The 72,089-nt window shown below is 36.9% G+C and overlaps 3 protein-coding genes, 5 long non-coding RNA genes and 2 pseudogenes across 8 annotated transcripts; 5 read left to right on the plus strand and 5 right to left on the minus strand.

The window, feature by feature from the left end:
- The first annotated feature begins 5,085 nt into the window (after positions 1-5,085).
- Positions 5,086-8,147, plus strand: LOC125200797 (uncharacterized). The gene is made up of 3 exons (XR_007172781.2): positions 5,086-5,925; positions 7,251-7,314; positions 7,911-8,147. It is a non-coding gene; the product is annotated as an uncharacterized LOC125200797 (long non-coding RNA).
- A 2,037-nt stretch (positions 8,148-10,184) lies between these two features.
- LOC125200795 (pentatricopeptide repeat-containing protein At2g15690, mitochondrial) lies at positions 10,185-11,399 on the minus strand. Its single transcript, XM_048098566.2, has one exon. It carries the CDS (start codon positions 11,311-11,313, stop codon positions 10,252-10,254), a length of 1,062 nt encoding a protein of 353 aa, XP_047954523.1. The 5' UTR covers positions 11,314-11,399; the 3' UTR covers positions 10,185-10,251.
- A 513-nt stretch (positions 11,400-11,912) lies between these two features.
- On the minus strand, positions 11,913-14,596 carry LOC125207957 (chaperone protein dnaJ C76, chloroplastic-like). Its single transcript, XM_048107484.2, has 4 exons — positions 14,079-14,596; positions 13,304-13,560; positions 12,872-13,046; positions 11,913-12,621 (listed from the first exon to the last, which is right to left on the minus strand). Exons 1-4 carry the CDS (start codon positions 14,466-14,468, stop codon positions 12,052-12,054), a joined length of 1,392 nt encoding a protein of 463 aa, XP_047963441.1. The 5' UTR covers positions 14,469-14,596; the 3' UTR covers positions 11,913-12,051.
- Positions 14,597-23,590: 8,994 nt separating this feature from the next.
- LOC125214785 (cocosin 1-like) lies at positions 23,591-27,708 on the plus strand. The gene is made up of 3 exons (XM_048115944.2): positions 23,591-23,879; positions 25,820-26,495; positions 27,390-27,708. Exons 1-3 carry the CDS (start codon positions 23,681-23,683, stop codon positions 27,502-27,504), a joined length of 990 nt encoding a protein of 329 aa, XP_047971901.1. The 5' UTR covers positions 23,591-23,680; the 3' UTR covers positions 27,505-27,708.
- A 2,517-nt stretch (positions 27,709-30,225) lies between these two features.
- Positions 30,226-32,328, minus strand: LOC125202482 (uncharacterized). Its single transcript, XR_007173107.2, has 3 exons — positions 32,239-32,328; positions 30,935-30,995; positions 30,226-30,416 (listed from the first exon to the last, which is right to left on the minus strand). It is a non-coding gene; the product is annotated as an uncharacterized LOC125202482 (long non-coding RNA).
- Positions 32,254-32,845, plus strand: LOC125202481 (uncharacterized). Its single transcript, XR_007173106.1, has 2 exons — positions 32,254-32,382; positions 32,488-32,845. It is a non-coding gene; the product is annotated as an uncharacterized LOC125202481 (long non-coding RNA).
- A 4,288-nt stretch (positions 32,846-37,133) lies between these two features.
- LOC125202483 (uncharacterized) lies at positions 37,134-40,023 on the minus strand. The gene is made up of 5 exons (XR_016135364.1): positions 39,941-40,023; positions 38,607-38,667; positions 38,297-38,357; positions 37,626-37,778; positions 37,134-37,401 (listed from the first exon to the last, which is right to left on the minus strand). It is a non-coding gene; the product is annotated as an uncharacterized LOC125202483 (long non-coding RNA).
- Positions 39,957-40,596, plus strand: LOC125202480 (uncharacterized). Its single transcript, XR_007173105.2, has 2 exons — positions 39,957-40,084; positions 40,188-40,596. It is a non-coding gene; the product is annotated as an uncharacterized LOC125202480 (long non-coding RNA).
- A 4,991-nt stretch (positions 40,597-45,587) lies between these two features.
- LOC125212548 (putative galacturonosyltransferase-like 1 pseudogene) lies at positions 45,588-46,958 on the minus strand (annotated as a pseudogene).
- A 23,815-nt stretch (positions 46,959-70,773) lies between these two features.
- LOC148932608 (fatty acid elongase 3-like pseudogene) overlaps positions 70,774-72,089 on the plus strand; it is a 1,422-nt pseudogene continuing 106 nt past the window's right edge.

The following is a 72,089-nucleotide window of genomic DNA, read 5'->3' on the forward strand; positions in this document are numbered from 1 at the left end:
TAAAATAAAGTGAACTATAATTGTTCTTGGATTTTAATATTTGTACGTTCACAGTCTCTACACTTAAAGATATTATCAAAATTCTCAGAACTTTGAATATATTTCAAGTTTTTAAGAATTTTTTGCACATTTTAAAAAAATAAATCGGACTGTAAAATATCCCCAAATTATTGTTAAGATTTTTTTGAACTTTTGTAATTTGTTTTTCTCTCTCTCCTCCTATAGTCCTGTCATTATTATAATAAAACTAATTCCAATAGTAGTTGCTTGGTAAGGGCTTAATACGTGCTTTTCTAAAATTTTTAAAAATTTAGAAATAGAAATAAAAAAGAACTTTTAGAAATAGAAAAAAAAAGGAACTTGGGTAAGAGCTCAAGACCTACCAAAGTCGCCCTTGGTCTCATCTTTGTCCCAACAAGTGATTATTTAGCAAAAATAACATTTTACATAATCGGATCTCACGTATGGAAGCCAATACAACCATATCAAGCAGCGAGATCAAAGACAAAGAGGCCGAGACGTCCAAAGATAAGACCATGAAGAACAAGCTGTGCAAAAAGAAGGCAACGAGACCCACACGATATAACGATTTTTGCTCTCGTTAGACAACATCTTTTATTAGTCCCTCCGTCCCCAGAGAATATGCACTTTGAATTCGGCATAGATAATATAAAATTGGTAACGTAACAGAGATATAGAGAGAAAAAGTAATTAAAGTATTGTTAGTGGAAAATGAGTCTCACCTTATTAAAGAGAAAAGACTTCCCAAAATTAGATAGTGCATATTCTTGTGAGACGAACTAAAAAGAAAAGATGCATATTCTTGTCGGACGGGGGGAGTATTTTTTAATTTATTTAACGCATTATTGTCGCATTGTTTAAATGTAGATTACATTTGAGTCAATCTTCTTATTTATTTTTTTATGGATAAATGAATTTAAATTAGAGGGCTCGAACCAGTGGAATCAAGTAGGGCCGAGATTCTCTAAATTATAGAATCTATTACAAGTTGAGTCATTGAGAAATAAAGATTATGTTTTTTCTCGTTTACGTTCTTCCCATTACGAGACAAGTCATTGAGAAATAAAGATTACTATGTTTTTCTCGTTTACGTTCTTCTTCTTGCACCTCAACTAGGGTTTACTTTCATCTCTCTCTTTCTCTATATTTTCGAATTGTTGAATCAGAGTAAAAGATGGTTTGAGTACAAATACGATATGGGGAGAAGATGCAAGTCATGCTATACCAATTTTTTAGAGAATCAATAGGTAAATTGTGCTTGCAGGGACAACGTAGTTGATGATAGAGGAGCAGATCTTGGTGCAATGAGCTTGGGTTTAAATCCACTGTTGTCGTGTAGTTGCTTCCATTTCTCAGGCACAAGAAGTGTGAGGCTGTAACACCCCGAGTTTTCGTGCTCTAGTTTTGGAGTATAAAAAAAAAATTTAGACGAAAGTACGATTGGAATTAAAATGCAAGGAATTTAAGTTTGTAAACTATAATTATTGGAAGAAGGAAAAGAGAAATAAATTAGTACAAAGTACAACACATGCTATACAAATTGGATACATGGAGCTACAAGTAAGATTCCTTTCAAAGCTACATTTCTATAGTACAAGAATTTGAAGCTACAACTTACTACTCTAAAGATTTCAAGCTCCAAGACTTGATTAATAGCTAGAAATAGTAGTAAGATATATCATCCCTCCTCTCTTCTCTTTCTTCTCGATTTTAAACCCCTCAAGACTCCAAATGACAGCCATGTACCTGCAAGAAAGGTCCAAGACAAGAAAAGGGGTATTAAAAGTAAGCTACACAAAATTCAAAGATTGGGAATTCGTCAAAAATGGAAGATGCCAAGCTGTGATAGAATGTTCACTACATCACCATCCTGCCATGGTCTAAGTTTAGACAAGGAGTAGGATACTCCCCAATTCCCCAAGTAAGGAAAGAGACAAGAATGAGCAAGAAGTGAGCTCATCCCCTAAGGCCTTTTAGAGGTAACATAAGATCCCCTTTTCCCATAATCCAGGGCTGGAAGGCAGCCCTAGGCAATCCCAACTTACACCAAAATGGCATACAAAGCATAAACATCAAGCTTGAAAGGGAGCCAACTGGCAGCCGAAAATAGGAGGCTTTGCCCCCAAGTTTCCAACACAAGAGGCCTATATAAACTGCCTCCCCACCCCTTTTTCCTCCAACACTTTGACACCCCAAAGTTTCACCAACTTAAGAATTTCAGCGAGGAGTAGAGAGGAGGGCGAGGAGAGGCAGCGGCAACACGGAGAGGCAGCCGTAACACGGAGAACCTAGTCTGTAGTCGAACTTTTAGCTCACAAAAGAACTTAGTAAGCTCGGGCCTTTTAAGAAAACCCCCGTGTGTTACTGTGATGGCTTGACAACTATATAATGTATGTTTTATTTTCGGCACGTGTCCACTGAGTACACCAAGTACTCAGCCCTGCATGTATTTATAAATGTGCAGGTTGAACGTCAAGAGGATGGAGTGATGATCGGAGTCGATGTTATCATGTTGATCTCCCAACGATTCGTGTCTTCATACACGAAGTCGTTTAGTAAGGACTTATTCCGCTGCTCTTTTGGTGAAGTGAGAATTGTAGAACCTCACCATCAACTCTAATTTATTTGAGGAGATGTTTATTCTGTTTTCAAGACCATGTAATGAAATACTTGGCTTCTTTGATATAAATTGACTTGACATTTGTGCAAATTCTCAAGTTCTAGTCCTTTTTCTTTCCCCGCTTCTTTAATCCCTCTTATTAGTCGCCGTTTACTCGCTTTCGCTATCCTTAGCAAAATGCGGTCGTGACAGAGTGGTATCAGAGCCACTGTTTCTTTCCTGCTCTGAGATCCAAGTTTTCTTCAGTCAAGATCTAGACTTGTTCACTAGATCCTTCCAAGTAATCGACTCGATCAACACTCCAAGACGTTCAACCAACCAAGATGAAAGTTGAAGAAATAGAATTATGAGATAGCTGAGACAAAGTGTGACAAGCATTTTAGTAAAGGAAACGAAAGAATCTAGAGGAAATAGGAACTTCCCTAAAGAAGGTAGTTTAAGATGGGACTACGAAGGATGAACCATAAATCCTGTAATTGCTTTCCTGAGCAACAAATTTTGAGACGATGATAGACAAGGTTAAGCACGAAAGCGTGATCCGCAGCGATAAGACTTTGCGCACAAGAAGAGCTGACGCCTAGTGCATGAGGCACAAGAGGGGCAAATGTTGAAAAGGAAGACGAGGATCGATGCTATAAGAGAAAAATACGAGATAGATCTTCATTGTGGCTAAGCCACTCGAATAAATCCAAACGAGACTGTTGATCCCATCAAGTTTCGCGAGACCCCATGGAAACGTTAGAAGTAAGATACGAACTTAGCATGATGGCGTTAGATCACGCAGTGCAGTGGCTATAGTTGATGACTTCCCTAACATGGATTTTCTTACGACGATTCGTTTCCTTTCGAGTACCTTCGACGAACTCTAGATGTTCCCACCACATGAATGAAATAAATGATTTTAATCAGTAGTACTTACTTGGATTACCAGAAAATCTCTTCCTTTGAACGTCATTAACAGAAGCGTCTTCTTGTCTGTTTAACACTCTTGATCGACCTGCGTTTTTTTTAAAAGCAGTGTGCCAAAACTTCTCTCTTTCTATGAAAATTGTGACTCATTTTTAGTTCAAAGATCATGGTTAGAAATTTTCTTTCAGATATCCTGAGCTACTTGTATCGCAAATCAATGTGTCACTTCTTATCTTGGGTACATCAGATCGCTATTCTTTTTCAGTCTTCACGAGCACGAGCGTTGCTCTTATATTTTTCAGTCATGCCGATTGGCGACAACTTTTGTTACTCATCATTAGTATGAGCGATATTTTGACTTCGCAAGCCCAATCGCATTGTTATTCTAAAGTTGTTTGTCTTCAGAACCTTCAGAACCTTAACGAGTGACGCATTCTTCTTGGAACTTCCGTCAACTCTGGTTGTTTTGCAAACACGTGTGCGGCAAGTTCTTTCTTGCAAGAATGAAATTTTTTCATATTCAATTCCACTATATGATTGTTCCGTCTGGGAAATTTCTTTTGGAAAACTTGAGAATTCTCCAATATGATTCCATTTTCACTAGCTTTGGCTTTTTTTGGAGAAAGGTCAGCACGATTTCATGGCAGTTGCCTACATTTCTATGCCTGATTCTTCTAGACCTTAACGTGGCTGAGCCATAATTCATTGTTATCAAGATCTTTTCGAATCAGAACGGTCGAATTGACCATTTCATTTGAGACCTATTATGAGTATTTAAAGTTAAATCCGTTCCAAGACATGTTCGATTCTATCAAGGAATTTTCAAGCTCTATGGTTTAGCTGAAACCTCTTAACCCACGTAAAAAGTTCAATTGAACTTAGTCCCAGTTTCCTTGTAAACCAATCATTGCGAGTTGGCAATTTTAATTCACGGAGTCACACCAAAGATGTTATTCTTGCCACCCTGAGTAATTTGAGTACTCTCCCAAGACAGTGATTTCCTTTCAGTATTTCATCGATCTAAAATCAGTATCATCCAAGTTAAGACTGTTTGACTAAATTCCTAATGCGAAACTCTCAACGAAGGCCAAGCCTTGATCCTTTTCACATATCTATGAGAAGTAAGTTCGGATGGACAGACATGAGTAAAGATGATCCACCCAGCGACCCCGTCATGCCGCACGAATTAGATAAGAATAGTTGATCGATGGATGCGCGTATAACGAGTAGAAATAAGTGAGCCACGAGGAAAGGCCAAAGACAATCTTGGACAGAAAAGTGCAACAGTTAAGGAATAAGCCTATCACTTCGGTGAAAGTACTGTGGAAGCACCACGAGCAAGAGGAAGCCACGTAGGAGTTGGAAGATAAAATGAAGGAGCGCTAAACAGAATTGTATGAGTAGAGCTGCGCAAATTTCGGGACGAAATTTTTATTAAGGTGGGTAGAATGTAACACCCCGAGTTTTCGTGCTCTAGTTTTGGAGTATAAAAAAAAAATTTGGACGAAAGCATGATTGGAATTAAAATGCAAGGAAATTTAAGTTTGTAAACTACAATTATTAGAAGAAGGAAAAGAGAAATAAATTAGTACAAAGTACAACACATGCTATACAAATTGGATACATGGAGCTACAAGTAAGATTCCTTTCAAAGCTACATTTCTATAGTACAAGAATTTGAAGCTACAACTTACTACTCTAAAGATTTCAAGCTCCAAGACTTGACTAATAGCTAGAAATAGTAGTAAGATATATCATCCCTCCTCTCTTCTCTTTCTTCTCGATTTTAAACCCCTCAAGACTCCAAATGACAGCCATGTACCTGCAAGAAAGGTCCAAGACAAGAAAAGGGGTATTAAAAGTAAGCTACACAAAATTCAAAGATTGGGAATTCGTCAAAAATGGAAGATGCCAAGCTGTGATAGAATGTTCACTACATCACCATCCTGCCATGATCTAAGTTTAGACAAGGAGTAGGATACTCCCCAATTCCCCAAGTAAGGAAAGAGACAAGAATGAGCAAGAAGTGAGCTCATCCCCTAAGGCCTTTTAGAGGTAACATAAGATCCCCTTTTCCCATAATCCAGGGCTGGAAGGCAGCCCTAGGCAATCCCAACTTACACCAAAATGGCATACAAAGCATAAACATCAAGCTCGAAAGGGAGCCAGCTGGCAGCCGAAAATAGGAGGCTTTGCCCCCAAGTTTCCAACACAAGAGGCCTATATAAACTGCCTCCCCACCCCTTTTTCCTCCAACACTTTGACACCCCAAAGTTTCACCAACTTAAGAATTTCAGCGAGGAGTAGAGAGGAGGGCGAGGAGAGGCAGCGGCAACACGGAGAGGCAGCCGTAAGCCGAGAATCGCCAAGGAGAGGTATTTCATAGCACACATCTCTTGCATCACGTTAGAACAATAGATAGCCAAACATAGAAGCTCATAGGATCTCCACAACAATACGAGCAAGTATAACAAGGGCATAGTCTCAACAATCATTCTGCCAAGAACAACAATTTTGAGTTTCTGCCAAAACCCCATAAATAGGCATAGTAATCAAATCCTCACAAGATCAAAGCTTAAACAACATCAATAGTCAAGAAGAATCTTCTCATAGCTACTTCTCAAAGAATTTAAATACTTAGCAGAACAAGAAAAGGGGAAGGGGGAGAGGGGACTTAGCTTTATCGAGAGGAGGCGGCGACGCCGTTGGAGCAATAGCACGAACGACGGTGACACGCCTTGAGTCTCGCCCGAACAGCAGCAACAGCAGGAGCCTTGCGGAGCGGCGACGGCCTCCGCCGGACTCCGGCTGCGGTGCTGCGAGCACCGGGGAGCCGAGCGACCAGGGGGCGAACGCGGGCGGCAGAACCGAGACGGCTGCTCACGGAGGAGCGACGCGGGGAGAAGGCGACGCCTTCTCTGTCGGCGACTTCGTCGAGCGAGAGGACTCAACGGAAAGAGAGAGAGAGAGGTAGGCGAAGACGGAGGAAGACGATCCAGCCGTGAGCTCACCGGAAAAAGGCGAAGAGTGTGAGAGAGAGACGGCGATTCGCCGGAGACGCCGAGGGATTTGGGCGGAGGAGAAGAGGCGCTGCTGTGTTGTCTCCAATTTGGGAATTTTATTTTGGTTGGATTAAAAAGAAAAAGAGGAGTCCGATAGAGGATGAAGGGATTGGGCTTGTTCCATTTAATTAAGGAATTGGATTTAAGGATTGGGCCAGGGGCTGCACATAATTTATTTTGGTGACTACTGAATTATTCTAGTTGGACCAATTAATTTACTTTGGGCTAGAATTAATTATGAAAGTGAGCTTCGAGCTCGAAAGTTAATGGATTAATTCTCGTATAAATTACTAAGTTCCAAAGATGGGAAAAGATGTAGTTGGGGACGTGAAAGCCGACCGATGTCGCCCCGCGACGCCATGGGCGGCCTTAAGAAAATTCAAAGAAAAGATTTAAGAAAGGATTTTCCAAGAATCCATATTAAATGCTCAAGTAATTATTTTAAAGATAATGGTACTTCTCCGAATTTAGTTTAAGTGGACAAATAAATCCTACAACTTAATGAAGCCCGAGAAAGGACTAGAGATTCTATGAGACAAGACTAAGGATATAGGTGCTATGCCATAGGGTACATGCATTCTTTCTAAGGAGAAATAGTTCGAGTACTAATTAGCGCGTCGCGCTATTTATTTTCAAAGGATAAATTGCTCGAGGGCAAGTGAGGTCAAAGCGAATAATCGAATTGAAGAATAAGCATACCAGGTGGGCTTTCTTTATCCAGCACATTAGTGTGGATATAAATCAAATACTTGCGAAATTATGAAAAATCATCTCAAAATGGAGCTATGTTTCTTTTCAAAATTATTGTCATGCCATAAATGTTTTTTTTGATAAATGAGATTGAATGTCATGGAATGGAATGGATTTATGAACGGAATGGATTCACGAATGGAATGGATTTATAGATGAAATGGATTCACGAACGGAAATGGATTTACGAATAGAATGGATTCACGAATGGAATGGATTTATAGATGGAATGGATTCACGAACGGAAATGGATTCACGAATAGAATGGATTCACGAATGGGATGGATTTATAGATGGAATGGATTCACGAATGGAATGGATTTATGAATGAATGGAATGGATTTATGAATGAATGATGAATGATGAAAGAACCTAGTCTGTAGTCGAACTTTTAGCTCACAAAAGAACTTAGTAAGCTCGGGCCTTTTAAGAAAACCCCCGTGTGTTACTGTGATGGCTTGACAACTATATAATGTATGTTTTGTTTTCGGCACGTGTCCACTGAGTACACCAAGTACTCAGCCCTGCATGTATTTATAAATGTGCAGGTTGAACGTCAAGAGGATGGAGTGATGATCGGAGTCGATGTTATCAAGTTGATCTCCCGACGATTCGTGTCTTCATACACGAAGTCGTTTAGTAAGGACTTATTCCGCTGCTCTTTTGGTGGAGTGAGAATTGTAGAACCTCACCATCAACTCTAATTTATTTGAGGAGATGTTTATTTTGTTTTCAAGACCATATAATGAAATACTTGCTTCTTTGATATAAATTGACTTGGCATTTGTGCAAATTTTCAAGTTCTAGCCCTTTTTCTTTCCCCGCTTCTTTAATCCCTCTTATTAGTCGCCGTTTACCCGCTTTCGCTATCCTTAGCAAAATGCGGTCGTGACAGAGGCCTTGGGAGATGAGCTTCTAGCTATCAGTAGATTAAGGCCTCCTCCTTAACGGGTTAATGTATACCATGATTTATTAGTCGCCGTTTACCCGCTTTCGCTATTCTTAGCAAAATGCGGTTGTGACAGAGGCCTTGGGAGATGAGCTAGAGTGGATTAAGGCCTCCTCCTTAACGGGCTAATGTATACCATGATTAAACCCCCTCACATGATGTCGGGTCAGAATGCGGGGACCGTCAAGGCGACGGAATCGCCTTTTTTTTCATGCCATAGATAAATTGAATTCTCATATATTTCATTTAATTTTTGTTTATGTGAATTAAATGAGTTTTTCACCCTATCAGTGAATAAACACAAAAACGGTCAATCCACATAATTACCTCAATAGATTCTATTTTTGTTGTGCAAACCAACATAGCCATCTCCGGCTTGGCCCTCACTCGAATCGTCACAATTTCTGTATGCACTCAACTCAGTCTGCATTTGTTTTCTTTCAAAGCTGTCCTCCGTCAATTCAAGTTTAACCCCCCAATTGCAAGCCGTAAGTGTTCTATCTTCAATTCATTTACGTTAATATTCATATATTAAGAAATCTATCAAGCATCACAGAAACAAAACAGGCTTGATAACTCTGAGTCCCCATTTTATTGGTGCCTCTTTTTTCCTGGCATCTTGAAGAAGTGAGGTTTCCGTATGCGCTGCTAATTTAATTTAATTGTGTTTGGATTTGCTTATCTCGCATGTTGACTGACGAACTAATGTATATCTGATAGCGTCGCTGTAATACTTGCTATAAGCTTGACTCTCGAATAACAAAGGAATGCTCATATTTCCTTTTTCGTACGTATCATATAAATAATTCATATCCATTTGTAGCAACTTTTTTCTCCTTTCTCTTTTTCTTTATCATTTATGGGTCCCACTATCCGCAACACAATTTCAACTACTTTTTCTCCTTCTCTACTACTTTACCAATTTACACGTTAAAACTCGTGTTTATGGAACGGAGGGGGTATCTGTTATATCCATTTCTTTTGCCTTGCTGGAAATGGTAGTTGGTTATCCTGTAGTATAGCAGCTTAAGTGCAACTCAGTTTGGATAAGTTCTCAGGAGTCAAACTTTCGTAAACTTCAGTTAGCCATGTTTGTGGTTCTCTATTTTGTTTGTCTTTTTTCATGTAATTAACTTGACATCAATGACATGGTTAGGGGGTTTATTAGCTCAACTTTCTTTTCATTTGTCATATAATTGCACATGAGTTTTAGAGAAGGAGGAATGTAACTCAAAGAAGCTACTGAGCAGATTTAGCTAACACTGAAGGGCTTCAAAATACCTGTTTTTGTGTTGATGGAAAGTGATCTTATTCTGTTTACAAAATGAACTTGAGCAATTGATTGTTCAAATGCTAAAGGATAGGATTGGTTATTTGGATACAAAATAGTAATACTCTGCATTGGTCATAGTTGCTCCTTTATTAGCAGGCTATTTGGCTCAATATGTTTTTGACAAAAGTCTCGAGAGGAATGGCTCGTCTTGTTGCCCTCTTATACCGACTATCTTTAAGTTACGAAACACTCAGAACTGATTTTTCGTTTATCTATATTCAAACGAGCGTACCTGGTTATAATGTTTGCATTGTCCTCAGGTCTATAGGATATAGTATCAGTTAACGAGGGCAACAAGTTTCATCGAGAGGTTAGTATATGTGATATGGGAGGCAAATGCAACCCCTGCAGTCTGCAGTCATGGAAAGAACTGGGGCATTGATTTCGATGATAGTCACTTTCCGAGTTCTTGGGGCTGTTCGTCTCTAGTCATTCCCAACATTTTGATGATCTATTTTGCATTCCCTTTATATCGGTACGCCCTTTCTGTTTTTCCTTGCTTAAGAGAAGGTAGTGTTCTTATGGGATTGAGATTGCGAATTGCATCAAAATACAAATTAGCTAATAAATTGATAAGTATTTGCTATTGCTAAATGGTGTAATTTCTCTACCAGAAGTCTCTACAGGAGCATTCTCCATCCTTGAAATGATGAAACCTCTTATTATCTCTTACAATAAATTCTCTCTTCTCAAAGGTGGACACAATCTTGATGAAATTGTGGCAGTCCCCACAAATTCTGAGGTTCTTAATCACTCTCAGTGTAGTCCCTGGCGGCGTGCTAATAAGCCCATACGCGATAGCTAATCTTTCACTGTGATAAAGGAGAGCTCTCTCTTTAGCTTCATGGTCGAGGTCATGAAGCACAAACCTGGTATCAGGCACGTAACCGGCTTCCTTCACCTTCTTGCTCAACGACACGAGCTTGTCATAAGCCATGCTTCTGTCTAGGCGTGCTTGATTTTGCTTAGGTGTGCTAGAGAGCATCTCTCTGGCATTGTCTCGTGCTGCTTTCGCGTGAGAATTCCTTATAAGATTAGCGTAGATCACTCTGTGATCGGAGGAGGGAGTGATGCCATAATCTCTGCTCATTGATGCAAAATATGCTCTTCCTCTCTCCACGTCTCGTAAGCACTCGCATGCTTTTAGGATGCTGGTAAATGTGGTCTCGTCTGGCCTGAGCTCACCGTCTTCGTTCTGTAATCTGGTGAAAACTTGAATGGCCGCTTCTGCTTCTCCGTGTTCGACCAATGCTGCTATCATCATGTTCCAGGAATCAATGTTCCTGCAGTTCATTTGCTCAAAGATACGGCCGCCTCTTCTGTAATCTCCCAGCTTGAGATACATGTCGATCAAACGGTTGAAGATGGTAACATTGTAGCCGAAAGAGAATCTCATGACGTATTCATAAATACGGTCTCCACCCTCCATGGATTCCGTGTCGACAGCTAACTGCATTAGTTCCAACACATGGTTTGAATCCGCAAGTATCTGATTTTTCGCAGTCTCTTCCAGTGCTTCGATAGCTACGTGAACGTTTCTCTGACTCGTGATCGAATTCAAGGCTGTGAATCTCAACGGCCGGGTTTTCTTGTGTGAAGGAAGACCGGTGAAGCCTTTGAGCATCGGCTGTATGCAGTAGAAACTAATGGAAGCTATGGCTTGTGCCATTTCAACTTAAATGGCCTTCTTTCACCAGAAGAATATCAGATAGATATGGTCCCAAGGAAGAAGAAAATTACAAAGAAAAACCTTATCTACACTGGTTGGAGTTCTAAAAACCAAAACCTCTAAAATATCTTCAGCTTATTTGAGATGTCTTCAATTAAAATAAAATGCAAATTAAATAGACAAATTAATGAAATCTTGTGTATATATTGATAATTTGAAATGGAACAAAAAATGACAAATAATATACTAAGAAAGTTGAGTGCTATCAAACATCTTAAAACAATTTACTACTCCCTATGTCGCATAAAAATATGTGCATTTGAAATAGAGTGAGAATTAATGCACAATTGATAAAGTAAGAGATAAAGTTAAATGGTGGTTAAAGTAGTGTTAGTGGATAATGAAACCCACATTATTAGTAATGTTTAATGAGTTGTAATGGTAGACCATATTGATATAAGTTATAAATAAATTGATCATTATACAGAATGAGTTAGAAGACAATTTTTCAATATATAGAAGTGCCCATATTTTTATGTGACGGGCGGAAATACAAATTGGATATATTTTTATTGGACGAATGAAATATTTCAACTAGATTAGGGAGCCACTGACATTTTCCAAGTATAATTGCCAAAAGCAAAACTATTGCGTATACAGAGAGAAGTGACTACAAGTAGAGAATTAGAGTAATGTGATCCAGTTGTATTTTAGATAAATGTGATATACTAGTAATGTTTATTTAGGGCGAAGGGCTACCAGTATTTCTATAATGTACACACCAATAAGGTACCATGTAACAGCCGCTAAGCCAACTTGCATCCACGGACTATTAACGATTGCCAGCGCCACCGAACCGGCGATGTGATCTTGCAGACCGGTCTCCGGTCCTCCAAGGCTCAACCGGTCCGCCACAACTGCAGCAGCTGCAGCCGATGCTCCCACGGGCAAAACCCAACCGAAAGGGATGCTCGAATCCCTCTTCGGTTTAAAGGGTTGACCATCACTTGGCCGCTTCTTCTTCCGAGTCGGACCAGGATTGGACGAGCCGGGAGTGGGCAGCGGGAGGGTCCCGGGAACCCAGTAATCGGCATCGTTGGGTGATGGTCCCGTTTCTTTCTTGTTCTGAGTTGTTGCTCTGACTCGCGCAGCAGCTTTGAGCTTCTCCAGAGTGGGAGACGTGCTGAGTTTCGGGTTTTGGATGACGACTAGAGGGGCCGCATCGGCTGTCGGGGGTTGCCAGTAGAGCCAGTTGGATATCATTTGAATGGCTGAGGTCCTCCTTGAGTAACTTTCAGACTCAGAGTCCTTCAATAGAGAATGGTGTCAATTTAGGTGGCGTTTGTTTCGTTAGAAAAGATAATAGTGAGAAATTATCAGATAAGCCACAATAGGATCTCTGTCCATGATTAAGTTAGTTTTAGGGGTGTAGGTGAGATGATTAATCATGATATACAACCGAACGAGAAATAAGATTAGTCATGTCAGTGAATCATAATTAATTATGACAACCAAACGATACTATAGTTGAAACAAGAGAGAGAGAGAGAGAGTAGACCTTGGAATTGTAGTGGCGTTTGGAAGCTTTATACCTAGCTTGGAATTTCTCAACCTCGTCGAAAACATCTGCTGTCCGTACACCACCGGTGTTGCTTGCGCCGATTCTAACATTGCCACGGGGCTGCTTAGACATTACGAATTCAAGGGCAGCCAACTCGGATCTCTCCACATATCTACAATTCAAATACCAAAGAAACAGAGATGATAATTGCACAAACAAGCGCGTGTGTGTCTATCGTTAAAAGTATAGAGGTGTGATATATGCAAAATTCAGTGTGATTGTAAAACTGCAGAACTGAACACAAATGTCATTTTAAAATTATTATTGGTTCGTTTCAGAAATTTTGGACACGGAGATTACCTAAAACTATCAAACAATGACCGAAGTGTTTTTCAAATCCGAATTTCTTAAAATGAATTAAATGCTTACGAAATGCAATCGACCGGGCAAGCAGCAATAGCCTGGTTGATTTTGTGTTGAGGATCAGCCCATTGAGCCACCACTCTAGCTCTTCCGTAAACGGATTCAACAGCAAATGTTTTTCCAGCAAATAAAGCACATTTCAAGCACCCAACGCACTTCACTTCATCAACAAAAATCGCCCTTTCCTCACTTTCCGAACCACACCATTTCGAATATATAGGCCTCCCTGTGTATCCTAGTAGATCTCCCACTTTTGCAAGCTCCTACCTCATTCATTCCATAATATTGATCAATTACAAAAATCACTAAGCTTTAAATTAGTTTAATAAAACTATAGATTTGCCTATATATCTATCAATGCAAATGCATAAATATGTAATATGAACTCTAAATGAGAATTTTGAGAACTGGATATTATACTTCCCCCGTCCCATAGAAATAGACACTATTTGTATTTTATCCATCCCATAAAAATAGCCTATGTCCATTTAATGAGGCGAGCTAATTCTTAACTAACAATAGTTCAATCAATTTTTTTGCTATATCTCCCGTACTTTCCAAATCATACATTAAAACAAGTGTCGTCTCCAAAGTGACTATTTTTATCAGTTCTCGGGTTGCTAATACAGTAATAACAAATGGCATCTGAAAATATATTAGTTATTGATATTGAGTCAGGAAACTGATATTCATGAATCAATAACTAAAATAGAATGAGGAACTGATATTAATGTATTTGTAAACTGATAGACGAACTTATATTATACGTTGAGAGGCAGACCCTGTCGTAAGCCATGCGGGCGTTGGGGTCGGAGAGAAGGGCATAGGCCTCATTAAGCACGATGGCCATGTCGTGCCCGGGCGGGCCGGCTATATCCGGATGGCAGCGCTTTTGCAGCGCTCTGTAGGCCTCCTTTATCTGCCTTGTGTCGGAACATGAGTCGATGCCGAGAAGTTCGTACAGATTGAATTCCGTCGCGGAAAACTCGTCGTGTTTCGAAGCTCTACATGCCAGCAGTACCTTATTGTTACCTTTTGAATCGATCCTCTGTTGTCGAAAGAATGAATCTCCGATTTTGGTGATGCCTAATGACACCGGTTTCGGATCGGTGCTCAGGGTCAATGAAGAAGGAAGGCTGTGAAGAGGAAGAAGAGTTGCAGAAGCGTTCATCTTTCTATTTTTTTTAATTGTTGGAAGATTGTAGTGGAGAAGAAGATGAGGATGGAATTAATTAGAAAGTTGAGTCTTGGGCTGGAGATATTTTGCACTTTTCTCTTTTTTTTCTCTGCTTCGGGAGATATTATGATGGACATGTAGAGATATTTTTCTTTACCTACGTTTGTTTTGTTCATGTGTCATCCTCTAATGTAGCACACATCAATATAAAATGTTGTATATATAATTCCAATAGATTGAATATACAAGTTGTACAACAAATATGTACTCCCTCTCTTCTAACAAATTGAACGGTACGAGATTTTATACAACTTTATTTTATATATTTATTGAAGAGAATAAAGTAAGAGAAATTGAATAAAACAGAAAGAAAAGTATTTCCATTCACAGTGATGTGTCATTTCAATTGGGACAAACCAAAACAAAAAAGAAATTGAATCATCTTCAATAAGACGAGGAGAGTATTGCATAAAACGATATAATCAAATATTAACAAATGCAAGATTTTTTTTAAAATTTAAGGTATAAGTTGAACTACAAATAATACATAAAAAGTCAATATAATTGAAAAAATAAGAAAATAATAGAGCATAATATGAATAATTAAAATAATCTAATGGATTCCTCAGTGGAAACGGAAATAGGAGTTTAAATAATTACATGAACTAAAAAGAAAAAGTGAGCGCAACTAGATAACTAATGTAAGAACCACATAAAATGTGTGTGACTCGCCAGAAGTCAAACATAGCTAACTACTTCCTTCATCGACCATTTAAAATTTCAATTTATAATTTTATTTTGATTTAGCGTGAATTTTAAAAATTATTTAAGAAATATAAAAATTTGAGTTAGGAAAACATAAACTCTATTATTATATATTAATTTTATAATAAAATAGAAAGATAATAAATAGTTGAATAATAAGGTTCATTCACCTAAAATGAAAAAAAGTTACAGCATAACGTTAAACTATGGGCATCTCAAAACAACAAGATAAATTGTAACTATAAATTGTGAGCATCTTAAAATAGCAAGAAGAAATATTTTTTCATGGACGGAACACGAAGGATATAAAAACATTGACTACAACTAAATTTTAATGATGCGCTAACTGAGGATGAAACACAAAACATCAGTATGAATATTTGGCGTGTTACCGCTAGACGACCGATGTAGTATGTTAAAATCTCTGATCATAGTCTTTCCTCCAGCCTACCATAAGGGATTAATTTTCTTTTTTTTATTATCTGATTTTCATGTATATAAGTTATTAAAACTTATAAGCTATTTAAAATAACGTTAGTCATGAAACCGAAAAAAAAAAGCTTTAGTCAAACACGTTAATGAAGTAACGTGCATAACTTTCTACCATAAGATATTTCAGGGAGCCCAAATAAGAACAAATTTAATAACAAAATGTCTAATTAATTACTATAAGAAAGATCATCTCATTTTTGATAGATATTGTTGGGTGGAATTTTTAACACGTGGAGTAGCCAAGTACACAAATTATGTATTGGCGTTCAAATTAATGAGCTCAATATTGACGCTTTTTAGAGTATTACTAATAAAATATAAAATCTTGATATATAAAGGCACTCGCAATAGCGCCGATCAATCCATCTTAAACGATTGACGAGTTTATTGGAGCTATTGCACCGACTTGGATGATAAAACCTCCGAGCCACCCGTCATTGGGATATAGTGTTAGAAATATTGGAATAAAATTCCCAAGCCGTGTACAGGCGGTACTCTAATTATTACAATTGAAGGAAGATAACAATAATAAAAGTGGAATGAAAATTACAACGGAATTAATAAAACAAACCGAGCTATAAGTCGAGTCGAGGGAAACCCTCTTTCCGCAAGACAAATTACGCCCCGGCTAGTACTCACGGAATGACGTATTGCCCCCAAAGATAAAACGACTTCCTCCTAGCGTGTAGAAGCACCTCAAACCCGCTAGGCACCGGCGAATTTGACGGAGTTCCGAGAATCGAGCTATGCAATGCTCCTAAGATGCACACTATGATGTAGAGCTTGAGAGAAGATGTAATGCTTTTGTTGGTGTATCTTCCCTCTTCCAAACTCCACCTATTTATAGGATAAGGGAGGCCACCTCAAAGGTCTTAGCATTAAGGGACATCATAAACCAAATGGAGGTTACAAGAACATGAAAGGCCAAAGGACTTAGCCACATGAAAGGCCAAAAGCCTCTTATTTATCACACGTTTTCAACAATCTCCCACATTGGTTAGAGCACTGCAAGCTCAAACCAACACAAGACGTGTTTGCATGCATGCAGACTCTTCGCTCAATCCTCGAGAAACAATATTGCATTTGGAATAGTAGCTTGGGGCTTTGAACATTCCATAGTCAAAACTATCGGGCATACCGGCGGCCTGGTGGACGTGATGCCTTGAACCATTCCTCCTTGGTGTATACCGAGACAATAATATTGACACAATACTATTTACAAACTCATCAGTTCTCACGTTTGTGTCCTTTACTGGCCATGGAACACCACTTTGGATTCATAAGTGATTCACATGTTGAAGCGGCCCACACTTCTTCACTTACATAGGTGATTCTTTTCCGGGTATCCTGCAATACCCACCTCCTCGACGCTTCTAAGAATCATTAAAAGTCAAAACTTAGCCTCTTACGACATGCAAGTTACAACACTCAATGTTTTCTAAAGAATGGGCGAAGATAAAATATTTTCCGAGTGTTACAACTAGAGGCTTTTGGCCTTTCATGTGGCTAAGTCCTTTGGCCTTTCATGTTCTTGTAACCTCCATTTGGTTTATGATGTCCCTTAATGCTAAGACCTTTGAGGTGACCTCCCCTATCCTATAAATAGGTGGAGTTTGGAAGAGGGAAGATACACCAACAAAAGCATTACATCTTCTCTCAAGCTCTACATCATAGTGTGCATCTTAGGAGCATTGCATAGCTCGATTCTCGGAACTCCATCAAGTTCGCCGGTGCCTAGCGGGTTTGAGGTGCTTCTACACGCTAAGAGGAAGTCGTTTTATCTTTAGGGGCAATACGCCATTCCGTGAGCATTAGCCGGGGCATAATTTGTCTTGCGGAAAGAGGGCTTCCCTCGACTCGACTTATAGTTCGGTTTGTTTTATTAATTCCGTTGTAATTTTCATTCCACTTTTATTATTGTTATCTTCCTTCGATCGTAATAATTAGAGTACCGCTTGTACACGGCTTGAGAATTTTATCCCAATATTTCTAACAATCGCAAGACAAATTATTCTACTCTTCTAAGACAGGATTATACCAATCGAAGTTGGAGGAAACATGAGCTCCAAAGCTGGAATGAAGAAACGAACAGTCGCAATGTCGATGTGCAATGAAGTGGCTAATTCCTTGAGAGCTATTCTCTTGAGAATTGTGTTTATCGTTTGTCATTTGACAAGCAAGACCAATTTTGACTTGGTAGTAATAATTGGGATGCATATGGTGTTGAATATACCAATGCACATATGGTTCAATATAATTGTGTACTTATTGGTGGAGACAATATTGTGCAAATTATTTGAACGTGTTGTTATAAACAACAAAGATCACAAGGTGGTCGCAATGGTCTCCGACGTGGACCATGGTAATAATCCAAATGAATGGTTTATTGATACGGGTGCCACATGTCATGTGTGATCCAAGAGAAGCATTTTTTCTACTTACAGATCTGTTGGAGGTAGAAAAGTACGCATGGGAAACCAAGCCTCTTCTGAGGTAGTTGGTGTGGGTAATGTGTTCCTAAAACTAAGATCTGGAAAGGTTCTTACCCTTAAGGATGTGCTGCATGTCCCAGACATCCGAAATAATTTGGTGTCAGGCTCAGTTCTAGTAAATCATGGATTTTCACTAGAATTTTAGTGTGAAAAGGTTATATTGACCAAGAATGGAAAATTCATAAGCAGTCATTCACCGTGGAAAAGGAAAATGGAATAAGGAAGATGACACATCCTCTTATTTGCTTGAGAGCTCTGATTTATGGCATAATAGATTGGGACATGTAAATCTAAATGCTATAAAAAGATTAGTAAATCTTAATTTACTAAAAGTTGATAAGTTTAATTCATAAGAAAGATGTGAAGTGTGTGTTGAAGCCAAAATGGCTAAGCTGCCGTTCCATTCGGTAGAGCGGAGCACAAAACCTCTTGAGTTGATCCATACAGACGTATGTGATTTGAAATTTGTGCAAACAAGAGGTGGTAAAAAGTATTTCATCACATTTATAGATGATTGCACAAGGTATTGTTACCTTTACTTATTAAGAAGTAAAGATGAGACAATTGAAGCGTTTATGATGTCCCTTAATGCTAAGACCTTTGAGTTGGCCTCCCCTATCCTATAAATAGGTGGAGTTTGGAAGAGGGAAGATACACCAACAAAAGCATTACATCTTCTCTCAAGCTCTACATCATAGTGTGCATCTTAGGAGCATTGCATAGCTCGATTCTCGGAACTCCATCAAGTTCGCCGGTGCCTAGCGGGTTTGAGGTGCTTCTACACGCTAGGAGGAAGTCGTTTTATCTTTGGGGGCAATACGCCATTCCGTGAGCACTAGCCGAGGCGTAATTTGTCTTGCGGAAAGAGGGCTTCCCTCGACTCGACTTATAGTTCGGTTTGTTTTATTAATTCCGTTGTAATTTTCATTCCACTTTTATTATTGTTATCTTCCTTCGATTGTAATAATTAGAGTACCGCCTGCACACGGCTTGAGAATTTTATCCCAATATTTCTAACATATAGCACTGATTGGCTAGTTCGTGTCGACGACACTATTGTCGGGCGTTCCGCCTAAAATTCACTGATAGCATATTTTATTTCATTATTCCACAATTTTCACTCTATATGTACCATCTTTTTCACCCCATTTCACCATCCTTCTCTCCAATCTCTTCTCATCCCATTTATCTTTCTCTAGAAAGCAAAAAATGAATCCCGGTAATTTTCCAAACACAACATATCTCGACGAACTCCGATTTTCCCCAGCGCCCTCCTAGTGGTCCCTACTCCGGTGGTCCCCCAGTGTTCCCCGGTAGCAGACCCATGACTTCGGCTCTCCAAGCCACCTTCTACCAATTTTGTCAAAGCCAGGGTATTGACCCCTACTATGGCAACGAAGTGTATCGGCCAAACATGGATATCCAAGATCTGGGGAACGCAAGGCTCCACCTTTGACTCAAACTTCAACACCGACGAGTACGACCTCTCGGACATGGAGCCGTCACCGCCAAACTCCCCTTCGGAGCAAGCTCTCCATGCGCGCACAAATGGGAAGATGAAGGGCAAAGCGCCAGAGATGTCTCAACTCTCCACTCGTAAGAAGTACACTCCCGAGAAGTTGATGCTTCTGGGCTAGGCGCTGGGTCGACATCTTCGAGGACCTGATCTACGGGAACAACCAGAGGGTGAACAAATTTTGGTCGCAGATCGCGGAGAAGTAAAAGGCATTGTAGCCGGGGTGGGCAGAGGAGCGCACGGAAGACCATCACGGCAAGCGGTGGGACCATGTCAAAGTGGATATTACCAATTTTTCACTGTTTACAACACCACCCAAAGGATATGGGGCAACGGTAAGAGTTTGGAAGTAGGGGTGGCAAATCGTGCGTGTTGTGTCGTTATCGTGTCGACACGATAACGACACGACATGATAACAACAAACACGAACACGACCCGTTAAGAAAACTCCAAACACGAACACGAACACGCCTGCTACCCTCAGACACGAACACAACACGAACCCATTAACGACACGAACCACTTCGGGTCAACACGACACGATAACAACACATATATGACACGACACTATAATAATAATATTATAATATATGAATATTTTATCTAATATTAAATTTTAAATTTTAATTTTAAAATTTTAAAATAAATAAAATAATAATATATTAAACTTATTTCTTAACGTGTAACACGAACATGACACGACACGACACGAACACGACACGAAGTTTTCGTGTCCTTATCGTGTCGACACGATAAGGACACGAACCTAGTAAACTTTGACACATACCCATTAATTCCGTGCGGGTTCGTGTCGTGTTATCGTGTCGTGCCAAAAATTGCCAGCCCTATTTGGAAGACATCTGTGACAAGGCTATGTTGACGTACTCTAGCAACAATATTTTTCCCGAGTTCAAGTAATACGATATTTGGCTCGTGTTCAAGGATTTATTGAAATTCCAAGCTGGGTAAGCGCCTAGCGGCACGAAAAGGATGAAGGTCAGCTTCGGCGATAGCTACACCAAATGCGGTGGGGGCGATGCGGCGGGACTTGAACTCTCCTATGGATGACAGTTTTGGCACACAAATCGTCCCATTGGCGTTATAGCGGCCAAGAGGAAGGGGAAGACAAATGCGACCGAGGCACAGGCCCGCACCGTATGCAAGAGATTTCCTAACTTTCTGTGTAGAACGATTGTACCAAGGAATAGTTCTTGCATCGGATTAGAATACATGTGGACCTCAATATTGGTGAATTCAACTTGCAGGATGTGATAAATGCGGGAATCAAACAACAAGTAAGGTTTCTTTTTGTTGCGTTTTATTGCTCAACAACATGTACTCCCTCCGTCCCGGCTAAGATGACACATTGCTTAGCCGGCACGGGGTTTTAGGAGTTATTAGTTAAAGTGTTTAATTGAAGAGAGAGAAGGTGGGTGTAAGTATTAAAGTAGAGAGATAAAGAAAGATGGATATTTTAACATGAGTGTGAAAAAGTGGTTGAGTGTATTAATTGGAGAGAGAAAGTTACCAAAAAAAGAAATGTGTCATCTTAGTTGGGACAAACTAAAAAGGAAAACGTGTCATCTTAAGCGGGACCGAGGGAGTATATGCTTATGAATCATGGTCTATATTCATGTATGTTTTTTCGCTGCGTTCATTCCAAAATACATGAATTTCTAGTAACTACAACTTGATTTACATTAAGAAGCACCTCGATTACACAAATTTTACCATCAATTTCCCGAACTATTGATAAAAATGTCATCTTCGACCCGTGTTGTTTAATTAAGAACTCCAATTGCTAAGCAAATTACTGCAAATCTCCGTGATTATGGGTACATTTGAAAGTTTAATGACTATCATTCGTGTTGAGTAAATGGCGCTATGTCAGAATATGCATTCTTGAAATTGAGCCCACTTTAGCGCAGGAATTGGAGCAAATCTAATTTGAATGGGAGGCTAATATAGTTGGATAGACAACTAATTCATTGATTTTATTGGCTAGTAGTTCTGTTTATGCTTAAATTAATATTTTTGTTCTTCTTTGGAATTTGTGTCACATGTTTTGATGCATTTGAAGAATGATGTTCATATGAATTTATGTTTGCTATTGTAATTGATAATCATCTTGCTATTTTGTATTGTATAGGATACACGAGATGTAGGAGGGAATGGAAAATGTAGGAAGCGAAGGAACTCATTCCTAAAATAAAATATCTTTATCTCTGCTTTATGTTTCTCTTATTTTATTTTTTTCACTTAACACGCCAAATAAAGTTGCATAACATCCCGTGTCGCCCAAGGAATGGCCATCTTCCTTAAGAAGAAAAAAGTAAAAATTTGACAAAAACAACTTTTAAGGGCTAATGATCATTTTGAACAACGACATTAACGTTCTGAGACGTATGACAATATTTTTAACGACTACAAAAGATATTATAGCAAAATGTATGGACTAAAATGTAGTTTTTTTAAAAAAAATACTCTCTCCGTCCCATACAAATAGTCACATATCTCTTTATGGCAACTTTTTTTCTCTTTTTTTACTTTTTCATTGATGGGCTCACCATCCACTACACAATTTCAACTACTTTTTCTCCTTCTCTCTTACTTTACCAATTACACATTAAAACCCGTGTCAACCCCAAATGACCTATTTCTATAAGACGGAGGGAGGGAGTACATATTAATATACAATATTAGGACCTATTTCTATAGGACGGAGGGAGGGAGTACATATTAATATATAATATTAGGACATAATTTGAATTATGATCAAATTATAGAATGAAAAATTAAGATATAGAATTAGTAGTTGTGGACTTTATTTGAACCGATCCTGAACTTGAGCTAGGTTGAGCTTAGGCAAAGCTGAGTTTCAGATGACCAGAGTCTGAATTTGAAAAATGACCTCATTGATACCCGCTTCAAAATAAGCTCAGCCTAAACCTGGTTTGTTTCACTAAAGTGTAGGATTTGGGCCGGCCCATAACGAGCCTAGGACAGGTTGGATCGACCTAACCCAATTGACAAATCTAAGTATGGGAGTGTGTTTTACTTTTGTTAACTTTAAGATTTTTTTATGTCTGTTTTGGTATGCAATAAAATAATCCAATGTTGGTGGCATGTTGTAATCGAAAATTATCATGACAAGGACACTAACCATGAAATATTGGCCTAACAGTTATGAAAGTGTCAATGAGATTAGTGGAAGTTCTGTGCAAACGGCGAAATTTTTATGTCGTTATGTGTAATCCAGTATTATATTATAAGTATCCCTACCAATTGATTTATAGCTTGCGTAGCAATGATCTTCCAAAATATTTTCCGTGATTTAATCAATTGTTAAATAATAAATATATATTATTATAATAGCAAATTTAATTTGTCTTTCTTATCTAATATGGGTATTTTTAATTTTCTCTTCATTTCTAACGCCAGCTATCAATATTCAGACGCACTATTACATGTTAGTTGGCATATTCTGAAAATATATAAACTTATCTTTATTAAAATGTCTACTATATGAACTTAAAAAAAATAATCAATCTTCAACGCTAAACCCTAAACGCTAAGCATGGAGGATGAGTTTGTTGTTTATGTTATCTGTTAAATTTATTGTCATCGAGTTCATGTCCTGCAAAAATTAAATATTAATTAATGAGATCAGGCAGAGTGGAAATTTGGTCACAATTATTCAATTTGCGTGATCATGTCAATGTTTGATTGTTGCGTAACATTATTTTTCATTAGAGATAAAATAATCTATGGACACATGGAGCAGCTGGAATTTATATATATTTTAAAACATAGGCTACTATTTATGGTAAAATAGCTATATTTCAACATTGCCATCTAATAATATTTTGCATATAATAAATACTCTTATTTTCTATATTTCCATCTTCCAATCCTCAAGATTTCCATTTGTAGTGAAGTAGATGGAGATGAATTTGAAACCCCAAAAGGCTGACACCACCATATTTGAAGGAGAAGGTGGCGGTTACTACGCTTGGACAGCAGCCAACACTCCGGTGGTTGTGGAGGCGGCGATCGGCGCCGGTAGACTTGTTTTGCAGCCACAAGGCTTCGCTTTGCCTCACTATGCCGACGCTAACAAGATCGGTTATGTCATCCAAGGTATATTTAATTATGGTTTACATATATTGTATTTGGACGTGATTATCAAATTTAAACGAAGAATATCGTTGATATACCACCGAAAATTGTACAAAATACAAATATTTTATCAAATAATGTGTATTTACTACATTTTACATTTATGCTTTGTGTGCGCATGTTTGCACTTATTTTGAACTCGGATTTGAGTATTTGGATCTACTGCTCTCTGCTCACAATTTTCGATAAGATGCATATACTACCTCCGTCCCCCAAAATTTGCTACACTTTGACCCGACACGGGTTTTAAGAAATGTAATGGAAAGTGAGTTGAAAAAGTTGGTGGGATGTGGGTCCTACTTTTAAAGTATTAGTTTTATAATAAAATGTGAGTACGAATGAGTTAGTGGAATATGAGGTCCACTACCAAAAATGGTAAAAGTGAAGTGTATCAAATTTTTAGGGACGAACCAAAATAGTAAACTGTATCAAATTTTCAGGGACGGAGGTAGTATAAAATTAATGAGCTTGGGTCAAGCTTTATTTATTTCGTGCTTTTATCGGGTTAACCTATTAAGAATTCGATAATTTTGATTTGAGGTTAGGTAACTTGCTAAAACAATATTATTCACTATTTATTATTTCAAAAATTTATATACTTTTATTGTATTCTGTATGTTCGTGTAAATCATATTTAAATAATATAAATCAAGTTTTTATCATTTAGTAATTACTAAAATACCAGTTTTTAGTAGTGTAACATGAGTTTTAAAACATGTAAATCAAGTTTGTATTGTTATCGTATTGGTTCAACCCGTATTATGTTGTGCTATTAGTTGATTTGGGTCGGGTGAAGGTTGTGTTCGAGTTTGAAGATAATAGGTCGGCTTCGTTTTTGGGTCGGGTTAGGGATCTTATTGGGTTGGATCGTTATTAGGTTGACTCGATAACGAGCTAACTCTTAATAAACCGAGTTCAAGTTTAGGCCTTATTGGGTTGGATTGTTACCGAGTTGACTCGATAACGATCCAATCCGCATGATTTTTCACCCCCATGTGGATTTTGATATATGTCCGTAGAAGACTCCTCCACATATTACTACCAGTATTATTATTAGTGATAATTGCCAGTTTGCAGCACCAACTTTGGATATTATTCTAAAGTGTAGTAATAAAATGCAAACTTATATATTGTACGAACTCAAACTCCTCAACACAGCTTCAACACAGTTTCAATACAATATCAACACAGTGTAAAATTTCAAGATTTTAATGTCAACACAATATCAACACAATATTAACACGACATCAATCATTGACTACTGTTGAAATTCTGGTGACATTTTCCTGTTGATGTTTTTTTTTGATCTGTTGACATTTTTCAATGGTCCAGATCATAGTTTTGAGTTTGTACAATATTTAGAGTTTTCATTTGATCACATCCCTTATTATAAATTAGAACAATCATTACAAACTCATTTCGTTCCATAGAAATAAGTCATGTATTTTTCGTGTGTTCTACAAAAATAGCCGACGTTTATTTATGGAAATATTTTCTCGTTCTCTCTTTATCATTTATGAGTCTCACTTAATATTATTTCAACTATTTTTTTCTCTTTTTCTCTTTACTTTACCAATTATACAGTAAAATTCTTGACTTCTCCAAATGACCTATTTTTACATGACAGAAGAATTATATAATTTTAGTTAAGACTCAAGGTTTCAATCTACCTCAAATTAGATCCCCTCCCCCAATTTTTCTGACCATTGACCAGCTATCGTGATATGAGTCACATGACACATTTTACACTAGAAATAAATAATGTGACCTTTTTCTCACCATTGTCATTAAATAAATTGTGCAGCTGAAAATTTGATGAGAGTGAACGAAATTTTAAAAATATAACCCCAATGAATCTGTTTTAGAGTATGAAGTATTCATAATTCAAGTGTTTGTGACAGGGAGTTGCACCGTAGGCCTGATATTACCAGAGAGGCCCGAAGAGAAAGTGTTAATCATCGAGAAAGGAGACGCCATTTTATGTCCGACCGGGAGCGTTACGTGGTGGTTCAATGGTGGCGATTCAGACGTGACCATAATATTCCTAGGCGAAACCAGCCAGTCATACACCCCCGGCCTCTTCGACTACTTCTTCTTGACAGGCGCCTTGGGCATTCTCCGCGGCTTCTCCACTGAGTTCATCGCCAAAGCGTATGATCTCAATCACGAACAATCCAAGCACTTGGTCGAATCCCAAGCTAACGCATTGGTCGTCAAGATTGACGCAGACATTGTTAGTCGCTTGCCCCACAAATGTAATTGCAAGAAAGAAGAATATGTCGTTAATCTTGATACTGATACTGAGTCAGAAACTGATACTGAAAGAGTGGGGCTTAGTCCGAAATTGGTGAGGCTCGAAGCTGAGGCGGTGCTGGACCCTTATTACAGCACTGCGCATCAGGTAATGTATGTTACGAAAGGCGGTGGCCGGATTCAAATCGTGGGGTTGAATGGTGCGAGAGTGTTGGATGAGGTTGTGGAGGAGGGCCATCTCATTGTTGTGCCCAAGTTCTTTGTTGCTGCTCTCATGGCTAGTGACAAAGGCATGGAATGCTTATGTGTTTCCACATCTCCCAGGTATGTAAGACCTAGTAAATGGTCATGGATTCTCAATTATTATGCATGTACTCCCTCGTCTACAGTTAATTGAGCCTTTTTGACTTGATACGAGTTTTAAAAAATATAGTGGAAAGTGGATTAAAAAAGTTAGTAATGTGAATCTTACTTTTGTATAGATTTATAATAAAATATAAGTGTGATAAGTTAGTGGAATGAGGTCCATTACCAAAAGTAGTACGCCCTCTGTCCCAACTAATTAAGTTGAGTCGTATTCCTTTTTAGATGTCCCAACTAAGTTGAGTCATTTCTTTTTTTAACAAAAAACAAAATGTTCAATCATCCTTACTTTATTTCATTACCTACTTTACTCTCTCTTTATCTTTCATACTTTATTCATTTCTCTTACTTTTAAACGCAATTTATTAATCTGCGTGCCCAATAGTTTTGTACTCCCTCCGTTCCCAAAGAGTATGACTATTTCCTTTTCCATCTGTCCCTAAAGATTATGAACTTTTTAATTTTAAAAATTTCAAACAACATACTACTTATACACAACATTTTATTTACAACTTATATCATTATCATTAACACTTATACCATTATAATAATGTGGACTCCATTCTCCACTAACATTATTTCCACTACCCTTTCTTTATCTCTCCCTCTCTATTACTTTTTCCTTTTTTTATTAAAACCCGTGTCGAACCCAAAGTTCATACTCTTTGGGGACGTAGGGGTATCAACTTAGTTGGGACGGATGGAGTACTAAAAAGGAAGGATATCGATTAATTGTGGATAAATGAAAAAGGAAACTGATGTCAATTAATCGTGGGTGGAAGGTGTTATTTTCAAACTAAACGAGTTGAATAATGGAATATTGGAAGATGATGATGCATATTTTTTTTGTTGTAGGCCTTTAACAAAGAAGATTGGTGGCAACAAATCAGCATATAAAGCATTGTCTTCATCAGTTCTGGAGGTTGCATTGAATGTCTCTCCTGAGTTCGTCAAGAATATCAAGTCTTAAATTTAAAAATGCTTTCATCAATTTGGGTTCGAATGAAACAGTTTGGTGTGGATTTTATATATAATTTCGGGGTTATCTTCAGCAGGTTCCATTCGGTTTCTAAATCAAAATGCTGCTTCATATTAGTAGTGGTTGGCTTACTTAGTATGTTTATGTTGGATATGATAATGTTATGGAAATAAAAATATACTCTCTCCGTCTCAATTTACTTGAGTTGTATTCTATTTTGGGTTGTTCCAAGTTACTTGAGTTATTTTTCTTTTTGCCTGAAAACAAAACATCTAATAACACCTACTTTATTCTTTCTTTTACATTGACTTCTCTCACCTCTCTTACTTTATTTTCTCTTTTACTGTATTTTACTTGATTTAACTCACTAAACACAATCTTTTTAAATCTTGTGCCGAAAAAAAATGCTTGGAATGGAGGAAGTACTATTCCTTTATCGGTTTCTGCACCTGTTACAAAAATTGATACTCATCTACCAGGTTTAATTGGATTTGAATTTCTGTTGTACTCAAACCACATTAGGGTGTGTTGTTCCTCACATTCCAATATGTAATTCATAGATAAGAACATTAAAATATTAATTTCATTTTAAATTAATATATTTTGCTGGATGAAACAACACACTCTAATAAGGTTTTGAGCATAGCAAGGGATCCAAGCCCGTTTAATTCATGTACTTAAGGATGAAAGGTAGTATTAAAATTATTATCCCTCACGATCTTAATTATTTCCTCCTTTTCATGTTAATTGAGTCATGTTTCTATTTTGGGAAGTTTCAAGATATTAAGTTATTTTTATTTTTGGCAAAAAGTAACCATCTCTTTTAATTTATGCTCTTTATGACTTTATCTCTTTTACTTTATTCCCTCTTACTTTATTCACTATCCACTAAACAAAATATTCTTAATCTTCGTGGCGAAAAGAAGCGCTTCTAGTAACAAGGAACCGAAGGAGTACTATTATTTGTACTCCAATTTGAGTGGGGCTTTAAAATATCATGGCTTGATTTATACTCCCTCCATTATAAAAAAAATCGACTAGTTTTACCATTTTGGGTCGTTCCCCAAACTTAGATCAAGTCAAAATATGGAAAGCATTTCACCAATCACACCACTAATAAGATAGATCCCACAATCTATTAACTCTACTTCACTACTTTTTTTCTCTCTCTTATATTTTTTTTCATCTCTCTTACTTTACCAATTTCACATTAAAACTATTCCACTAACAAGTTTATCTAATTTTTTCTAGGACGGATGATTTTATATAATGGGTAATGAAAGGGCAAGAAACTTGAAAGACAGTATCAGATTTGGTGATTAAAATCTTACGCGAGTAGTTTGGTCAATACAGAAATTTTGTGAGAAAAAATATAAAAAGAGAAGAAAAAACAGAAAAATCTCTTATTCTTTAAAATTTGTATATTTTAATCTCATATTTTGAAAAGTCAACCAATTTAATCTAAATTCGAAAAGGTAAGCTATTTTTCTTATTTCTCAAAAATGAATTGGGGCAGTAGGATTCTCACTTAATTCAGAATGGGTTATCCTTAATTTCCATTTTTGGGCTGGAGTCTCTATTTTTAAGTCTAATTTCCATTTTTGGGCTGGAGTCTCTATTTTTAAGTCTTGGACCTTTTGTTTGATAAATGGGGATGAATAAATGACAATGTATTGGCAGTGCATTTTTTCTAATTGGGCCTAATGAAAAAAGTAGAAGGATTGAGTTACTAGGGGCTAAGTTTTATCGTATGTTGAGTGAGGGCTTGATTGATTGACAATTTTTGAGACGGCAATTTAATTTCAAGACTGATTATTTTTCAGTACACGAGAACTTTATAATTTTTCCTAAGAAAAGACATTGAACAAAACAGACACTATGCTATCGTATTAGATATTAATTTAGAAAATATTCCATTAATTTTTTGTTTAATTAAATTTTATTTCTAATAAATTTTAAATGTTTTAAATATAATTCTATGAATTTATGTCTTCTAAACTTTGGGGAGAACATGAGTTTTAATTATGCACAATTAGTAAAATACACTCCCTCTATTTCTTAGTGGTAGAATCATTTCATTTTCTGCACTCTTTTTCTTAATTACCATTTTTTCAAAATAAAGTGTAAAAAATGAAATGACTCTACTACTATAAAATAGAGGGAGTACATTTTACTAGTTGTGCATAATAAACTCATGTTCTCCCCAAAGTTTTTATTTTTAGGAAAAATAAATTCATATTATATTTAAAACATACTCCCTCTGTCCCATAAAAATATGTGCACTTTTCATTTTTGTTCGTCCCAAAAAAATATGTGCATTCCATATTTAAAAATTTATATCAATTTAATAATGTAGGTCTCACTATGCACTAAAACTACTTTAACTATCATTCCCCTCTTCTCTGTTACTTTACCAATTTTGTCTTAATTTCGTGTCATTACTATTGTTCATATTTTAATGGGATGGAGGGAGTATAAAATTTAACTAAACAAAAAAGTAATGGAATATTTTCTAAATAAATATCTAATACTCTACTACAATTCATATACTAACATTTAAAACAAATTTAAAAATAAATGTCACGACCGCACTTTGCTAAGGATAGCAAAGCCGGGAAACCGTGACTAGGGGTGGGGAATAAGAAGAGGGGAACAGAAAGGGGATAATAATGAAGAATATTCACTCAGAAATAAAAGGGAAACAACTTCAAATTAACTTTTAATCACAAGAACTCGAATGGAGATCTTACTCTTCAATAAATATTTATCAGAGTATAGAAGAACAATACGCAGCGGAATGAACACGGTCACATGTATGGAGACATGCACCTCTGAGAGCCTCTACTTAAAATATAAAGAAAATCATAAACTCTGCTCAGCATTCCTCACCGTCACTGCTCAACCTGCACATTGCACATTTAGAAATATATGCAGGGTTGAGTATAAAAATACTCAGTGAACACATTGCCGAAATATACATACATAAAATGAAAATGTTATCATGTCATCACAATAACACTCGAGAGTTTTCTCTTAAAAGGCCCGAACTTACTAAAATCTTTGTTCGACTGCGCAGTCTAAGTTCTTTCATATTTTGCCATATCTGAACACCAAGTGCCGTGGAGATGGTGCTCTCCCACGGTCACCTACATCTTTCTCCAGCCGGGGAGGTGGCCACCTCCCAACGGCCTCCACTATATCATCTTTGTGCCGTGGAAGGTGGCCACCTTCCACGGTCACCTGTGTACACTAGTCCGAGTAGGGACACCACCCTCACTCGAACCCGAATTCGATTCTTACGTTCCAACCAAACAGATAGGCATAAAACAAATCATTTATGGCAAGACAACATCATTTTCACAAATAACAAACATAAGTTTATATTTTCATCCACATTAGTATGTAGGATAGAAAAGTTCACCTCGTTCGTTTAATTTCTTTAACTTGAATTTCTCGCTCCAACCTTAACTTGCAGAGATAACCTTTTTGAAAACATCACAATATAAAATAAAATATTAATCAAACTTCAAGAAATTCTTAAACTTTTATAGGAACGCATGCCTCATAATTAATGCCTTATATTATTTCACTTATCTTTAAGCAATTTCTAAAACTCATATTATTTGATGCTTCTTCTTCCACTATTCTCGGGTTTCGACTAAATTGGATCTGTGTCTCTTTTACTTTGAAAATTTACTCTTAAGCAATACGCTAAAATAGTTCAAAAGATCAATTATTTAGCTTAGTTACACGATTAGAAGAAATCAAAATATTAATTGAACCTTAATATAAAACTTACTAAAATTCAATATTATATTTTCTACCAAATGATATCACTTTTACAATTGGCCAAGACTCCCTTTTATTTTCAGCCCAAAAAATAATTACGTCTATTCACCCACCTTATATCCCCACTTTAAAATTAGTGAACCCAACTATTATAACTCAAAAAGAGGCCCAACTTCTTCCTCAATAATTAAAAGAAAAGGAACCCATAATTAAAAGTAAAAGGCCCAAATTAAATTAATTGGGAAGAGGCCCAATTTGAAATACTCTCTTCCTCCACAATCGTCCCCTCCCTATCTCTCTCATTTCCATTTTCCCCAAATTAGAGACAAATCCCTAAATTCCGTCGCCTGCCTCCTCACTCCACCAGAATCGATGCCCCACTCCCCTCCCCTCTCTCGGACCTGTTCACGCCGCCGCCGCCCCTGCTGCGCGTGCGGTGGCTCGCCGTCGCACCTCCCTCTCCTCATCGCCTGAGCTCTGCCTCAGCCGCTGCCCTCTCTCTCGAATCTGCCGTCTGCCGCCGCCTACGGCGGTGTCTCTCTCTCTCTCTCCTTCTGATTCTCCATCTCTCTTCCCCACTCCCTCTTCCTCTCTCGACGCTGCTCACGCCATCGACGTACGCTTGCTGTCGGACAGCCCCGAATCAATATCCAGCAGCCCCGACTGAGCTCGAAACAACCTCGCTGGTATCCGGCAGCCCCCGAACCATTCAAAGCAACCCTGAACCCAACTCGATCACACCCGAACCAGCCCCGAAATGCAAGATAAGTTCTCGCACTCAAATTATGTTCTTTTCGTAGTTCATTTAGTTACAGAGGGGTATTCAATTCGTTGTGTTCGGTTCATTGTTGATTGTTATTGATTGAATTACTTGGGTGAGAGTTGGTGGATGATATGTTATGTATAAACATGATCAAAAGGGGAAGGGTTTTATACCTCAAAACACGATATTGAATTGTGAAATTGTGGGATTGAAAGGAGTAGTTTCCTTGGACTTGGCAGACTCGTCTCTATGATTTGGGACGCTTGTTGGAAGAGAATTAGGCGGCACCCTTGAACTCTCGATTTCTGCTGTGAATGGTTGGTATTGGAAACGAGAGCTCTTCTACTTCTCTTCCTCCCTCTCGGCTCTCTCTCTCTGTTTCTGTTTGAGATTTGCAAAAAGTGATTGTGAATTATGTGCAGGAGCAGGAGTGTAATCAAGCAGCTACGTGCCTTGAGGGGAAGGAGAGTAATCAAGCAGCAGCTACGTGCCTTAAGGGAAGGAAAGTAATCAAGCAGGAGGTGGAACAATTACGTGGCTTGAGGGGGATGAGAGTCATCAGGAGGAAGAAGAAGGAAGAAGGAGGTGCAGGAGCAATAAACAAGAATTAATTTAGTTATTTGGGTATTCCATGAATGGGTTCCAAAAATTTTGAAGTGGGCTGGGATTTAACTTATGGGCCCACATATGTACACCATTTTATTTCTTCTATTCCATTTCATAGTTTTTAGAAATGTATCCCTGTAGTTAGACTTTTAAAATAAAAAGTTTGGTTGACTATGTTTCTCACTTATGTATAAACGTAATTATTTACTAGAATTATAATAACTTATTTTATTCTTTAGTTTGAAATTTTCGGCTAAACATTTGATGTCATTTCGAGAATAATAAAAATAAACGAGGTGTTACATTCTACCCACCTTAACAAAAATTTCGTCCCAAAATTTGATGTACTCCTTATGTGAGTAACTCCGGCAGTGCAAAGAGATAATGATGTTCTTCTCGTTTCTTCAGTGATTTTTTGAGATCTCCTATTATATCTCTCTTTCTTTTTTTAACTAAGATCGACATACGTCAGCTTAAGATTTGGTGGCGGTCTTGTGCTTCCTTGAACCTCACATATATCCGTTGTACGACAGCAACATTTTATTTATCGCATTTGGTGCTAACATTTATCTTTTACAAACTTCGTGCCAAACCCTCATTGGTAGATTACACAAGTAAATTTTTCAAGAAGCGTGGAAACTGTAATGGCCTCGTCACCTCCACTCAAGATAAGAAGAGAAGAAAAGCTGCAAGGGTTTTCTTAACCATACTCTTAGAGTTCAAAAAATTTCTTATTAGGAGGTTCTCGTAAATGGTACTAAAATCATCCGGAGTAGTTGTCTAGGAAGAATGTTCTTCTTGAACAGTAAAATTGCCTAAGAGAAGGCATAAGATTATTCAGAAATTTATAACTCAAGTAACTTTCGAGATCAGAATTGGTGATAGGAACTCATAGAGTTAAAAATATTGATTTCTCCTCTAATGAATCAAGGGGGTTGTAGTCAACCAAAAATGTCATAAAAAGGAGGATAAGAGTAAACTAGAGGCGAGTCACAACTTGACATATGAAGAGAAATTGTGGCGACAACTTGCACATATGAGTTATTTAAAGGTCCTAATCAAACAAATGAGTATTATGAATGCATAACAACAAGATGATACCCTGAAGTGCGAACAACTAAGAAATATCAGGGCCAAGTGCGAACAACTGGTTCAGAGCGGGAGGAAATAACGACCTCATTTTTGAAGGAAGATTATGAGCACCGAACAATATGAGCTTAGAAACAAAATCATGAGTTATTTCAATATCTTAATCAAACAAACAGGTATTATAAATGCACCGAGACAAGATGATATCGGAAAAATATTCGGGCAAAGGTGCGAATAGTTGATTAAAATTTCTTTAAGGAAAGAGCAAATAAATAACACCCTCACCTTGAAGGCGAATTATGTGTGTCGGACAACAATGACCTTAGAAATAAAAGTATGAGTAAGACACACTATAACCCCACACCACCCATCTTGGAAGTACCAAGATGTACCAATAATATAAAATAGAAATCTGGTGGAATGGTATGAAAAGAAGCATCTCTGCATTCATCGAAAAGGTGTAACAAAGGACTTATTTGCATGATTGCCCAATCTTGAACAAAGAATTACTGTTATTTGCGTAATCATTGAACATAACACTTGGTCGAGATTTGAGGTTCACTTGAGACTTTAAACAAGCTTTTAGAAGGAACTGGTAACTAAACTAAATTTGAGCACGACATTTACCCAGAAACAGACGAGCAATAGAAAGAATACTTCAAAGCCTAGAGAATATACTAAGAGCAGTCGTGCATGATAGATGGAACAATTGAGAATCTATCTTGCCCCTAATTAAAAAAATTCATATACAATAATAATAACTAGACCACCATTAGTATGACACTGTACGAGAGACTAGATGGGAAAAGTGCAGATCACCACTTTGCTGGGATTAAGGTAAAATATATTGACTAAAATCGTTCTCGTAATCTACAAGGGCGGTTCACCATCTTCCGTTTCTTTTTTTTTTTTTTTTTTTTCTTTTGCATGGTAAAGAAAATCTTGGGAACTAGTTCGTTTCACAACTATGTCCAACGACTATAGATGAAAATCATGGCTCCGTAGTGTTCTCGTCGACCATTCACGACGGTCATTCTTGTTGCCTTTTACTTTTTACACATAACTAAATTCTTTTTACTAAGTTGAAATTATATTCTTCCGCCATGTACAGACACAACAAGTGTACTATCTTTTGTTATGACTGGATTGTCACCAAGGATGGTGGTCAACCCAGATTATTCACTTTTGTTTTTATGAAAATATCCTTCGTTCGCAACTCAAACGCTCTTCTTCTCTCTCTTTTTTTTTTTCATGACTAACTTTTTTTCTGATAACATACTTTTTCTCTTCATCGCTCGGGAAAGCAAAAAATGTTTATAATTGTTCGTCTATGCTCGAGTCCATACTATGTTCTTAGAAGGAACGCATAGCTTAAGATTCTTAGTTCCTGAAAATACCTTACATGCAATGTGATTCATGAATTTACTCGAAAAGACACATTCTTTCAAAATCCCTTAACTTTTCTCAATCGAGAAAATATTTCCCTTTTTCGTAATAATTTGCATAGAAATGCACCCTTTCCATTTGCACCTTCACTACATCTACAAAAAATAATGTTACTTCTTTTTCATCATTTAAAATATTTACTCGATAAAAACACATCAACTATTTCCTCAAAGCCTTTACTCAATAAAGAAACATCACCTCCTTTATCAAAATTTCCAAACTCTTTCTCTTGAATGTAACAAATTACTCTTTTTCTTTACAACACTCACTTCCGACTCTTTCTTTCGAGTCTCTACTCGATAAAACTCATCATCCATTTCTCAAAAATCTCATATTTCATACCGGACCCGCTCATTTGACCGTCGGTCCCTGTACCTTTCTCTTTTTAAACCTTTTGAACATCTCTACTTGATTTTAAAAGAAAGAACAATTTACCTTTTCCTCGTTGAGCGTGATTGGTGGGAATGCTGATTCGTTGACTAATTAGATAGTCTAGTGATACAAGTCTAGACTGGTAACTGAATGAGACTCTTGGGTTCAAAGCATCAAAGAAACTGCTCTAATACCACTCTGTCACGATGATAAGGCTCGTTTCATGCATCGGTTTAGGGTTAAAATTCTGTGCATTTGGGGCGCTAATGTGCGTTATTGAGTTCAGGTGTGTAGTAAATCTGCCGGACCCAGGAGTTTCTGTTACCTGACCTGGCAGATGCAAAAGAGATGGAATTGAAGCAAAAATCAGAAGTCGTCGTTCGGACATGGGAGAATCAAAAGTTGGCGACAGGAGCAGAATGGAGCGAGAGTAGATTATTTTAAAGAGTCTTACTCAAGGGCAAGAGCGTAAAATCGCCAGAGGGATACCCTAGGGATCAGAGCCTCACATATATAAGGAGCTCAACCTTGAAGAACAAAAGGGACGCTCAGACCGTGAACAGCCACTTCTACGCTCTCCTAGCTCTAGTTCTAGTTCCATACATCAAATTTTCATTTCGTATTGCTGTGCACTTGGACATGGAGGATTCTGGCCACCGTGGTTCTCATCGTCATCGTTATTTTGTTGTGTAACACCGCCTTGTGAAGGCGAAGAAACAATTCTATTTGCTTTCATTTAGTACTTTGTGGTTCTTAAGTCCGCAACTCTAGTTTTCGACTTTGATCTACTGGATTCAGACTTATTTCTAGTTATTATGGAAGTTTATGTTTGCTTTTGGTTGGATATCTCGGAGTTTATGTTCATCTCTTGTTTTTAGCTTTCGTTCTTTGTTTGTTGTTGGATGTTTGGAGCTGAGATCTGTTGGTTTGTTGTTGGATGTTGAGGATTTGCATATGGAGATGTTTGGATTTGTTGAATCGTGGTTTTTTGGAGTTGAAGTTTCGCATATTTGGTGCTTGATGTTTACGTTGTGCATGATTATGGCTATTTACTTTCTGTTTCTGCATCCTTTAGGTCCAGTAGCGTAGATCTGTTAGTTTAGGCTTTAATTTCTCGTTTTAAGTCTAGATCTTAAGTTTGCTCTGTTTTCATGGTGTTTAAAACTCTGTTTTCTCTGCTATTCTCGTTTGATTCCCGAAGAAGATGAAGTTGTTGGTAGTTAGAACCAGATCTGCTTTATGTCAGTACTTTTCAGCATTTACTTTGCTTTTTCTGCATGTCCCTTAGACCTGTCAGTACGATCTGCTTTGTCTCTTTTTACTTTTCTGCATGCTTGCCAGACCCTGGTCGTTTAAGGAAATCTGTCTTTACTTTTCGCTTTATGCTTGTCTGTCCAAATTAGGAAAGTCTGTCTAGTTAAGTTTACTCCAGTTGTCTTAAAACTTTAAAATATCTCAGTTTCTCTAAGTCATGTATGTTCCGTACGCTCTCATCTCTTAGACCTAGTAGGCAGAGTAAAGTTCTTCTGATCTATTAGACCCAATAGGAAGAGTAAAGTTTTTCTATCTCTCAGACCCAGTAGATTTAAGTTCTCAACCCACAAAATTGCGTGGCAGCAGCCAACCCCCTTTTCTTTCCCAAAACATCCTCAAATGCAGTTTCGTAGCACCTTCGTCCTCATGGGATCGATCCTTTACTTCCCTGTCCTAAGTTGTAGTATAGTGGGTTGAGGTTTATTTGAAGGAATAGAGTGCACCCAACGACCCCTTTCTGATAGTTTCACGATCTTCTAGCCTCTGAAGTCTAGTCGAATCCTCTGGACCTGTTAGATCAAGTGACACATCACACAAACCGCACTGCACTCTAGAGTCCTGTCACACGACCGCACTTTGCTAAGGATAGCAAAGCTGGGAAACCGTGACTAGGGGTGGGGAATAAGAAGAGGGGAACAGAAAGGGGATAATAATGACGAATATTCACTCATAAATAAAAGGGAAACAACTTCAAATTAACTTTTAATCACAAGAACTCGAATGGAGATCTTACTCTTCAATAAATATTTATCAAAGTATAGAAGAACAATACGCAGCGGAATGAACACGGTCACATGTATGGAGACATGCACCTCTGAGAGCCTCTACTTAAAATATAAAGAAAATCATAAACTCTGCTCAGCATTCCTCACCGTCACTGCTCAACCTGCACATTGCACATTTAGAAATATATGCAGGGTTGAGTATAAAAATACTCAGTGAACACATTGCCGAAATATACATACATAAAATGAAAATGTTATCATGCCATCACAGTAACACTCGAGAGTTTTCTCTTAAAAGGCCCGAGCTTACTAAAATCTTTGTTCGACTGTGCAGTCTAAGTTCTTTCATATTTTGCCATATCTGAACACCAAGTGCCGTGGAGATGGTGCTCTCTCACGGTCACCTACATCTTTCTCCAGCCGGGGAGGTGGCCACCTCCCAACGGCCTCCACTATATCATCTTTGTGCCGTGGAAGGTGGCCACCTTCCACGGTCACCTGTGTACACTAGTCCGAGTAGGGACACCACCCTCACTCGAACCCGAATTCGATTCTTACGTTCCAACCAAACAGATAGGCATAAAACAAATCATTTATGGCAAGACAATATCATTTTCACAAATAACAAACATAAGTTTATATTTTCATCCACATTAGTATGTAGGATAGAAAAGTTCACCTCGTTCGTTTAATTTCTTTAACTTGAATTTCCCGCTCCAACCTTAACTTGCGGAGATAACCTTTTTGAAAACATCACAATATAAAATAAAATACTAATCAAACTTCAAGAAATTCTTAAACTAGTCACCTGTGTACACTAGTCCGAGTAGGGACACCACCCTCACTCGAACCCGAATTCGATTCTTACGTTCCAACCAAACAGATAGGCATAAAACAAATCATTTATGGCAAGACAATATCATTTTCACAAATAACAAACATAAGTTTATATTTTCATCCACATTAGTATGTAGGATAGAAAAGTTCACCTCGTTCGTTTAATTTCTTTAACTTGAATTTCCCGCTCCAACCTTAACTTGCGGAGATAAACTTTTTGAAAACATCACAATATAAAATAAAATACTAATCAAACTTCAAGAAATTCTTAAACTTTTATAGGAATGCATGCCTCATAATTAATGCCTTATATTATTTCACTTATCTTTAAGCAATTTCTAAAACTCATATTATTTGATGCTTCTTCTTCCACTATTCTCGGGTTTCGACTAAATTGGATCTATGTCTCTTTTACTTTGAAAATTTACTCTTAAGCAATACGCTAAAATAGTTCAAAAGATCAATTATTTAGCTTAGTTACAAAATTAGAAGAAATCAAAATATTAATTGAACCTTAATATAAAACTTACTAAAATTCAATATTATATTTTCTACCAAATGATATCACTTTTACAATTGGCCAAGACTCCCTTTTATTTTCAGCCCAAAAATTAATTACGTCTATTCACCCACCTTATATCCCCACTTTAAAATTAGTGAACCCAACTATTATAACTCAAAAAGAGGCCCAACTTCTTCCGCAATAATTAAAAGAAAAGGAACCCATAATTAAAAGTAAAAGGCCCAAATTAAATTAATTGGGAAGAGGCCCAATTTGAAAATACTCCCTTCCTCCACAATCGTCCCCTCCCTATCTCTCTCATTTCCATTTTCCCCAAATTAGAGACAAATCCCTAAATTCCGTCGCCTGCCTCCTCACTCCACCAGAATCGATGCCCCACTCCCCTCCCCTCTCTCGGACCTGTTCACGCCGCCGCCGCCGCCGCCGCCCCTGCTGCGCGTGCGGTGGCTCGCCGTCGCACCTCCCTCTCCTCATCGCCTGAGCTCTGCCTCAGCCGCTACCCTCTCTCTCGAATCTGCCGCCGCCGCCGACCCTGTCCAGAGCCGCCGTCTGCCGCCGCCTACGGCGGTGTCTCTCTCTCTCTCCTTCCGATTCTCCCTCTCTCTTCCCCACTCCCTCTTCCTCTCGCTGCTCACGCCATCGACGTACGCTTGCTGTCGGACAGCCCGAATCAATATCCAGCAGCCCCGACTGAGCTCGAAACAACCTCGCCGGTATCCGGCAGCCCCCGAACCATTCAAAGCAACCCTGAACTCAACTCGATCACACCCGAACCAGCCCCGAAACGCAAGATAAGTTCTCGCACTCAAATTATGTTCTTTTCGTAGTTCATTTAGTTACAGAGGGGTGTTCAATTCGTTGTGTTCGGTTCATTGTTGATTGTTATTGATTGAATTACTTGGGTGAGAGTTGGTGGATGATATGTTATGTATAAACATGATCAAAAGGGGAAGGGTTTTATACCTCAAAACACGATATTGAATTGTGAAATTGTGGGACTGAAAGGAGTAGTTTCCTTGGACTTGGCAGACTCGTCTCTATGATTTGGGATGCTTGTTAGAAGAGAATTAGGCGGCACCCTTGAACTCTCGATTTCTGCCATGAATGGTTGGTATTGGAAACGAGAGCTCTTCTACTTCTCTTCCTCCCTCTCGGCTCTTTCTCTGTTTCTGTTTGGGATTTGCAGAATGTGATTGTGAATTATGTGCAGGAGCAGGAGTGTAATCAAGCAGCTACGTGCCTTGAGGGGAATGAGAATAATCAAGCAGCAGCTACGTGCCTTAAAGGGAAGTAAAGTAATCAAGCAGGAAGTGGAGGAGTGTCAAGCAGGAGGTGGAACAATTACGTGGCTTGAGGGGGATGAGAGTCATCAGGAGGAAGAAGAAGGAAGAAGGAGGTGCAGGAGCAATAAACAAGAATTAATTTAGTTATTTGGGTATTCCATGAATGGGTTCCAAAAATTTTGAAGTGGGCTGGGATTTACTTATAGGCCCACATATGTACACCATTTTATTTATTCTATTCCATTTCATAGTTTTTAGAAATGTATAACGGTAGTTAGACTTGTAAAATAAAAAGTTTGGTTGACTATGGATCTCACTTATGTATAACCTTAATTATTTACTAGAATTATAATAACTTATTTTATTCTTTAGTTTGAAATTTTCGGCTAAACATTTAATGTCATTTCGAGAATAATAAAAATAAACGAGGTGCTACAATAAAAATAAAAATAAAAGCAAAAGTATGAAAGAAAACGAAAATAGACAAAAAAAACTTAATAACAATAACTAAACAAAATGAAATTAAAGAAAGGAGATGTGGTTGCCTGCATTTGCATGCACACGAAATCATAAATAATATAAAAATAAAAGAAACCTCTTATTTAAATAAAGAGTGAACTAAATGATACCTCATCTTTCACTTTCGCAAATAAATGGTATCTGGTCTTTCATTTATATCATTTTTAATATTTTGTGACAAAAATAACCACAGGTATCAAATATGTGATTTTTCTGTTATGATTGATATTTTTGAAATTTTCAATTAAATAAATATGTGAATTTTTTTTTCCTTTCTTATTTTTTTTTAGTTTCTTCTTCAATCTTTTCTTCTTCTTTTTAGTATTTTATCTTTCTTTCTTCTCTATTTTTTTCTCCTTAGTTTATATTTCTTCTTCTTTCTTTTTTCTTTTATCTTCTTTTTCTTCTTTCCTTTTAGTTTTTTATACATACATCAATTGCATTCATAATATAAATCAAGAACGAAATGTCTAATTAAATTAATTATTTAAAATAATTAAATTAATTGAATATTTTTTCTTGAATTACTTTATACTCATTTTAAGATTGAAACAACTAACTAAAAATATTCAACTCTTTATATCATTATGAATACAATTCACAATTATTGTTACATAATATTATATGATTCATAATTTATATAATTATACTATAATTATTTATTAATTACTACTCCCTCCGTCCCAGATAATTCGGGACACTTTGACCCGGCACAGGTTTTAATAAATCTAATGGAAAGTGAGTTGAAAAAGTTGGTGGGATGTGGGTCCTACTTTTAAAGTATTAGTTTTATAATAAAACGTGAGTAGGATGAGTTAGTGGAATATGAGGTCCACTACCAAAAATGGTAAAAGTGAAGTGGGACAAATTATGTGGGACGGCCCAAAATGGAATACTGGGTCGAATTATCTGGGACGGAGGGAGTACTAGTTTTTAGTATTCTAAAAATAATATTTTTATAATAATTAAATATAATTATAACTATAATTATAATTAACTATATTTAAATGATATTAAAAATTAATAATTAATTTATATTATCAAAATAATAATATTAATATTAATAATAGTATAAAGAATGAGGAGAATGAGAGAAGATATAACAATATCACTTTTGGTACTAATTTCATGTATACCTAAAATATCCTTTATGACATAAATGAGAAAATATATTTGTTTAGAGGGCATTCTGGAAAGAAAATTGCATCATGTACCAAAACTGTGATTTATAGGTACCAAAAGCGATATAAAATAAAGATCAGGTACCATTTACGTGCGAAAGTGAAAGATCAGGTACCATTTATGTAGTTCACTCTTTAAATAAATGGTTTTATGTGTTTTTTCTGTGGATATGAATTTTCATATTCCATAAATTATGAGATAATTTCGTGTTTAGTGCTGCTGGATATTATAAAAATTATCTTTAACATCGTTGACTCGATTTTAGTTATTGTTCATGAAAGTTAGTAATTTGGCATGCATGCAAGTCTAAAGAATAATAGTCATTTAAAATTTGAAGTTTAATTAAATTCTAATTAATTTTAACAATTTAAAAATATAATATTAAATTTCTAGTAGTAATTTGTTTCAATTGTCTCACTCGTATATAAAATGATGTATTTAGATGAGACTCAAACGATGCAAATTTACTAAAATATGCAAAAAGAAAAAGAAAAGAAAAGAAAATGCATTTAAACAAAACCACATCATTTTAACCATCATTATAAGTCCAAAATATTTCCTTTTATATGATGGGAATGGAATCTTATAAGTCATTTTTGCTAAAAGATAAACTAAAATCACTATGTAAATCTTATAAATCATTTCTCATATCATCAATTTATAATACTTAGATCACTACAGATGTCTTTCAAAATCTCGATACCATTTTTAAAAGTGGTGTGCAATCCATTTACTTAGAGCATCCGCAATGGTGCTTAGGCCAGCCATAGGCCAGCAATAGGCTAGCCATTCTCTCCCCTGCCACGTCAGCAACACTAAAAAATCCACCTGCCACATCAGATTTAGGCCAGCCATAGGCTAGCCATAGGCCAACCGTAATAAAAATAATTCAAAATATACTACATTTACGGAATTAAAATCACGATTAAATTACCGAATTAAATTTACGAGACATATACGGGAAAATTCATTAATTTTATTTTAAAAAAAAGTACATTAACTAAAAATAAAAAAAAATTGCATAATAAAAAAAAATCCGGGCTTCCACACACGAGCCACCGCCCCACTCTACTCCTCACTAATTTATTAAAAAAATACATAAAAAAATGTTAGTATGCCTTGAATCCGTTATAGTTTGCCGCTAGCCGAACGGGGGTCTTAATTTTGTTTTTGTTTTAGGTCTTAATTTTGTATTGGGCTAGTTGTTGTTGTCCATCGCTAGATGTTGCTCTTGTACAGAAATTTAGAGATAGAGAAAATCGCGATTATATAATTTTTCAAAAATAAAAAAAAGAATAAAAATTTTTTTTTAAAAAAGAATTAAAAAAAAATTAAAAAAAGCATTAAAAAAGAATTTAAAAAAAATAAAAAATAGCGCTGGCCGATCGGGCCGCCACAATGGCGGCTAGCCGATCGGCCAGCGCTTCGGCCAGCGACGAGCGATCGGCCAGCCCACGCCGATCCGCTCGCCGATTTCGTCCTCGCCGATTGCAATGGTTCGGCTAGCCGATCGGCTAGCGCGACGAATCGGCTAGCCGGTCGCTAGCCGACCATTGCGGATGCTCTTAACGAAGGCTCGCTAGATTCTCTTAATACGATAGCATAAATGGAAGAGTATAAATTTCTGAATCTTGGCCCCTACCGAATTTATAGTTGTAAATTAAATGTTTGACTTATAGTGCTATAAGATGTGGACTTTATACATATCTAAGCGACCTATCTTCGTGTGGGGTTGTTTCTATGCGCTTTCGTTGTTCCACCGACACATCTTCTAACAAAATTTGAAACTTTTTACATCATTTGATATATTTTGAAAGTCATGACCAATCGTATTCAAATTTCTGTGATACGACCTTTCAATGTATGTGGTGAGTACTATTTTTTTTTCATTTTTGGCTGTTTTGTTTTTAGTACTCCCTCCGTCCACCATTAGATATCCTATTCGAATTCGGCACGGACTTTAAAAAATATAAATAAAAGTGGTTGAAGAAAATAGTGAAATGTGATATCCATTTTTATATATTAATTTTATAACAAAATATGATTGAAATGAACTAGTAAAAAATGGGTCATACCTACCATTTATTATTTTTTATAAAAGTGAATCTACACTTCTAATAATAAACAGACTAAAATGTAAATCAGAACTCCTAACTGCCGATGGCCGGGGTATTGTTCATCAAGAAATAAAGTTACAATTAGTATGCAATTACTACATAGTTGTGAATGAAAAATAGAAGCAGCTTGGCGTGGATTATTGTAGTGTGAAAAAATGCATCTAACGTGTTATGATTGAATGCGTGGATTAGAGGAAATAATTGAGAAGCGAATATTCTATAAATAGAAATTTTCAGACTCGAATTATAGATAAAAAGGAATGATAGTATTATCAATTATGTAAGAATGGCAAAGTAATTAATTAATTAATTAACTCACCATGTCAATGAACACCGCACAGAAGCCAAAATCTAATTGCATAATATAATCGTACTTCATTAGATTAATCATATCTAGTTTATAAATTATAGAACTGATACTATTTCAATATATGACATTGGTTTTAAAATAAGAATAACAACTAGAATTAGCTGTTCCATGTTAGGTATTTTCGGAAAGGCCAGCGTGTATTGCAGGCTCTCTTTTGTCCATCTTCATTAATCAAAGGAAATCATTAGGAAAAAAGCAATCAAAAGAGCATCACATATTATATTATGAAAGTAAATTAGAATCATTCTTATTCTTCTTTCTTTCATTTCCTTGCTAGTTTGTCCTCCATATATATCCATGTTCATAAAGAGACGTTGCTGTCGTTTCTACATTAATTGACTAGTATACTTGCAAAGTTAATTTTTTCATTCCTTTTTTTTGTATTGTAATTTCTTTTTATTCAATTAAGATACGTAGGTAACTTATAAAAGTACATTATACTACTCCCTCCATTCATTAATAAACTTTTCATTTGGCCATTTCCGTACATTCACCAATAAATTTCTCATTTTAATTTTACTACATTTGATAATAGATCTCACATTCCACTAACTTTATCTCAATCACATTTTATTACTCCCTCCGTCCAACTTTAAAAATCCCGATTATCTATTTTAGTCTGTTCCACTCTAAGAGTCCCAATTAGAACCTTCTATAAACGGTAATAGGCTTCACATTCCGCAAACCTCATTCCACTAACATTATAAAAATAATATATAAAAAGAGACTTGCATTTTATTATCTTTTTTCACTAATTTTTCTATACCTTTATTAAAACTCGTGTTGAACTCAACTGAGACTCGTAGAGTGTGATAGAGAGAATATATAAAAGTACGACTTACTTTTCATTACGAGTATTAACCAACTTTCTTTTTATTGGTTGAAGGAGGGAGTATAACCTCTTATAACCCTCATTCCTTCTCCCTTCTCCCTTAACCCTTGCTCCTTAAGCTTCAATACAAGAACTAATGAAAGAGAAACATTCAACAATAATTGATGTAATGTGGAGTATCTCAGTCATTAAAAAAAACTTTGATTTAACTTCAAACAAGCTGCAATCACTCGATTAACCTGAATCAAAAATTAAAACACGAATCCACAAAAATCAGGTAATTGAATAAAATCAAATGCACACAAAATTGAAGCTGAGATAATCCAACTTTTTGGAATTAATGATCTTAAAATGTATCTATCACATATAATTAATCAGGTAATATGTATATATCTCCGATGATGTTAATTTAATATGCACAAGTTGAAAGCAAAAAAATAAAAATAAAATTCAAGAATCAAAGGAATAGGGAGGTTTGAGCAGATCGTAAGGCGCCCATAGCGCATCGAGCGGGCAGGGGCGGCCGGCGTCGAGGCGGGCCCACGGCTTCCCCTTCCCGCTCCAATGCAGCAGGCTCACCGGCCCCGGATGGAGCTCGCGGCACAGGCCTCGGAAGTTGTCCCCTCCGAGGCCATGCTGGTTCCATCTGTGGTCCACCGCCTCAATCTCCCCGCCAAACACCAGCAAGAACGGCGGCAGCGATCCCAGCTCGTAGATTCTCATCCTCTTCTGCAGCTCCATCCACTCCTCGATCCTCGCCGTGTATCCGCCGCCACGCCATTTCTCGAGGTCGATTACCATGACTCCGGTGTTGAAGTAGCAGGCTTTCCGGTTGGCGAAGGTGAGGGAGAGGGAAGGGCTTGACCAGAACGTCGGGGTGAAGTAGGAGGTGAAGTTGGCGTTGCAGTACTCCGGCGCGGCCAGGACCTTCCCGCCGGTGAGCGGGATGGCGGCGAGTTTTGAAATGTCGTCGACGAGGATGAGGTCGGAATCTAGGTAGACGACGCGGCGGAGGCAGGTGGGGAGGAGGTCGGCGAGGTAGCTCCGGGCGTAGTTGAGGGGGCAGTCGAGGGCGGAGCGGATCGAGGTAGAGATGAGCCCCGCCACCGCGGAGTCTCGGAAGAGGTAGATTTGGAAATTGAGGTACGGGAAGGAGGCGGTGACGGTGGAGGTTAGGAGGGTGGCGTTGGCGGAGGCAGAGGCGACGAAGTGGAAGAAGACATTTTGTGGGCAGGAGGTGTGTTGGAGTGTGGACAGGATTGCGGCCATCGAGCCGCGGAGGTAGGCGACATCGAGGGTCATTGCCACGTGGACTGCCTCACTTGAGCAAATCTTGCTCTCTGGAACCAACTGCGCTGCCTCGTCCTGTCCCATTTTGGGGCATGTGGGAGCATTGTAGAATTGGGGGGCTTCCATAAATTGTTGGGAGATTGATGTTGCACCATGAGAGAATATTACTATTAGAGTGATAAAAAGAGGAAAGAGTGGAGGTATTGGGATTTTCTTCATTGGATTGTAGGTTTTGAAAATGAGAGATTGGGAGAGGGGTCTTTTATTTGATATGGGATTGTGTTTAAAGTTGAAAAAGGACAAGCTTTTGGGTTTGGGATTCGAAATGAAATATGAAAACAAAAATGTCAAAATGATATTTTAGTGGATGGGCTAAGTCAAAGATTTTCAAAGGGGATTTAGTGGTTTCACACTCATTCTAGATCTTATATGGAAACTTCCCTTGGTTTGATGGGACCCCTTATTGTTCTTCTCCATTCTTTTTTTTATGACAGAGAGAATTTATTTCGGTGATTTAATTAGATCTCACCTGTATGTAATAGTTAGTAGATATGTAAAGAGCCAAATTACTCAACAAAAAGGTTATTTGCAATTACTCGACATGAAAGATATTTGCCGAATTTATATTCGTGACGTATAGTTTTAATTTAGACATTCCTCTCTTCAATTAGGAGCCGGTTCTTACATTAATTGGTGATTCTGATTCATTGGCGTTTACAGTTCCAAGAAAAGAGTGGTAAAAACAATTTTTTGGCTTGATTTTGAACCAGCGCAATGCTTGCAATGTAGCTGTATGCTTCCTATTTAAACCCGCCAATTTTGCCCAATTCCATTTGATAATTTTTTTGATTTTTCTATTTTTAAAATTATGAAATGATACTGTGTATATGTGAATGCATAAATTATGAATTACAAGGTTTAAGTCTCTAAGTAATAAACAAATTGATAACATGTTTAAGATACTCATGAGTTTGCGAAGATGATCGGTTCAGTTCATAACCAAATCGTCGAGTAAGGTACTCAACAAGTGAAAGTGCCCAAATAGCTAATTGGGACCGAATGAAGATCGTTAGCCAACTATCTGATTGGTTATAACTGACAAATTAGGCGCTTAACCAAAGATAAACAAAAATTAAAAAAATAAATTAATCTTATTTAATTTATAAGTCTTTGGAAGAAACACAATTATTCTGCCCAACTTATTTATAATACTCCTCCTATCTCAATTAAATTGAGTCGTATTCTTTTTTAGAATGTCCCAACTAAGTTGAGTCATTTTCCTTTTTGACAAAAAAATAAAACATCCTACCATTCTTACCTTATTCTATCACATACTTTACTCTCTCTTTATATTTCCTACTTTATTCATTTCTCCTACTTTTCAACACAATTTCTTAATCTCCATGCTCAAAAGTTTTGGCTCAAGTTAGTTGCGACGGAGGGAGTACTCTTTTTGTCACATAAAAATAGATACTCTTTTAATTTTGATCTGTCATATAAAAGTAGTTTATTTCTATTTTTGGTAACTTTTTTTTTTCTTTCTAGTAAGGTAGGGCTTATTATCCACTAACAACACTGTCGTGACTTTTTCTTTTGATCTCTATCATATTTTACTAGTTATGCATCAAAACTAATGTCATCCCAAAAGAGTCTATTATTATTGGACGGAATATATTAGAATTGTGGGTTGGGCCATCCCAGCGCAGTCTAGGCCTACCTATATTAAGGCCCAGCCCAGGTCTATTTCTAATGCATGCTGGGCTGGGTCAGGCTTTTATTCATTCTGTTAGGCTTGGGTTGGATTAGACTTTGTTTAAATTTTTTATTTATGTATTTTAAAGAGATGTTAAAAAAATCATAAGCAAAAATAAGACATGACTTGTATTTATATCTCATTTATACTAAATAAAAACTTAATAATACTCCCTCCCTCGGCTATGGTGGGACTAGAGGTGTCAAGTGGGCCAGGCCGGGCCGGCTCGGCCCGGCCCACCTCTGAAATGGGCTGGGCCGGGCCTGGGTTTTGGCTGACTTGAATGGACCCAGCCCAGTCCGAGCCCAGTTAGCAAGTGGGTCGGGTCGGGCCGGGCTGGGCTGGGATGGGCCGGGCCGGATTTATAATTTTTTGTGCGGGATGAAAAACAAATGAAATCTTCAAAAATTCATATCCAAAAATAAATGATGTCTTCTTACTTTCATATCCAAAAACAAATAATATCTTCATAATTTCATATCCAAAAATACAAAAATGATAGCAAATGGAGTTATCTAAATAGAACTAGAGAACAAGGTAGAGTAAAGGAAGATGAACATACAAAAAGTTGTCAACCTATATTTATAGGAGAACATAAGAAATGGAAGCAGAAGAGAGGCGCAGAAGCAGATTTCTCATCTCTAATTTTCGTCTCTCTACTTCTTTACCGATAATATTAGGAAAATGAAAAAATAGTTACGTGTATTAATAGTATTGGAAATGGCTAAAATAATGAAAAGGCTAATTGGAATTATGGAATAGTGGGAGAAGGGAAGTATAAATGTGATTTATTGCCAAACCATAATGAAAATATACACGCATAAAATATGTAGTTCCACTAAATCAGGAGTCAAAATAAACACTTTTATATATTCCCATAATACATGTATATAGTTTTATATATACAGAGCGGCACTATATTTAACAAATATATATATACTCCTAAGTTATACTCCCATAAATTTAGGAATCAAGAAACTAAAATACACTATTTATTATACTACATATTAGTATATCATATGTATTAATAGTATTATAGGGAAACGGCTAAAATCATGGAAAGATTAATTGGAATTTGGAAATATGGAATATTGGGAGGGGGATAAGGAAAATATATATTGAATATAGGGAAATGACTAAATCATGGAAATATTAATTAACACATGCATAATTAACCCTATAGGTATATATGCAATAACATATAATTATATATAATCCCACAAAATCAGTAATTAATAGAGATTTTCAAAATACACGATCTACTATATTACATATTATACCATAAAGATTATAATACACGATCTACTATATATATATATATATATATATACACACAAAATAAATTTAACTAATTCATCCAATAATTATGGAAGAATTTATCTCTATAATCATGCATAGGAATTCATCCTATAATTATGGAAGAATTAATCTCTATAATTATGCATAGCAATTTTAGTGCTCGAATTATCCCGTGAAGAAAGAAATTAGTTAAAAATGAATCTCCTATAATTATGGAAATCATGAATTGTAATTTCATAATGTTATATGTAAATCTCCAATTCTCCATGGTAAATGCGTGGAACATCTAATTCTTTAATTCTTACTGTAATTATGGATATATTTGTAATGTTATTTCTTTTAAAATGGTTGTTTTAATTTCTACATTTGCACGTCAGACACTTCTAAGTTTTGGTGATTTGGTTTATATAAGCTTATATAATTTAAAGATAGTATGACAATATAACTACATAAGGTATAAGGCAGACACGAGCTGGGCTGGGCCTGGCCGGGCCTGGGCTTGGGCCGGTCCTGGTCCTGGGCCGGGCTTCAGATGGTCCTGGGCCTGGGCCGGTCTTGGGTTAATAAAATAGCCCAATTGGAGCCCGATTAAACTCCTCAGCCCAGCCCAGGCCCGTTCTATTTCGCTAATGGGCCGGGCCTGGGTCGGCCCATGACGGGCCTGATTTGGCATCTCTAGGTGGGACAACCAAAGAAGAATACGACTCAACTACAGAGGAATGGATGGAGTATAAGATATATTCTCTCCGTTCCTAAAAGTTTGTCCCATTTTTCTATTTCCGTCTGTTTTACAAAATTTGTTTCATTTCACTTTTTATCATTTTTGGTAGTGGACTCCGTATTCCACTAATTCATTCCTACTCATATTTTATTTTAAATCTAATATATAAAAGTAAGACTCACATTCCTCTAACTTTTTCATCTCACTTTTCATTATATTTCTTAAAATTCGTGTCAAATCAAAATGGAATAATATTTGGGACGAAGGGAGTAACTACATTAGTCAACTAGTTAACAATTTATATAACCATTTATGACTATAAGGTTAATATCATGATTTGCATTGTTTTAAGGCTTAAAGCTGCTGCAATCATGGAAAAAAGAGAGTGAGCATGGGGCTGGACAACAAAGCACGTACGGTGTCGAACTGGCGAAGGTTCAGCTTATGAAAAAGTTTCAAAAGTTTGCATGGGTATATTAGAGCACTCCCAATGGCGACGGCGATAATCCGGCGATTTTTCGCCGGATATCGCCGACTTATCGCCGGCCATTGAGAGGAGGTCGGCGATTTTTCGGCGAATTTCCTACCGATTTTACGCCAAACGGCGTTTTATCGCCGGATCATCGCCGGCCACTGTGGGGAGCTGTTCGGCGATAATCCGGCGATGATCAAATTTTTTTTTTTTTTTTTTTCCTTCAACGGTCATATTCTAAATTCCACCCCTATAAATATTTCATCCTCTTCCTCCATTCATCACCCACAAACTTCATTCACACAAATTTTCAATCTTTTTTCTCTCCATCTTTATTAAATGAGTTCTGATTCATCGTCTCGTGCTCAGTCCGACGAGGAAATATCACATTCTTCTTCCGAAGAAGAGGTACCTCCCGCTCCCACCGGATGGGATGTAGCGGGTTTCGCCAACAACCCAATCAACAACTATATCTCCCGCCGCATACAAAGCGAGATCGCTCGAATGCAGCAGCCACCCCCCCAACGGCCAATCCGCCGGCGGCGCCGATACATCCCTCGCAACCACACTGGTGCGCACGATCGGCTGTTCGCCGATTATTTCGCGGAGGAACCACGTTATCCGGCAGATGTATTTCGTCGCCGGTTCAGAATGCGCCGCTCCCTCTTCCTGCGCATTGTTAATGCGTTGTCCGCGCGTTACCCCGAGTTCCGGCTCCAGCGAGACGCAGCAGGGAAGCCCGGACTATCGCCCCTACAGAAATGCACTGTTGCCATCCGGCAGTTGGCATACGGAGGGTCCGCCGACATGTTCGATGAGTATCTGCAATGCGGCGAGACGACTGGCAATGAGTGCCTGAAGAATTTCTGTCAGGGCGTGCGAGAGATATTTGGGGAGCACTATCTTCGCTCGCCGGACGCAGCTGACTGCCAGTTCCTACTGGATTGGCACTGGAGGACCCACGGCTTTCCGGGGATGCTCGGCAGCATCGACTGTATGCACTGGCAGTGGAAGAACTGCCCAACCGCGTGGCGAGGCCAGTTCACTACCGGCTACAAAGGTACGCATCCCACCATCATTCTTGAAGCCGTTGCCGACCAACGGCTTTGGATTTGGCATGCTTATTTTGGTATAGCCGGGTCGAACAACGACCTAAATGTTCTCAATTCCTCGCCCCTTTTCAACGAGCGGATCAACGGGTTAGGCCCCTCCATCGAATTCACGGCCAATGGCAATGTGCATAACATGGGGTACTACCTGGATGACGGCATCTATCCGCAATGGCCCGTGTTTCTGAAGACGATCAGATGCCCACTCGGAGATAGAAGAAGGTATTTTGCCCGAGCGCAAGAGTCTGCGCGCAAGGATGTGGAGAGGGCATTTGGGGTGCTCCAATCGCGATTTGCACTGGTAAAGGGCCCGACGCGCTTTTTCTACCAGGGGGATATTGCCGATATCATGTATGCGTGCATCATCATGCATAACATGATCATCGAAGATGAACATGAAGGCGTCCTCGACGTCACCAACGACCCAAGTGTTGCATCATCGAGTCACGGTGTCTCAACCGAGTCCGCCCGCCAGGGTGTACCGCACAACGAACATGAACGGTTCCAGGCGTTCATGGACATACACCAGAAGGAGGCCCATCAAGCACTACAACACGATATCATCGAAGAATTGTGGGCAAATAGAAACCGCGCCCACCGCCCTTGAATTTTTTTTTCTTTGAATTTTTTTTTTGATTTTTTTTATCCATTCGTGTACTTTTTTTTTTTTTTTTATTTTCTTCGTTGTAATGTGTACCCGTGTTTAATACAACGAACTTTATTTGTTGATGTGTACTATTATTTGTTTTATCTTATAAATTAAATAAGCTAGCTTATTATATATAAAAATAAAACAATTAAATTAGTGATGATGTAAAAATGAAATGTTGAGTTAGGGAGAAATAAGGGAGAAACCATTGCAGAGGTTGGCTAAAAGTTGGCTAAAAACTGGGGATAAATTTTGGTGCTGATGTAGCGCTGATGTGGCAGGAGTTAGGGAAAAATAAGGGAGAAATAAGGGAGACCATTGGGAGTGCTCTTAGGGATTTGCATTGGAGCCATATTCCTACCACTAGTGTTCACTTTAACTCTAAAACTTGATTTTGTAATTAACATCAAAATATACTAAATTAATTGATTCCCTTCAATGGGAAACATCGATCCAAGCCATGAATTAACTTTGTAATTCGTCTGTTCTACAGTAGTTGAGTGTCACTCGACGCATTTATTTTTGACGCGGAGATTAAGAAAAAAATGTGTAATATATTAAATAAAAAGATAATAAAGTATGAGAGAGAAAAAAGTAGAGATAATAAAGTACTCCCTCTGTCCCACTAAAGATGACTCACTTTCCTTTTTTGTTTGTCACAATCAAGATGACTCATTGCTTAAAATGGAAACCCTTTTATCTCTATTTTATTCTCTCTCTCTTACTTTACTCTCTCCACTTAACACACAAAATAAAGTTGCATAAAATCCCGTGCCGTCCAAGGAAGGGGTCATCTTTCTTGGGACGGAGGGAGTAAAAAAGAGGAAAAAATAAGAATAGGATAATGTGTTAGTATTTTTTACTAATATAAGAAATGACTCTACTATATGAATGCCCAAAATAAAATAAAAAATGAATCTATTACCAATAAATGGAGGGAGTATAAATAGGAAAGTCCATGGTGCAATTCGTATCACTAATGAATTCATCTATTCAAGCTATGGATAAAAATGCTCAGGCTTTATACATTAAGTTATGTTTCTTGAAAATTCTTCATCTGAATTCATCTCTTTAAACATACTCATCCCTCATTGGCATCAATTGATTTGGCATTAGTTTTAATTAATGTAGTAAAAAGTGGGTGGATAAAAATAGTGAGACGTGAATCTTATATTTTTATATCACTTTTAGTGAAATGTGAGGTTAATTATCAAAAAGTAGTAAAATGTGTGTTAATTAATTGGAGATAAACGAAAAAGAAAATTGGTGTCAATTGATATGGAATGGGGGAGTAACATATACTCCTATTGACATTTAACACTAGTTGATAATAATGCTTCATCAAACTTAGTCTCGTCATCTCCTGAAACACATGGGCATAATTAATTAAATTTTTCTTTCGTGAAGTCGAAGAATACTCGACTTTTGCTTGGTTTGCACATTTAAGTTTGTAGGCAGCCAGTCTTATAGAATTTCTGACTATGACAGTGCAACATCGGCCTGTTACGGGTTACAAATAAATTCATTTTTTATAAATGAAGATCATCTCATTTTTATATCCTAGTTCAAGTTTTTGATCGATGGATACAAAATAAAGTTATTAGAGCATCTGCAACAATGTGTACAGATCCAGGATTTTTCGTTTGAAGGTACGATAAATAATCATAGCTATTCTGTTTTCTCAATCAAAATTTATGATTTTACTTATGATTTTACTTATGTTATTAAAAATAATTATATATATTATGATGAAAGGATATGAACTTAAAATACATTAGAATTTTTTAAAAAAAGCTAAAAAAGAGTGACGATAAAAACCATTCTTCAAAAAATTTGGAAAACAGAAAATGTGTAGGTTCTAAATGCATCAGAATATTTTTTAAAAAGAAACAAAAGAATGAAAACTATATTGTATAAGATTTAATAAAACAGAAAAATAAAGATATGTGCATTAGATGGATTTCTATTTTAGAATCCATATTTGAATATTTAAAAATATAACCATGCAAGGCACAAGAGTTGAAAAGGCTCGAAATTGGGCCTCTGCTGTGAAAGATGGAAGTATGAAACACCGTTGAACCAAGCACGTGAATTACTCCCTCCGTCCGCCATTATGAGTCTCATTCATGGGTGGCACGAGTTTTAAGAAATGTTAGGAAAAGTGGGTGGAAAAAGTTAGTGCAATAGATGTCCCACTTGTATATATTAGTTTTAAATGAAATCTGAGTGGAATGAGTTAGTGTAAGACGGGACCCTATTGCCATTTATGGTAAAAATGAACCGAAATTCTTATTTGCGGATGAACTAAAATGGAAAAACGGGACTCTTATTCACGGACGGAGGGAGTATTAATTAGTACTCCCTCCGTCCCACAAAAGATGTCACACTTTCCTTTTTAGTTTGTCTTACAAAAGATGTCACATTTTATTTTCTTGGAAAAAATTCACTCACATTAATATAAAAATTATATTTTCTCCTTCCATCTAACATATAAAACAAAACCTCATAAAATCCCGTGTCATCTCACAAGTGTAACATCTTTTGTGGGACGGAGGGAGTAGTATACTCCCTCCGTCCGTTATTAGGAGTTACATTCATGGACAACACGGATTTTAAGAAATGTTATGAAAAGTGGGTGGAAAAAAGCTAGTGAAATAGGGGTTGTATATATATTAGTTTTAAATGAAATGTGAGTGGAATGAGTAAGTGGAAGGTGAGACCCTATTACCATTTATGGTAAAAGTGAACCGAGACTCATATTCGCGGACGGACTTAAATAGAAAAACGGAACTCCTATTTACGGACGGAGGAAGTATATCTGAATACATTATGAACCTTTTTGAGTATAGTGGTACCCCTTGATCTCACGTGGTTCCGCCACTGCATATTAACATAGACCGCTTACACAACTTTACACATAATAATGCACACACCATTGCACAAAACACGTAAACAAGTGCGTGACACAAAATTGTACTCCATGATGGGGTTTGGTGCCCCTTTGCACAGCGGAAGACTTGTACAAAGTAAATAAATCAGATACGGATCTATTTGACCGATTATGCGATTAATTAATTCACATGTTAAACAGAAAATTGCATGCTAGAACGCAAATAATTCATGCTTATAGAAAGTAAATCATAAACATGAATACTACGGTTTAGAGTTACCGATTTGATTCTCCAAAGAATCGTCGATTGCTCGCGCCTTCTCCACGTGATGATCTTCAATACTAGACCACGGATCTTCTGACTGGTTCCCGAACTGTATCTCGATATCAGGGTGGGCTGATCTTATCAAAATACTAAGACTCGAATAAAGAAGACAGAAGAAATCATTTTGGGAATAGGTGAAGAATTCGAAACCCTCCACAGCTGGAGAGTTCGAAATTTTCGAAAATTTTGAGAATAAAAATTGTGATTATTCTGTCTCCTTTATTCTCCTATTTATATTAAGTTCCTTTTGGGCCCAGACAGGGATCTATGGAAGGTTTTGGATATGGGCTCGCCCAATTAGCTTTTTACTAATTAAATTGAACCCACAATTTAATACAAGCTTATATTGGAATATTACGAGCAGCCACTACAGAAGTAATATTGCACTCCCCATCCAAATCCGAAATTACAAGTAATCCGGGTTTCCATTATTTATATTATTTTATTTCCCGCGCTTAAGATATAAATGTCCATTAATTAATTAATGTCTGCTATGGACTTAATTAATTAACATCTTATTAATTCCAAGAGTGGACTTAGCAAGAAACACTTATTTATTATTCATAGAGTAATAAAACTCCAACTGGCCAGTTTTCTGAATAATAAAACCTTGTTCGAGCTCCTCTTGAGGACATTATCAAACGAGACTCACCTCGCGCGCGATTCAACATAATAGCAATCCTAGCACCGCTAGATATTAATCACCACTACCCAATATATCAGGATTATTGGGTTGCGAAAAACCCGCACCATTTGATAAGTCAAAGTAGTGCATAATCAGTACCGTATGCTCAATGCTAACGTATGTAGATTAAGAAATAGTTATTTATCAAGACCTAGTCTTTCAGTAGATAGCATAAAGACATGTCTTGCTGTTAGATCCATTCAGTGCTATACCACACCAACGTTATCTTATTTCAGAAAGGCTTAGAAATAATCAGACTGACATTGCAACCTTTCACGATAGGTAGTCTAAGCCTATCTGGGTTGTGAAATTCTTCTTTTTCTTTTGCAAAGCATTGCATAGAACCGACTGTGTTACCTTAAAGTGGACGACGCCCACAACCAGTCTACTAAGCAAAAGACTTAGACTTTGTTTGCTTCTTATATATTTAAATGTTTATAAAACATCTTACAAATGCACAAGCAAACACAATGTAATAATATACTGATTCTATTCGTGCGAAACTGCTCGAATAATACTGAATCGGGTTAAAAGTGGATTATAGAGTTTTACGTATACAAGCAAGATTCTATTCGAGCGAAACTTGCTCGAAACATGCTTTTCAGTATACCAAACCTAACACTCCACCCGTCCCACAAAAGATGTCACACTTTTCTTTTTAATTTGTCGCACAAAAGATGTCATATTTCCATTTTTAGAAAAAATTCTCTCTAACATTAATATAAAAATTATATTTTCTCTCTCTATTTAACATACAATACAAAACCTTCTAAAATTTCGTATCATCTCATAAGTGTGACATTTTTTATGGGACAGAAGAGTATAAAAACTTGGCTTTGCACGTTAGTTCCCCAGGTGTACAAGTGTTGCGCACTCGACGTGTAACACCTGTGGGGTCCTTCGTTTGATTAAATACTCAGGTTAAATTTTCAAATAAATCCCAAAATTTAGTCAAATTCTTGTTGGTCCATAATTTTAAAAAACGAAATAATAAATAATTTGAAAATTTTCGTCATCACCGGATTCAAAATTTTCCTATGGCCTACGTGTGCAAATGATAATGAATTAATGATATGGCCTACTGTGTTTAGGGGTGGGTAGGTAAGGTATACCTTACCGAAACCACCATACCGTATACCTTACCGTAAATACGGTATGCGAAAAAGTCATACCTTTACCTTACCAAAGTTTTTGGTATACCGAACTTCGGTATACCTTATATTCGGTATGACAAATTTCCATACCGATACCGTACCTCATTTTCGGTATACCGTACTGAAGTTCGGTATACCTTATTTTTGCGGTATACCTGACTTTCAACATCAATTAAAATAGAAAATTAGAGTTTTTAAAATATTATTTATAATTTATAATTTTAAAAATAAATTAAATATAATTTATTCATAATTATATTTATATTTCACAATAGATTTATAATTTAAAAATATATAAAATATATTTTATATACAATTGTGTTTATATTATTGTGGCATATACCTTAATTTACGGTATATACCTTAGTTTACGGTATATACCGAATTTCGGTATGCAGCGGTATACCGCGGTATTTGAAAATTCATATCGTTACCTTACCGCAATCTTTCGGTAAGGTATCATACCATACCGAAAGTCACGGTATACCAAAACAACGGTATTTTCGATATTTTTTCGGTACGATAAGACCGGCTTTTCGGTATTTCGGTATTTTTCCCCAGCCCTAACTGTGTTCAAACTTTTCGTCATTATCCTATTCAAAATTTTCCGATGGCCTATGTGTGCAAAAATTTTCGTAAACACATACTTATTTAAACGTTGTCACATATATAAATGTGTACTAAATAATACCGATTTAAATCACAAATTATGGTAAATTTCTAGTCTATCCTATAAAATTTTTAAAATAAAATATTAAATCACAAAGTTTTTAATTTTTCTCATATTCACATAAAAAACAATGCCTTTAATGATGATAAAAACAACATTATTTCATTAAAGTAAGTATTAATTTTCACTTTTTGTTATTAAAAAAATTGTATTGATTTTTACTTTTTATTATTAAAAAAAATAGTTAATTTTTTTTATTCTCTTATATCTGTTACCTTGAACACTTTATTTCTATTTTAGCCTGCACTAATGAAGCTACGTCGGGATGTGATAGTACAAGTGTGGTGTGTGTGCAGTGTTGCGATATTCAAATAAGGCAGGTTCCCCAGATCCAGCAAGTCCACTAGATCACTTGGTCTAGGAACTCGTAGGTTGTGCGGAATCCCGGTCGTCGGACACACAAGTACTTCCCCGCTTCAAAAACCCTCAACCACTTTACTAAACCTAGTATAGGGAAGTAGGGATCGATCCCACAGAGAAGGATGCGTAAGACTCGTAATCAAGGATTTGGGAGTATTTTTGGTGTTGGCTGCTGCTACGCATTTTCTTGGGTTGAGGAAAATTAAAATTAACTTGACTTGGGAATATTAGAAAGAAACTTAACCTAACAGCTAGACCTAGGAGATAAATCTACGGTGGGACCACATCTAAAAAAAAACAGAGTACGACTGGAAAGTGGCAGAATAACTAACTCTCGTACTAACTGACAGTGACATCGTCTTCTACAACCAAATTCGCATAAAAACTTCTGGAGAAAACACATACGCAAATCAAAAACAGGGCTACTAACTTGGAATCAAATCTATGCATAAATAACGAAGAACTTAACAGATCTGCATACCTAGACGAAGGGAAACAGAAAACAAAGAAAATAAAACAAGTCTATCCACTACTGTTTCTTTCACACGCCAAAACCAACTTCAGACGCTAAATCTACTCCGGATCCAAGCGTCCGACACGGACTCCAAATAGAAGAAATTCTCCATCATGTCAGATTTACAAATTAAAGCTCCGAACACTCAATCAACCACAGATCTGTCACCCAATTCCACATCAAACACCTCAATAACGAAATAAGCAGAGATCGACATAGCAATTTAAGAACTACGCTAACAGTAGAGAGATCTAAGCAAAAGTAACTTGAAATTAAACAGCTAAACTCAGATCCATGAGCGATAAGCAGTTAAACATCATCAACATCAAAGTCGACTCCCAAAAGTGAAGTTCGACGGTGGAAACTAGCAAAAACAGCTGAAATTAAAACAATTGTATCTTCTCCCTCACTGGGACGGTGTTACCAAACTCGAGATCTTAAGAAAGTACCCCCCCCCCCCTATCACGATTATCCCCCGAATGTTTCCCAAGTGTGTGTGTAAATGTATGAGCTAAGAAGAGTGAAAAACTATCCCGTTACGCTGCATGCTCCTCTCTATTTATAGGCGCTTTAGTGGGTCCAGCGAGGTATTGATAATGACTTTGTTGCCCTTAGCTGTAGACTCCCCCGTCACGCCAATTTTCCTTGTAAATCCTGCTCATTTCGTCCTTTTCTCTCGCTAGACCATCTCCTTCATTACTTCCTTGATCTAGCGATTTTCTTCACACACCTGGCTTAGGAAACGTGTTAGACCCAACAATTTATAACATTTTTTTGCACATTACCGATGCATGAAATTAGCTTTATCAACTAACAATAGAGAAAAAAAGCAAGTGAGGGTGTGATATAGAGAGGTAGGTGAGATGAATAAAAAATAATGAAAATGGAAGGTATAGAAAAGCGATAACAACAAAATTAAACTTATTTAATAATATGACTTTGTTTTTTAGCATTACCGTGGTGTCGAACAACGTTGTATTATTCGCACAAGTATTTTTGGCTATTAGGCCATCTCCAACCATTCACGCTAAACTTTGGATCATGTCAAAAAATAATTCTACTCCAATCATTTACTTTAAACTCAAACACAAAAAAATATTCCATATTTACAAACTTTTTATACCTTTTCAATTATACCTACATATTTATTTAAATTACATATTAATCTCATAATATTTTATGAATAATTTGTATAAATTAAATAATTATATAAAATGTCTTATTAATATATTTTTGTATTAAATATATAATTTATATTAGAAAAAGAAACATAATTTTAGTAAATTTATTAATTATTACTTGCAAAAGAAACATAATTTATTATGATATAATAGTATCGTAATGACTTGCCAATTATTTTTTTCAATGAAAAAATGTTTGCAATTCTTAAAAAAAAGTTACGTGTATAATATGTCATGGCTAATTCAACATCTCAAAATAATAATAAGGACTGATATGTAATATTTTAAAAAATTTGCAGTTGCTACTCATTTTCGGTGTTTACTCTAAATTTGGTGTTGTTTTATTAAAATATTCAAAAATGGGTTTGCGTATGGTGTATGGTTGGAGACCTTTTTTACACCAAAAATGGAATTTGGTGTACGATTGGAGGTGGTCTTACACCAACCTTTCGACCAAATTAAGAATGATTGCCGATTTTTCGTACTCCCTGCGTCCGTCATTAGGAGTCTCATTCTTTAGCGGCACGAATTTTAAAAAATGTTAATAAAATTAATGGAAAAAAGTTAGTGGAATATGAGTCTCACTTGTATATATTAGTTTTAAATAAAATGTGAGTGGCATGAATTAGTGGAATCCGAGACCCTATTACCATTTTTGGTAAAAGTGAACCGGGACTTCTATTCACTGATGGACTAAAATAGAAAAACGGGACTCCTATTTGCGGACGGAAAGAGTACTTTGTAATTTATAGTTCTATTTTAAAAGTACGGAATCAATTAAAATTTAATCAAATTCTCTGATTTATAGTTCTATTTAATTTAATTAAATTTTGTGATTTATTTGAAAAAAATTCCTTTGGATGACGTCGCTTTGTCTTCTTAACCTCTTTCTCACATGAAGATGCTTTAAATTAAACCTCAACTTTGATTTCGCCTAAATTAAAAAAATACTTGTATTACCACAAATTTTCAAACTTATGATTTATCATTCTGTTTTTTAAAAGTATTAGATCAAAGTAAATTTAGACTTCGTTATTTATTTGGCAATTTTCCAAAATATTTATACTCCTTCCGTCCTCGAATAGGAGTCCCGTTTTTCCATTTTAGTCCGTCAGCGAATAAGAGTCCCGATTCACTTTTACCATAAATGGTACTAGGGTCCCACCTTCCCTTAACTCATTTCACTCACATTTCATTTAAAACTAATATATACAAGTGAGACCTCTATTTACTAATTTTTTTCCATCCACTTTTCTTAACATTTCTTATAACTCGTACCACCAAGGAGTGAGACTCCTAATGACGAACGGAGGGAGTATCTATTAAAAATACTTTGAGAACTTTAACATTTATTTTTACCAAAAGTATGGGATCTACCGTGATTTGTTCAAACTTCGTGATTATTTAACAATTTGCTCCAATACATATTTCTATTAAAAACTCCCTGAAAACTTTAACATTATATACGGTTTGAATATATAAATTTACAATTTAATGTAGAACTATGACTCGACTTATTTTAACTGCAAGTGGACGGGACTAGTGTATTAGTTAGTAAGCAAGAGTATTGTATCCTACAGAGACAAAACTATATCAATTTAAGTACCATGACAAATGTTGACTATTATCTAGATAATCCAAAAGGATTTGATTTTGTGCTAACAACTACTAAAAGCATATAATAAGCAAAGAGAAAAGTAACAAATAATATGAATTTTAATGTACTACAAGAGAAAAGTATCACCAAGAGAAATATAAAGTTTTGGATCCAACTACACGTCGTGCAATTAGTTTAACTACTTTGATTCCCCATTTAATGTCTCCAGGATTACTAGGAAAGTCACTAGTCTAGGTTGAGCCCTCTCTCGAGTGCACTCACCATGTTGATTAACCCTTAATATTAAAGTCTCCTACAAGGAACAAAAGACTCAAGCCCTCATAAAGGATCTCCTCTCTTGAGTGCAGATTATCTAAGTGATGTTCATTCTATTATCACCCCTAGTTAGGTATGTCTCGATTACTACTATCTAGGTAAACAAACTCAGTTGGTAGTTAATAAATTGAATTAATAAAGCACAAGAATGAACAAAGAAACCACAAGAGCTAATAAATCTAAAGAAGTTATTGAATTAATCACAAACATCCATTATAGTCTTCATTAAAACTCCACAATAAGTTTAGTTACTCATGTTCTTTAGCAAAACCAAGACAAAGAATTCAACAAATATATAAATAAAAGCAAACTAGATACTCCATGATTCTATGGAATGGAAACTTCAATCTTCCGATTTGTAGTCCGCAATCTTCAAATCTCTCTACAAAAGTGTTCTTGGGGTCTGTGGAGTGTAGTAGGCGGTAGGTGTTAGAATGTAGAAACCGGCCTATATCCCCCTTTCCTTCTTATTTTTCCATTTTTGCCAGCACAAATTCGCGTGTCTTTCACCCGCCCGGGTGACTTAGTGGCAAAAAGATGCCCGCCTGGGTGAAAGTTTATGGAATTCTCACGCTTTAAGTTTAACACCTGCCTGGGTGGCATGTTGCCAAAGTCACCCGCCCGGGTGCAAATTTCTGGACTTTTACAACGCAATGTTCATATAACGGCCATAAATTTTTCTACAGGACTCTGATTGAGGCGCTTAAGATACCCACGCGAAGCTCTCTTTCGAAGACAAGGAGAATGATATGCACTAAGGACTTATTAGACTTCAAAATCTCCAGAAATATTATCTCAAACCAGGGTTGCTGCATATCCACATATTTTGTACATTTTTCTACATATTCTTTATAAAATGATCAAAATACCAACATAAAAGAAAAGTAGATATATACACACCCAAAATAATAGACGAAATATGATCAAACTCATATAAAACCACCCTCTAAAATCATGCAAAATCTACGTACGTCAAACTATTACATAACTAAAGAAATACTACTATTATTTTGTTTAAAATATCAGTTAATAAAGATAGCTACTTCATCCGTCCCATAATAAGAGTTTTATTTGGTTTTGGGACGATTTTAAAAAATAGAAAGTAAAATGGGTTGAATAAGTTAATGGAATATGAATCTCACTATATACATTAGGTTTATAATAAAATATGAGTGAAATGAGATGATGGAATGTGTGACCTTCTTACTTATTATAGTATAAATGAAATACTCCCTCCGTCCTGCTTTAGGAGTCCCGGTTGATTAATTTTGGGTGTCCCGCTTTAGGAGTCCCGGTTGTGATAAATTAATAAAAAATGTCTAGAAAGAGTTAAAAGTGTTAATAGTGGGTCCCAACATCCACTACAACTAATAAAAAAGTGTTAAAAGTGGGTTTCAACATCTACTACAATATTTATTTATTGGATACTCAATTAAAAGTGAGTCCCAACATTATTTATTACACACTCAAACACTTTTTTCTTAAAATATGTGTCCGACTCAACCGGGACTCCTAAAGCGGGACGGAGGGAGTAGAACTCTTAATGGGACGGATGAAAATGACAAAATAAGAATTTTAATGGAGATGGAGGGAGTATAAGGGCACCCACAACACATCGCGTGGGTGTCTCCATCTCGTCTCGGAGAGACGAGATGGCAGCGAGACAGCGTTGCAAGCTCCGCCTCATCGCCATCTCGTCTCCGTCGCGTCCCGCGTCTCGTTCTGAAGACGTCGCTGGCGAGACATCTCGCCTCGCGCCTTGGCGACGTGGCGAGCTGTGGTTCGTGCGTGACACCCACTCGCCGGCCCGTGAGTGGGCGTCGTTTATATCCGTTAAAATTGATTTTTTTTAATTTTTTTTTAATTCAGAAAAAATTAAAAAATTAAAAAAAATATATTAAAATAATTCCAAAAATTATACTAGCCGTTTATAGCCTTTTTTTTCAATTTTTTAAAGCCTCCAATCACTTCTATAAATACTATATCATTCCCACAAATTATCCACCATAAAAAAACTCTCTATTTTCACTCAAACACTCTACATTCTTCATCTCAAAACATTTTTCTTCTCCCAAAAGGAATCGATTCATGGATCCATTTTATTTTTTTATGATTTTAATTATGTGTTTTTATTTTTTTAGGATTTTAATTATATGTTTATTATATTTTTAGGATTTTAAATTGTAATTTTATTTAGGGTTTTTGCCTTTTTAAACCAAAACATTTCCCCGAATTCTGGTTTTTCCCATGAACTACGAGATTTGTTTTTAAAATCACAAACTTTCATTTTGTTAGGATATTTCCCCGGCGGGTCAACGACGAAACCCGGGTTGTCTACATGTCAATTTTAATCCTATTTGTCACTAAATTGATTACTTGGATCCTATTTGGCACAATAATACATACGGTCACAATTATTACATAACAAATGACAACTTTTGAATAAACAAAACACAACTTTAACATTTTGAATTATGCTATTCGGGTAAAAAATGTGCTATTCGGCTCGGGTTGGGAAAATCCTAACGAAATGAAAGTTTGTGGTTTTAAAAACAAATCTCATAGTTCATGGGAAAAACCGGAATTCAGAGAAAGGTTTTGGTTTAAAAAGCCAAAAACCCTTTTATTTCTTTAATGAAGTATTTTTTTATTAATTGGATTTGTTGAAAATAAAATTAAAAAATGAAATTGAATGAATAGTTAAGAGATGAGATGGTTAAGAGATGGAGGGATGTAGGTGCTATCTCTTAGTTAAGAGATTGGAGTGAAAAAGTATAATGGGGTTCGTGAATAGTGAAGAGATAAGGAGGTTAAGAGATGGATAAGAGATAGCGTTGTGGATGGCCTAACATAAGATAATAGAGTCTCAATTTGAAAATAGAAAAAAAAAGCATCCAATTTGGGAATTAAGTCTTGAAAAAAAAGTATCCAATTTAGGAATTATGTCTTCAAATGGTTCGAGGGTACGTAACCTTGTACGAATAGATATTCTACAATCTTGTATTGTAACAACCCGCTTTCCTAGGGTACAATAAATGCGGCGACTGCTACCAAAACGGACTTAAAGAATTCAACTTAGGCTAGGGTTTCATTCAAAGAGTTTTGACCAGAAATTTAATGGAACTATCAGAGCATTTAAAACAACAATTTAACCTAGAAGCTTAAATAAGAAAAAGGAAGATATCATAAATTACGATCAAGAAAACTCAAGAGTATGACATAGTTTCCAAGATAAAAACCACAAGATAGTCTAAGGCCTCTAAACTGAAAGGAGAGTGCAAAATATTCAAAATAAACATAAGTGTATCAAAACTCAGCGGAAAACGACCAAGAGAAAGAGCAGCTATGTATGAAGACACAACTACGCTTGAAGTTCAAAACAACCATCTATATTAGTTATCATGCTCAACACCCGCCACCGCTCGTCATCATTCAACCTGCACATAAGGAAAACACATGCATGGCTGAGTATTTTGAAATACTCAGTGAGCTCATTGCCAAAACGTTTTATAAGTTATGCCACCCTTACCAAGTGAACTCGAGTTTTAAGCAGTTATAAGAGAATATCACGAGTATCACAAAATATATTTTCCATAGACTGGCCAGTCAAATAACTCCCCACTTTTCTCATCAAATTCCACAATCACAATCTTTCCATGGTGCGACGAAAGTGTGGCCACACTTTTCACCCACGAGACCGGCCGACTAGCAAGGACGGCTCCCGATCCCCTCGTGTACACAGCCTGGTAGGGTTTGCGGCCCATACTCAGACCCGAATTCGTGTAACATATCCATAGCCCTATAGTCCAATGGAGCGAACTCTCAAACTGGGCATCAGGCGCATAATATCACAACAAAACAGACATATGCATGACATAACAGTTAAACCAACCTTATTTCTCCACATTCATAAATTTACACATAAAAGAGTTTAAGAGTAAAGCCCACCTCGACTGCTTAGGTTTCAAGTATGTTCTTTCCTTTGTTATCCGTCTTCGCAACTGAGGTTTCACCTTTTTATTCACATAGGCACATATCACAAATCAGATTCAATACAAACTCTTAACTCATGCATGTCTCAACGTTTTTCCCTTTTCCCACCGATCTATTAATCAATCAAGGTTACGTTCATCGCATAAGTTCCATTCTCATCTCAAATCTAGATCTAACGTCAACATATGTCATACAAGAGTATTTAGCCATCTAACACACACCACACAAACACAACACACACACACACGACACGCACACACACACACGCCACACACATGTATACATATTTCCATATCCCCTTTATCCCACTTTCACTCAAACAAGATGCATGAGGGTCCAAGAATACCGATTAATCGGTCCGAAAGAAGAGGAATCGAGTAGAAACGAAGAAGATGAATATAAAAATACCTTATGAGAAAAACGAACGGTAGAAATTAAGTATTAGACTTGTTTCTTCAAAATTCTTGGATCATACTTCAATTCTTCTTCAAAAGATGACAAACTATTGGAGAATAGAAGAAGAAAAATTGGAGAGAGTGGAGAAGGGAGGGGGGCGAAAATTATGGGGGCCAGGGTTAGGGGTTCCTCTTATTTATAGTGCTCAATAAGATCTTTAGGTAAATAGAATAGAATATTTGGTAAGATTTTATTCTCCACAATTAAATAAATAAATATTGTGAAGTAGGGAAGAAGAATTAACAAAAATAGACTAGGGTATCAAGCATGAAAATTTTGAAATATATGGCTCTTCATTAGCCAAGATTTTGTTTTGGTATATTTTACGGAGTATAATAAAATATCACGGAGCAAAAATAAAAATAAGAATTCTCCCAACTAGGGATTGAAATAGGCGTTCCTATGCCTTTTAAATAAGGCATGGATTTTGAATATTAACTAAAATAAGATATGACAAGATCTCTGGAGGTATGGAAAGATTTGGTAGAATATTTTAATTCTAGATATCGAAGGAAATCAAATAAGGGATCAACCAAGAAATAAGGGGGGGGCGATTTTTCCCTCTTTAAAAGAAGGAATAATTGGGTCTTGGATTTAATTTGGATAAATATCCCAAGAATTAAATTAAATCCGGAAAAATAGAATTACTTCTTCAAAAATCAAGGGGGTCGAAAATGGCTAGTATTTATGGAAATTTTTTCTAATATTCTCACTCACCCTTAAACAATTAATTCACCTCATAATTTAATTAATCACATGCCACATCACATAGTCAACAATTTTGACTTTTCAAACTTCTCGGTCAAAGAAACTCATGCAGTAAATTCACTTATCAAATAATTCACATCTCACACATCATCAATTATAAATTCTAGGGCTCTAAAATTAGGGTTCGGAAATTCGGGATGTTACATGTATCCCGTCGATGTCCAAATTAATAATTTCACAATTTTAGTATGTATCCTGTCGCAATGTCCTAATTAATAATTTCACAATTTTAATATTATTTGTTATAAAATAAAAAATTATTACATAATACATCATGATTCATGTCAATAGCAAAAATTTAAAATTTTAACCAATTATATACTTTATTGTTTTGGAATTATTCGATAGTAAAAATGATTATATTTGTTGATTTTTCCAAAAATATTGGGGCAGTTTTAAGAGATATTGTATTGTATAATTTGTTATAAATCCAGCAATTGGTTATAAATCACAATTTATTACTTCACCCATCAAAGTAAAATCCTACAATGTATAAACTATATATACTTTGGGGCTGTTCGGTTTGTAAGATTGTATTAATGTGTTTGGTATTGAATCCTATACTTCAATCTAGATGGATAATCATGTGATAATTAGTCATAACCAACCTCATCCAACTAAAATAATTTCATAACTCAATTTTAGATTATATCTTGATACTATTTTGTCTAAGAAACTGAACACCGCCATTATAATTTTGGAATTATTCGATAGTAAAATCCTACAAATTGTTATAATGTTAATCACAATGTATTACTCCATCCATTGGGTAGTTTTAAGAGATGGTGTACTCCATCTGCCTCAACTAAGTTGATCGTAGTTCTTTTGGGGATGTAACTATAGTAATATTTATAAAAAAATGTAACATCTTTTGTGTGGATAACTAAAAAAAAAAAAGGTGTGATTTTTATTTTGGGATGAATGTGAGTATTTATTAATAAATTTTACTATTTTAATAACATTTAATTTTTCATTTTATAACAGATGTTATTAAAATAGTAAAGTTATTTGTAAAACACCGAGGGATATTACTTCTTGGGTCATGCGCCTTAATAGGAACACAAGGTAAAGGTTACTTCTTTAGATCGAATTCCTTTTTTTATATGGTAAATTGACTTAAAAATCAAGAACTTTTATAAAAGTTTGGTTTTTTCTGTATAAATGTTGCGTCAAAAATCATGAACTTTCATAAAATGTGTCGATTTTTCATATCGGGTATCCCGGCTAAGATGGCGATATTGACGCTGACGTGGACGATGAGTTCGCTTCTGAGATGGAATATAATTTTTTTTTATAAACTAAAGCATTACTATACTAATTATACTTATAATAGTTAACCCTAAATCCCCAAATTGTCTCAATTTGACGCAAACGAGAATTTTACAAACCCTTCTTCTGCTTCAAGTGCTCCCATCTTCTGACGGCGACGGCGACGCCTACGACAGCGGCGGCGGTGAGGGCGATGGCAACGCCTACGGCGGCGGCGGCGAGGGCTACTTAACCCTAAATCCCCAAATTGTCTCAATTTGACGCAAACGAGAATTGGCAACCCCTTCTTCTGCCTCAAGTGCTCCCATCTTCTGACGGCGACGGCGAGGGCTACAACAACGGCAGCGAGGGCTACGGAATCTCATGGCAACACCGGCTACATAAGTCCTCCCATCTTATTGAGTTTTTATTATTTATTTGGAGTCAATATTCGTTCATTTTTAAAGTGCACAAGGATGAGTTATTTTAAGGCATTTTCTGATTGAGTTTAGTTTTAGCCAATTTCTGATTTTGAGTTAGTTTAGATTTTCAGATTTTTAAATTGAGTTGAGTTAGTTTAGATTTTCTGATTTTGAGTTTGGAATTTGTACAGGGATGGAGGAATTGCAGCAGGATGGAGGAGAAGGAATAGCGATGGGATGGAGGAATTGCAGCGGGATGGAGGAGAAGGAATCGCGATAGGAGGAAGAAATTGAGAAGAATAATACTCCCTCCGTCCCACTTAAAATGCAACATTTGGGAATCGGCACGGGATTTTATGTAGTGTTGTTTTGTGAGTTAAAGAAGAGAGAGTAAAGTAAGAGAGATGAAAAAGTAGAGAGTTTCCATTTTAGGAAATGTTTCATTTTTAATGAGACAGCCAAAAAAGGAAAACGTTTCATTTTTAATGGGACAGAGGGAGTATAACCCAATTTGATTAAATTTAATTTTTTTATAGAAACTACACAAAACGATGTCGTTTTGAGCGTGTAAAAATGACGTCATTTTGTGTATTGACAGCCGGTATGCCATGTCACAACTCCGGCAGCCATGTAGGATAAGTTTTGACCGGAAATATACCGGGTCGGGTCTTACGGGAAATTTACACAAGCCGACAATGTTCTCGATTTTTGACGCAACATTTATACTTTACGGGAAAAACTAAACTTTTATGAAAGTTCACGATTTTTAAGCCAATTTGCCCTTTTTTATAAATAAAATGCTCGCATAAAGAGGAGGGGACCTAGTCCCAGAGAACAAAAATACTTCTTCCATCTGTCATGAGTCGCAGTTTATCGTTTAAGTCTGTCCGTTATTAGTAGTCTCGGTCACTTTTATTATAAATAGTAGGTCGACTCTACATAACAGTAACTCATTCTACTCGTATTTTATTACTATCAAACTAATATATAAAATATGTCTCACATTTCACTATTTATCCCCTTTCTTTTATGGAGTAGTTTTTGAAACTCTTGCCAAACTCAAATAAGACTACAAATGACGAACGAAAAGAGTGATCAAATCCTAACAAAAGCTATAAAATAAATACACAATCTAGCTAAAAAGCAAAAATATGTCAATCCAAAAACAGAGCCCCAAAAGACAGCTACTAACAAAATATCCGGACAACATCAACACAAAAAACAAACATCAATAGTAAATACAACTGCCAAACCTGAAAGAACCAACACGCCCGCCCTCAACTTTACTTGGAAGAAGAATAGTAAACTTTCTACATTCCATATCGCATACTTTGAAAAGTTTATATGAATTCTCAAAGTCAATACGTTTGAGCTGAATATATTTATTAATATTCTTATTCTACAAACTTTTCCACAATATATAATCATGAATAAATTAGAAAAAGATATGAATTCTTCTCGAATGAGACCAAAACATAGGTAACCTGTTGATTGGATAAACTTTAACTTTTTTCTTCATAAACGTCCACTAGTTGTATCATTAGTGACATAGCAATACCAAATTCTAACTCCTTATATATTGAAAAAACATGGCCTTCAAATTCACATACACCAACGAATCAAATGAGTCGACAATTGATCCAATACCTCAACTTTTGGCTGTCGGAGCACCCATCCATCGTCCATTTCCGGTGGAGCCCGACCGAGTCGTGGGGCGCGACGTGGTCGTTCCTCATCGCCTCCATCGCGGCCTACATCACCATTTCGGCGAGCCTCCACGTCCTCCTCCGCCTCCGCCTGAAGCCGGTCCCACTGGGCCCCGTCCCGGCCCTCCACAGCCTCGCCATGTCCCTCCTCTCGGCCACCATCTTCGCCGGCATGCTGGCCTCCTCCGTGGCCGAAATCCGGGACACCCGGTGGTTCTGGCAGCGCAACAAGACCCCCTTCCAGTGGCTCCTCTGCTTCCCTTTAGGCACCCGCCCCTCCGGCCGCGTCTTCTTCTGGTCCTACGTCTTCTACCTCTCCCGCTTCCTCCACATCCTCCGCACCTTCTTCACCCTCCTCCGCCGGCCCGGGAGCTTCCCTGTTTTCCAAGTCATCAACCACGCGGCCCTCGTCCTTATGTCGTTTCTCTGGCTCGAATTCTCGCAGTCATTCCAAGTCCTCGCGATCCTCTCCATGACCGTGGCGTTCGCGTTGGTCTACGCCTTCAGGTTCTGCACCGAGGTTGGGTTGAAGCAGCATCACGAACGTTTCCCGTTCGTGATGCTGTGCCGGATTGCGCTGGTGGTGACCAACACGGCGTGGCATATCGGGGTATTGGTGCTGCATTTTTGGAAGGGCGGATGCAACGGCATGGGAGCCTGGCTGTTCAACACCGTGCTCAACAGCTTCGTGCTTCTATTACTTCTCAATTTTTATGTCAAGAAGTGTTTGACCGAGCGAGATGCAGGTTCGATCGAAACTCCACATTAGTATGAGGCGTCATACTAATAGAGTTGGGGTACCCCCATATATATGCTTGCGCAATTCTTGTTCACTTTCTGACGTGGGATATAGTTTGCTCCCCCCACAATCCTCCTCTCAAGCCAAGAACCAGACCATGACCAAGATCACGCACAGGTCTTGGTCAAGCTCACACAAAAACATTAGAGAACTTGCAAGCATAATCCACTGAACCCCGAGCCACACAGACCCCGCCCCAAATTAGGGCTCTGAGATTAACTAATTACCGAAACCTCTTTTGAAATTACACCGCAATAGAGAGATGGTCAATATCTCATGTTAAGCAACATCTGCATAAGATATTCATATAAGATCTTGTTTACCATGGAGAACTAGTATGACCATCTTCGAT

Source organism: Salvia hispanica, chromosome 2, assembly GCF_029641045.1.
Source record: "Salvia hispanica isolate PSC_SH4W2 chromosome 2, Shi_PSC_v1, whole genome shotgun sequence".
Classification (NCBI taxonomy): Eukaryota; Viridiplantae; Streptophyta; class Magnoliopsida; order Lamiales; family Lamiaceae; genus Salvia; species Salvia hispanica.

What these genes read in the sequence shown, in the direction of transcription:
- LOC125207957 (XM_048107484.2), bottom strand. Translation starts at nt 14,468, where the DNA reads ATGAACGCTTCTGCAACTCTTCTTCCTCTTCACAGCCTTCCTTCTTCA. An exon ending in TGCCCGGTCGATTGCATTTC is followed by an intron (nt 13,047 to 13,303) that starts GTAAGCATTTAA and finishes TTTGAATTGTAG; the next exon opens with ATATGTGGAGAGATCCGAGT. An exon ending in AACGCCACTACAATTCCAAG is followed by an intron (nt 12,622 to 12,871) that starts GTCTACTCTCTC and finishes TCTCTATTGAAG; the next exon opens with GACTCTGAGTCTGAAAGTTA.
- LOC125200795 (XM_048098566.2), bottom strand. Translation starts at nt 11,313, where the DNA reads ATGGCACAAGCCATAGCTTCCATTAGTTTCTACTGCATACAGCCGATG.
- LOC125214785 (XM_048115944.2), top strand. Translation starts at nt 23,681, where the DNA reads ATGGAGATGAATTTGAAACCCCAAAAGGCTGACACCACCATATTTGAA. An exon ending in GATCGGTTATGTCATCCAAG is followed by an intron (nt 23,880 to 25,819) that starts GTATATTTAATT and finishes TGTTTGTGACAG; the next exon opens with GGAGTTGCACCGTAGGCCTG. An exon ending in TGTGTTTCCACATCTCCCAG is followed by an intron (nt 26,496 to 27,389) that starts GTATGTAAGACC and finishes TTTTTGTTGTAG; the next exon opens with GCCTTTAACAAAGAAGATTG.